General features: G+C 45.2%; 2 protein-coding genes across 5 annotated transcripts in view; one reads left to right on the plus strand and one right to left on the minus strand.

The window, feature by feature from the left end:
• The window catches only part of Igfbp4 (insulin like growth factor binding protein 4), a 13237-nt gene extending 2734 nt beyond the window's left edge, over positions 1 to 10503 (minus strand). For 2 of the 4 annotated variants that reach the window (XR_009592795.1, XM_021653467.2), the window contains exons 1-4: positions 9888 to 10503; positions 3712 to 3857; positions 2517 to 2651; positions 772 to 919 (exon numbers count right to left, since the gene is read on the minus strand). Coding sequence is in view for 1 of the 4 variants with exons in the window: in XM_021653467.2 (XP_021509142.1) it covers positions 785 to 919; positions 2517 to 2651; positions 3712 to 3857; positions 9888 to 10236 (765 nt within the window). In the remaining 3 variants the exon portion in view is untranslated. Of the gene's footprint in view, positions 920 to 2516; positions 2652 to 3711; positions 3858 to 9887 lie in introns of all 4 variants that reach the window. The other 2 variants (XR_009592793.1, XR_009592794.1) reach the window with 1 other exon arrangement.
• Positions 10504 to 28388: 17885 nt separating this feature from the next.
• Top2a (DNA topoisomerase II alpha) lies at positions 28389 to 57688 on the plus strand. Its single transcript, XM_060386774.1, has 35 exons — positions 28389 to 28534; positions 29564 to 29716; positions 30076 to 30166; positions 30501 to 30564; positions 31896 to 32041; positions 33201 to 33298; positions 33495 to 33707; positions 34647 to 34820; positions 34935 to 35036; positions 35204 to 35341; positions 37461 to 37599; positions 39451 to 39608; positions 40065 to 40190; positions 40532 to 40642; positions 40774 to 40879; positions 40973 to 41082; positions 41327 to 41419; positions 42460 to 42574; positions 42673 to 42794; positions 43251 to 43399; positions 45783 to 46014; positions 47490 to 47624; positions 47725 to 47925; positions 48394 to 48589; positions 50239 to 50330; positions 50555 to 50707; positions 50831 to 50914; positions 52255 to 52437; positions 53128 to 53218; positions 54206 to 54358; positions 54829 to 54958; positions 55085 to 55128; positions 55449 to 55598; positions 56255 to 56451; positions 56734 to 57688. Exons 1-35 carry the CDS (start codon positions 28514 to 28516, stop codon positions 56860 to 56862), a joined length of 4599 nt encoding a protein of 1532 aa, XP_060242757.1. The 5' UTR covers positions 28389 to 28513; the 3' UTR covers positions 56863 to 57688.
• Positions 57689 to 60948: the final 3260 nt, after the last annotated feature.

A 60948-nucleotide genomic window follows, 5' to 3' on the forward strand; every position in this document is an offset into this window, starting at 1 on the left:
CTCTAAGTCTATCCAGGCAAGCCAGAAAATGCCCAGGGGGATAAAGAGGGTAGGACCGGAGGTGTAAAGGGGAGAGGGGACATGGGGAGGGGGACAGAGCCAGAGGGCAACTGGAAAGAGGGTCAGCCTGGTGACTTTATGACCAGTCACAACTGGGGACCAGAACAGGACCTCCACAGCTCCTCACCCCCAGCACATGACTCTTCTTCTCCATCAGACACACGAAATCCAATCTTGCCTTCTTTCTTCTCTCCTGCATGCTCAATAAGCCCACCTCCCCGACCCCCGTCTTTCAGGCCTTCCTCTGACCCCATCCATTCCTCTCCCACGGGCCTTATAGGAACACCTCACACCACGGCAGTCAGAGGACATCCGAATGAGTCCTCCCGGGGCTGAACACTAAAGCTGGCACAAAGTATGTTGTCAATACATGGTTTTGGATGGCAGAATGAATGAATGAATGAATGAATGAATGAATTCAAGACTGATTTAAGAACACACTGGGGCTTCCTGTTGCTACACTCAGACCTCCTGGCCTATCTAAGCCCATAGCGGGCACTCCAAGCTCAGGTTTACCCTGTGGGACACACCCCGTAAACGCACGTACATACGCACACACACGTAACACATGAACACACGCAAACTACACCAAGGGAAACTTTGGGCAGGGCCAGAGGCAAAGAGCCAGGCTTCAGACCGAGACTCCATGCCAGGTCAACTCTACAGCCCCCCAGATCACAGGGGCCTAGCAGGGGGCACCGAGTCCCCCACCTGCGGGCAGGCCTCACTCTTGGAAGCTGTCAGCCAGCTGGTGGCAGTCCAGCTCCCCCTTGGGTTCCAAGCCCCCTGGAAGCTTCACTCCTGTCTTCCGATCCACACACCAGCACTTGCCGCGCTGTCCATCCAGGGCGGGGTGACACTGTCAAGACAAGGACATAAGAGGTCAGTCAGCTCCTGCAAAGGAAACAAGAGCTGAGGACGTCCCACCTCCAGCCCAGCCCCCAGGCCGGACAGTTTTGCTCCTCCAGGATGGTATCTGAAGGCAAGGGGTCTATTTTGAGCACCAGTCCCCAGAGCTCACTGCAGCGGGGAGTCTTGTCCAAGGGGAGTTCTGGAGAGCTTCCAGAGGCACGACCAGAGGAGGCCCTTACACTTAAAGGCACAGATGGATTGTAAAGGCTGGGCTCACTGGAGATGCTGTGACTGGGCTGGGATTTGTAACGTGGGATTATAGCTGAGCACAGGATGCAAGTTGGGGTGAAGGCAGCATCAGGACCACAGCTAAAGATGGGTTAGGGATTATGGGTAAAGCATGGGCCAGGTGAAGTTGAGAGCCCACGTCAGAAGATGTTGGGCCAGATGTGGCACAATGCCTGTAACCCCAGAACTTAGGAAGCAGAGGCAGGAGGATGGCTGCAAGAAACTTAACATCAGAATTAAGACAGAAGTCAAGGTCAGAAGAACTGAGGACGGGCTAAAATCAGACTGGGAGCGGAGATGGGTGCTCAAAAGTGTGTTTCAAAGCCAGACTCAAAAGAGAAAAAAAAAATTATCGATTACATCATATACACTCTACCTCTGTATGGAATGAGTGAAAAAAAAACAAGCTTTGATGAAGTCACAGTAGAATTCTGCACTTTCTCCTCGTTTTCTCATAACCCCAAAAACTGCTCTAAAAAAATGGTCAAGTTTGTGTTGGGAAGAAGGCTGAAGACGGGCCAGGATCCGGTTCCAAGGAGCCCTTTCTGTCCCTTCCTTCACCAGTCACACAAAACCCCACACCCTCATCTTGCCACGCTGCGATCGATGAGGTACTGTCAGAGGACAGTACCATGTCATCCTCCTACTGAAGCCTCTGCTGGTTGATGTGTCCGTAGCGGGAGGGCAACCTATGTGCCTGTGCTCACACAACCTAGACCAGAAGCTCGCCAAGGCTCCCCCGGCCACATTCGGCACAAGGCACTCCGGTGCTCAGTCCAGATAGGTCACCTCCTGCTGTACACAGCGGCATGCTGGGCGCTGAGGGCGTGAGTGAATGTGACTGCTGCTATACCCGCTGCCTTCTCTCCTGAGCCCTCTTTCCACGTGACTGTCTTAGGCTCAGGCCGCCCGGCTCTACCTCCATCTTTACCTCACCCAGGAGCCTGAGCTCAGCTGCAGAAGCGTGAGCTGTTTCCTCCTTGATCTTATAGCATGGGCTTAGGGAGGACGACTTTGGTGAAAAGGGAGGGGGAGGGATGTTGGGAGCAGGGTCTACACCATCAAGAGGGAGCAGCAAACAGTCCTGGAAGGAAATCAAGTTCCGCCATGAACTCACTCTGTGACTTGGGCTAGGCCGTTCCAAAAGGAAGGAGGAGGACAGAACACGCTGAGGTGCTTCAGAAGGGCTTAGGGAGAGTGGTTGGGTTGGATTTGGGGAGCTTCCCTGCCTAAGATGCCCCTTCGGGAGCACCCTGAGGAGAGCCAGGCGTTCCCCAGGCTGAGGCCCAGAATGGGAAGCAGGGGGAGGCACCCACCTGTTTGGGGTGGAAGTTGCCATTGCGGTCACAGTTGGGAATGGGGATGATGAAGAGGTCTTCGTGGGTGCGGCTCTGCGAGGCAGCCAGTCTCTCCAGGGCCCGGTGCAGCTCGCTCTGGCAGGAGCCCTGCGGCTGGGGAGGTTAGAGAAAAACCGCTCGGTTCGTGAGGAGGATCTAGCTGGGACTCTGAACTCAAGGAGGGCTGAAGGCCCTGAACAAAGAGTCAAGGCCTGGGTGCTAACAAGTGAGAGCAGAAACTCAAGTCTCAGGCCGCCGTGGCGGTCGCTGAGGAGAAGGTCTGACAGAGAGCCCTCCCACAACCGGAGGTAGAAGCAGGAGGATTGCTGTAAGTTCAAGGCTAGCCTGGTGTACGTGGGGAGTTCTAGCCAGCCTGGGCTAAAAGTGAGACCTTGTCTTACAACCGATGATAAGTTTATTTATTTATTTGTTTAAAGCCACTTTAAAGGAGGGAGTGGTAAGGAAAGGGGCCTTAGAAACATACAGAGGCCTAAGCAAGCAGGGTAAACAGAGTAACACGCAGGCTTGACCCACTGCGACAACTAGCCAGACCCTAGAATAGGACCCCAAATCTTCTTCCTATGGCCAGCTTATTAAAACCCTTTTGTTCACAAGACTTGGACAGAGAATCCAAGAAAAACAGCCAAGAGTTGGTGGTGGTGGCATACCTCCCAGCATTTGGGAGGCAGAGGCAGGCTGGTCTCCCGGTTCAAGGCCAGCCTGGCCTTTAGATCGAGTTCCAGGACAGCCAGGACTACATAGAGAAACCCTGTCTCAAAAAGCCAACCAACCAAATAAAAAAGCTGGGCCGTGGTGGCGCACACCTTTAATCCCAAGCGCTTGGGAGGCAGAGGCAGGTAGATCTCTGAGTCTGAGGCCAGCCTGGTCTACAGAGTGAGTTCCAGGAGGACAGCCAGGCCTACACAGGGGAACCCTGTCATGAAAAACCAACAAGAAAGAAAGGAAGAAAAAAGAAAAACGGAACACTAGGTGACTTGGGCCCTGCTTTTACCAATCAGCTCTGCTCTGCCAACATTTACGTGCAGAGCGAAAAAAACGAATCACAAAGAGAGAAATGAGGATTCTCCTTGGGTCCTGATGAGATAGATACACCTTGTACACACACACACACACACACACACACACAGAAAGCTTCAGTGTTTGCTGTGCTCACCACAGGCCGGGGTTCCTCCCGGGGTGTCCCCAGGACCTTCATCTTGCTCCGATCTCGCATTTTGGCCATATGCTTCTGCAGGCACCTATGATCGTGGGCGCTGCAGGGGTTGAAGCTGTTGTTGGGATGTTCGCTCTCATCCTTGTCTGCAGGCCGTCCGAGAAAGGCAGAGGTCAGCATCAGAGCAGAGGTTTTTCACTCCTCCGACCCCCTACCTGCTCCCTCCTGCATTGCACTGCAGAGTCTGGGGCAGGGAGAAACGCGCCCCCCACCCCCCACCCCACTCCTCTGCATCTCTTTGGAAGAATATTCCGCTCGAAGTCCTTGACTTGTTCCTCTCCCCACCCAGTTCAGGATTCAGATGAGTCACCCGCTGCAGCTGCCCAGATGGCAGGGGGGTCCCCTGGGTCCTGCAGGGAGGTCTGAGGCAGGCAGTGGGAAGGGGGAGACAACTGGATCTTCTCCCCCTCTGCTCAGCTCCTCCCACCATCCCCCTCTCCATCTGCTCTCCCTTCCTGTCTCCTTCCTTGCTCTTTCAGCATCTGGCTGAGCCTGTCGGGCATCCCTAGGGCCAAAATCATATTTTCCATGAGCGAGGAGTCTGGCCCCAAAGGTTCTGCCACTGTCTGGGTCTGTAAGTGTGTGTGAGTGTGTGCCTGCCTGAGAGAGAGAGAGAGAGAGAGAGAGAGAGAGAGAGAGAGAGAGAGAGAGAGAGAGGAAGGGAGGGAGAGGGGAGAGACCTAGCCCCCTGTGTGGCCCCAGAACAAAGAAAACAGCCACACATTCCTCCACCCTCTCTCTACCTCTAATTCTCACATCCTTAAACTTTAGCCCCTGTTCAATGTCCCTGTGAGTGGACCAGAAGCATGCAAAAAGGCTATTTTTGGATATGCAAATTATGAGGGCAGACCCTGTCTCCACAGCCCCTTCCTGAAGGCTCTAGTGAGCTGCCCCAATCCAGAAGGTCCTACATTGTGACCATGCTACTCCGTCCTGGCTGCTGGGGCCAGAATGCAAGGCAGAGCTGAGAAGGGGGCTGGAGGAGTTCTCAGCACATCAGAGCCACCTCTGAAATACTCAGACTTGGCAGCTCAATGCGGGCCCAAGTGCAGAGGCCCTGCCAGCATTCCAGATGTTGGCAGGCGGACAGGAGGTTACATCTGGTTTGCGTCAGGACTTTTTTTTTTCCTGAGGAGTTAGCAGGTTCCTCCATACATGGCAACAGTCCCAGAGCTGCCTCTGGGTCAAATGGTATTTTTCTGCCTAGCCAAAGCTGGGGAGTTGGTTTTTGTTTTATTCTTCTAGTTTGGGGGACAAGGGAAAGGAAGAATGTAGACGAAGAGACAGCAGGCTAGGAGAGATCTAAACCACCAAAAAAAAAAAAAAAAGTCTGTTAAGATGCCATACCAAAATAAAACTGACTCACCAGGGATAAATTTTGTCTTTGAGTGAAGTGTTAGTGTAGCATTAAAAAACAGAGATAGATGGAACAGTGAGACACAACCATCCTCTGCTTATGTGAGCAAAGGGTAGCCCCAAGGGGGCCCCAGTCCCCCATCAAGCTTGGGAGAGTCAGCTAAAGGGGATGGAGGGCATCAGTGGGATCCACAGGACACAACCCAGGACTGACTCTAAGTACATCACCCCAGCAATGCATTCTCCCTGATTTGCAGTCTTTTCACAGTCTGAATGGCTTTGCACAATCTGATTTTTTTTTTTTTTTTTTTTTGTAAACATGTTTTTAGGCTCAGAGTTCAGGGGGTAAAGGAGAATTTGAGGCAAGCATTCTATCCCTAAGCTACAACTGCAGCCCTCGCATCCCTTTTCTTTTCCTTCTCTTTGGAGACAGGGTTTCCTGCAGCCCCGTCAGGCCTCCTACTTGCTGTGTAGCCGAGGCTGGCCTTGAATTCCCCGTCCTCCTCGACTCACCACCTAAGTACTGGGTTATAGGTGGGAGCCACCGCATCTGGCTCCAAGGCCCTCAAGTGATTTTTTGTTTTTTTTTTTTTAGTTTTGTTTTAGGAGTTTTTAGAGAAAGGAATTGCCTCAGGAGATAGAGTAACCCTACCCCACAGTCCCAGAGCTATAATAGGATGACCCCCCACAAGAGCCCCTAAAAAGATGGCCCAGAGATTTGACCACAGTATGTCTTCCCAGTGTGGCATTTCTGTGAATACAAGCCAACAATAGCAGTTCTTGGGAGCTTACCCATGGGTATTTGAGATGTTCCTCATTAATGAGAACAACTGAATACCTTGTTGAAACCTAAAACTGCACAGGACATAGAGCGAGCCTAGAAGCATAGTTTATGCAGACGATATCACAGAGGACCTTAACTGAGCACAGCGGAGTCAGCAGCGTGCCGGCCTCTGAGTGTGGGTGTCTCCGTGATCTAGTCCAGTGATCCCCAGTTCGAATCTCTACACTTAGAATAGTTAAGAACCGCCATCTTGGGAGAGTAGCTTCTTATTCGCCTGGGGTCATAACACAGGTGAGTCCACACCCACCCACCGACACAGATTCACAAGTGTTTACGAACAGTCACATGTCCAGACACATGCTTGTCCAGGTACGTACTTCTACACCCACTCAAGTACTCTGACCCTGGCGCCGGTCAGAAACATGGACCAAGCCAGGGCACGCTGACATCCTGCTCTCTCTGACCACGGTTTGTTGACTCTCCATTTAATCTGTAACTTTTCCCTGTCTATCTATGCTTACCTGGCAGGCCGAGGACTCATCCTAGAGTCCACCGTGCTGCGCCTCTCAAAAACATTAACTTTCTGGCACCGTTTAGCTTCTAACGCCCTCCACCAAAGTCTCTGTGCCTCTGAGCAGGAGCTGGAGGCTGACCCCTCCTCTCATTAGGTCTCCAAGAAGCCCGACTAGAAGGTGGAGCTGCCAACATGAAGCGGGTCTTCCCCTCTAGCTTCTGCCCGGATCTGAGCAAACTGTCATCCAACCATGGCAGAAGTCTTGCTCTTCGCTCTACAGCAAAGCAGGGTGAGGAGCCCCCAGGGATCAGCCGGGCACAGCTCTGGCTCCAGGAGAGGCAAAGTTCCTGCTGCTTAATTTCACTCCCATGATCCTCTTCAAGACCAGGCCCTCAAGACACCCAGGCTAAGAACTGAGTGGATCCTGTCACCCAGACTCAGAAGTTTCAGCCATGCTCTGGAGGGTCACTTACCTGCCCATCAAAAATGCCCCTCTCTTCCTTCATGCCCTAGACCCTAGCTGGAGAACCCAAGACAACCCACGAAGGATACCAGGTTGTTTCTTTGAGATTTTGCTCTAGGTGGTGTCTTACAAGAGATTCTGCAAAGCCAACCAACCTCACTCCACTCCTCTGACTCTCCCCAACTGTGTTCCCTTACCTATGGTCTCCAAAGTCCCAGCCTGAGCTTCTCCATCTCCACCCTCAAAATCACTCCAATCTATGGACTTATATTCTATGCCAAACACCCCAAAACTATGAGACAATTGATAGAAGAGGAAACTGAAACTGCCTAGGTGGAAAAGAGGAAGGGAGACATGTCTTCGGCCACTTTAAGCACCAATAATCTGAGCTTCGTCAGTATTAAAGAGAAACTCTAGGCAGCCATGCTCTTCCTCCCCTCTCTGCTAAAGGACAGAATGTCTGAGAAGGCCCAGTTCCCATGACACGACTAGATTCCCAGTATCGGAGTAGGGAAAATATTTGCTGTGTTCACTAAAAATTAACCCGGCTTGTCTGTTCCCTAACCCTGTCCCGGAGGGACCTAGAGCCTGGTTTAGGAACTCCCTGTCCCAAGCCTGACCTCACCATTGAACACTCTTTCAGATCTCCAGAGTCGAGGGTCAGTACCACGACATGAAATTGTAGACGTAAGACGCTTACACCCATTCCCACCTCTGGTGGCCTCAGTAGTGCTGATTGCCAGCCTGTCTGAAAGGAGAACAGGGCAGGCTGGAAACAGAAAGGAGAACCAACCTGCCCCTAGGAAAAATAAAAATAAAAATAAGGAGAGCTTGTGCCAAAGGACCACCCTCCTAAATGATCAGCTGAAGCTCAACCCCATGAGCAAAGAACAGGGGAAAAAAAAAATAGACTAACACCCTTTACCAAAGTATTTCCGGGACACAGGTCCCAAACCTGGAGACCTAAAAGGGACAATGGCCTATGGACCGTTGTCAGTTGTATGAGGTGTGATATGGGGTCTGAGCCCTGATCAGTATTTCACCAGATACTCTGCAAAGCTCTTGTACAGCTCTACGGTGCTCCTCCCGTGATGCAAAGGTGCCAGACCATGGCAAGGAAGTACTTCTGTGAGGACTAGAAAGCACTGACCAGAGCTTGCCAATCGAGTGTCTGATGTCTCCAGGGTCCTCCTGGCTTTTGATTTTTCCCTCTTCAAATACCCGTACCCACGGTGTGATAGAAGCCAAGGGCAGGAAGTGGAAGGGGAATTAGCGAATCCCAAAACAGGCCTAATGGTACCCGCTTCCTAGACTCCTCTTGAAACTAGCCTGCCTCACATCCACAAAGCAATCAGGAACTGTGCCAGGCCTTCCTAACCCTGGGGATCTGACTTTCCTCCACACAGTCGGGATGCTCCTATGCTACTAGGGGAGAAGGCTCTCATAAAGCTCTTCTGGTTTGTGCTCAAGTTGGGCAGAGAGGAGGCTCTTCACCTGCTGCTGGATGCTCACCAGCTGGTGGAGGGCAAAGGCTCACAGTACGCATCCTAAAAATGTCGTCATCTCCCCAGAGCTCATTGCCCCCAAGATCACGGAATCACTCCACCTCCAGCAATGCTGGGTGCCAGTCTGGCATTTCTCCCAGAATGTTTTCTGCTGACCCATCTCTCCTTGCCCAGGGGCAGGAAGGGCAGAGAGGCACCCCTGGGGTCCACCTCCTTCCTGTTTTCCCTGCATCCTGCTTTCCTCAAACTAACAAGCTGCTGAGGATTGAGGAAGTGGATTGGTCTGGGACCCAGAGCAGGAAGCTTGGGGCTCAAGTCCCAGCATCCGGACTGCAACAATGGAAGATTCAAGCATCAGGAAAGAAAGAGGCACAGAGAGGCTGTCAGAAAAGAGACAATAACCAGAGTCCGTGACACAGATGGTCAGAACATCCAAAAAGCAACAGAAACGCAGAAAGAGTCACTCACTGTCAGAGCGACAGAGTCTGTGTCAGAAGGGTGAGGGCAGCAGGAAGAAAAAAAAAAAAGAGCAAGAGAAGAAAACTAGTAAGGCTCAGGAGACAGAGAAAAAGAGAACTCGGGGCTGTTTGGTGAAACTCGAAGTTGAGAGACACAGCAGGAAATAACAAAGGGGCACGAGAAAGATTCTAAGAAGAAACTGAGAAAGGTCCACTGAGAAATGGAAAAAAAGAAAAGGTTCAAGTAAATACGAGATCAGGGCAAGGGACCTTCTGAAAGTCTCTCTACCCCTCCTTTCCTCTCGGTCCCATACACCCAAGGTGTCTGCAACTCCGGGCTGTCGGCCAGTCCTTCCCTCCAGCACCCCCACCTCCAGGTGGCACCTGCCAGAAGGTAGGAGCAAGAAACCTGGACGTGCCACCCTGGCAGAAAGAGTCGTGCTTTCCCCTGCTTTCCGGGCCTTTGGGGACGTATAATTCTCATGTGCATCACCATCGAAATCCCTCTGAACTGTATGTCCCACTTCACCATAGGGTGATGAGTGAAAAGTCCAGACCCTGGCTCCTCACACCTTTGGGTTTCACCAGGCTCCGGAATCAGGGACAGAAAGGAACCCTACACCCTACTCTCTCTCTCTCTCTCTCTCACACACACACACACACACACACACACACACACACACACAATCCTTTTCTGGCTCTACGCGACAAACGTAACTGAATCTCGTCATTCAACTTACCTTAATCGCCTCAGGAGCCCGGCTTATCACTGAGGCCAAGGCCCCTCTTCCCCCAAAAAGTCTCTGGGTGGTTTGAGATGAAGAGATGGGGTTGTTTCCCCTTGACCAGTGGCAACTGGTGCTGGGATTAAGTGCCAGTTTTCTTGGCTGTCCCTGTCAGGCTCTGCCACGTATCTCCCTTCTCATCAACTCACAGGGGGCTTCTGGGGCCTTCCAGGCCAGCCAGAACGGGAACCAAGTTTCGGGGAGGAGGGCGCTTGGGAAAGGTGACCCGAGGGAGGGCAGGTGTACCTTACCAGAGGGCTGCAGGCTTTCCTGGATGGCTTCGATCTCCGACAGCTCAGTGCACACGCCTTGCCCGTGCATCAAAGTGCGCAGGGGCTTCTCCACCCCCCGGGGCGGGTAGCAGCGCATGCCTGAGCCACAGCGTGGGGTGTACACCCCGCAGGGCATCCCCAAGCCCAGGGCGCAAGTGGCGCAACAACCGCAGCCCGGCTCCCGCACCAGCTCCTCGCAACCCACGGGGGGTCGGCAGCGCGCCAGCTTCTCCTCGGAGCAAGGGGGGCAGTGGATGGCTTCGTCGCCCAGGCTCGGCCGAGGCCCTGCGGCCAGCAGCAGGGCGGCCACGAGGCCGAAGGGCAGCATGGTGAGGACAAGGATGGGGACGCAGCGGGGGAGCGCGAGCTCGCGGGCGGGCTACGAGGGACCCGGAGGCAGCGCCCGGAGAGCTTAGAGAACCAGACCCGGAGGGCTCGGGGACACGGAGCGGCCCCGGCAGGCAGGGACGGAGCCGGGGAAGTTAGCAAGCACGCTGGAGCGGAGCGAGCCTGGCCACCACCGAGGCGCTGCGCTGCATCCTCGGCCCGGCCCAGCAGGCGGCGGGGGGCAGGGGGCTGAGCGGCTGCCCGGGACCAGCTCCCGGGACTTTATACCGGCCCCCTGGCCACACCCCCAGCGCCGTCCCCGAGGTGGGAGAGCAGGGGGCGGGCGAGGGGGACGGGGAACTAAGGCGGGAGAGGAGGCCGTTAGGGGGAGGGGGCGCTGGCCTTAGTCGCCGCCACTGCTCCAACATCTGAAAGTCCTTTGCTCCGGAGAAAGCAGCGCGGTTGGGACGCGGTGGCCCGCGCGCACAGAGCCTCTGAGCTTCAGAGCCGGAGCCCTGGAGAGGAAGCAGTGCGGGGGGGGGGGGGGCCAAGGGGGTGCTGCTTGGCCCCGTCCCTCGACCTCGGAGGATTCCTTCCCAGTCACCTGAGTGACCCTCGTTCTGCCACTGAGAACCTGACCTCATAGCGAACTCAAGATCCTCGCGTTCAGTTCCCCCCTCCCTGGCCAGAGTCCTCAGGCCGCCCACCCCCACCCTCCACCCTGGTATGTCCAGTCTCAAGCGCCGGAGAGCGCGCTGAGTGAGGAGGAGCAAGGCGGTGGAGCAGAAGGGCTCCAGGAGGGCTGCGGCCTAAGGCGCTGATAGGTGATCTTCTCCTCACTTGCTCCTCTACCTCCTGCCGCTTGATTCCCAGCCCTAGCTTCCATTTGGGCCTTGCTGCACTCTGCTTCCAGAACTCCAGGACAAAGTGCCAAGGCTCTTCCTCCTTCCTAGATGTTTTTTCCCCTCTGCTGCCTCGCTTAGATTCTGGAAGGAGACTGCCATGGGCCCTGAAACAACTCCAGGGATCGCCACTCTTTGTACTCATCGTCTGCACAGGCGGGCGTATTGTGACAGTTTCTCCGTCGATGGCAAAGATTCCCAGAAAGGGAAGCCTCTTCTTAATTTTCCCGACGCCACTTTTGCCCCTGGATGACATCCTACGGATAAACCTATCCCCTTACCCTCGCAGCAATCCTGTTGGAAATGACAATAGATCTAGAGTAGCGTGGGGGGGGGGGGGCAGAGACCCACCCGCTAGCACCTTCTTCCCCATCTTTCCCAACGGAGGCGTTCGTTTCTGTGTCTGTCCGGGCGTAGTCGGAGGCCGAGTGGATTTTAGGGGTGGATGGGGTCGGCAGGGTTTGGTCCAAACATCCGAGGAGCCACCAAACTAAAGAGCACTTCCCAGCCCTCTTCCTGTTCTTTGTCCCCGGGCAGGGGTCTTTCGGCTTCTGGGGAATTAGGCCACCTCCCACTTTCTGCAAAGGCTGAACGTTGGCGCGGTCGGAGGAAGAAAGGCGCCAAGAGCCGGACCTGGAGGACACACCAAAAAGTTGCGAACTGACGGCACCTACTGGCCACCCTGAAGACTGCAGGAGGGCTGAAGTGTTGGGGCTAGAGACAAAGATTGGTTTCTCTCAATGATGAAGGCACATCTCAGTGATAAAGTTGGCTCCCTCGTGTCCGATCTGCCTGGGAGAAATGTGAACAGAACCGGTTCTTCAAGCTCCTGGGGGAAGCCAGCGTTTTTCTGATTCAGAAGCCACTCTGCCCCCATTCTCCTCCCCGTCGGCCTCCTACTTAATGCTTATCTCTAGCTAAAAGGAAGGCTGATCTTCGCCACCTATCCTTCGAGCTCCTGTGGGAAAAAGGCAGACCGATGAGGACAGTTCTGAAGCCCAGTGCCCAACCTGCGTGCCAGGCTGGGATGTCGCCAGCCCGGGGTGAGGCAGGGTGAAGGTGGGCGTTCTGCAAAGGGAACAAATGCCCCCACTCCCACTCCACAGCCTCAGCACCGCCTCTGCCCCCAACCCATCTTCTGGTGTCTTCCCCATCGCTTCCTACACTCACTCCAAGAAAGCCAAAGAGAACAAGAACCGCTCTGCACGTACGATGCGTTCACTGAGCACAATTCCAGCACTCTGTGTTTTATCTTGAGAATAAAGAGTCGGCCACAACCACTCTGCCTCAAGGAAGAGAGGAGACAAGTGTGTAATGGAAATAGGTTTTCTAAGACATGTCCAGGTGCTCTGGGAGACTTTTTAACTAATTATTTCATTTCATTTTATTATTTTATTTTATTTTATATGCATTGGTGTCTTGCATACAGGCGTGTCTGTGTGAGGGTGTTAGATCTCGGAGTTACAGACAGTTGTGAGCTGCCATGTGGTTGCTGGGAACGGAACCCCGGTCCTCTGGAAGAGCAGTCGGTGCTCTTAACCGCTGAGCCGTCTCTCCAGCCCCCACCCTGGCAAATATTTGTATGGGACACGCGGGGACCCAGACACAAGCAGGCAGTTCTACTTCTTCTGGGGCATGAAAAATATTCGCTGAAGAGGTGGCCTGAGGCCATGTTTTCAATGCTCAAGAGTAAAATAAAAACGGTATCAGCATGATCAGACTAGATTATTGTCCGGCTTTATTGTCACTTCTGAGACTTCAGGACTTGTCTAGCGAAGGGGACTTTCCGGTAAGAGATGAGTACCTGTGGGAAGTGCCCGAAAGGAAACAAACACCAAGCGTTTTTGTCCTTCCTAGACCTCCCCCTTTCCATGAACTCATCCCAGATTACACCAGCTCTCCTGACGTTGGGACCTGCGTCTCCCCGCTGAACTGGAGACCCTTGTGGCTTAGTGGGCTCTCTCAGCAGTAGAATCTGGTCAAGGAGCATAAGACGAACAGAAAAGCCAGCTGTTTAACTTTAAGCCTGAGCTTAAGTGGTGGCAGAGCCTTATAAAGTTCGGGGATCTTGGACCTGCCACTTAACATCTTTTTTTGTTTTTTAATTACTGGTATTTAATGGGGGGGGGTCCTCACTATGTGGCCTTTGCTGACCTGGAAGTCATTACATAGACTAGGCTGGCCTCAAACTCGCAGAGAGCCACCTGCCTCTGTCCCCTGAGTGCTAGCATTGAAGGCGTGTGCCATCAAGCCCAGCTTTTTTTGAATCATGTATACGAGTGTGTGTCTGTTAAGTGGGTGTGTGCATCTGAGTGCGGGTACCCACAAAGGCAGAGGCCGGAGGTGTCTGATCTCTGGGTTGGCCTTCAGGCAGTTGTAAGCCACCTGAGAATTGGTCCTGGGAACTGAACTGGAGTTCTCTGGCAGTTCTCTCCAGATCCCCACTTACCATTCAAATGGACAATTTTCATCACTGAAGAGATGAAGGAAGGGAGGTAAAAAGGACAGGGAGGACAAAATAGTTGGGCTCAACCACAGAGAATGGTTAGAAGAAAACGCAAGGCAGTAGATGAGAAGGGTTCTAAGAACTGGAGGTGTAGCTTTGTGGTAGAGTGTTTGCCTAGCATGCATAAGGTCTCAGGTTTAGATCCCCACATATACCCCAACAGTTACCTTAACCTGGCATGGTTGCCCATGCATGTATGTTCGTATGTTGGTATAATGTTCTTGTGGAATGTATACACTCTTGTTCATTCAAATGCTGATTCCTCTACTCCACTATCTGGTTTCAATCCGGACATTGCATTGTGATGCTTAGAATAAGCATCACCTGTCTCAAGGTTGTATAAACATGCCACCATTTGTTCTCTGCATTTTCAGTTAAGCAACCAGCCAATGCTGTCCAATGGAGAGAACAGGGTGGGACATACTGGTCTGGAGAGGAGGAGAAGGAAGCGAGTTGGGGGGGAGTAGGAGAGCAGAGATGGGCAGGAGAAGACTTGGAACCACGAGGGGAGATGAACTGGACCTAAGATACGACTAAAAGAAAGCATAATGGGTGAAATTCTGAATGGTAGGAAACTATGCAGGCTTAGAGGTTTAAGGTGGAGTAACTATTGCCCAGCATCGTGCTCTAGGTTAATCAAATAAGTCTTAGTCTCTGTGTGGTGATGTGGGTATACAGCTGGTTTGGGAATAACCGCTGCTTAATTAAAAGATAAATCAATAGTAAATATTAATATTCAGCAACACATGTATTTGGAGAAACCAGCTTGGGCCCTATAGTAAGACTCTTGTCTCGAATCCCTATGGTCACCAAGAAAAAAAGAGGAACCCGAAATCCACAGGCAGAGTCACTGGTGGAGGCCCTGTTGCTGGTTCCTCCACCTGGCTGTGCCCCCTGTGGGCGGGATGGTCCCACAACACGCCTCTGGGAAGCAGAATGCAAGACTGGGCCACCTGTGAGGCAAATGCTCACATAACATGCTTCCAAGAAGCAGAGGCCAAAGCCTATCTCCTGCTCTTGCCAAGGCCAGACCTTGCACATCCTTGTCAGTCCCCGCTTCCTGGGAGCTGGGAAGACACTCCGCCTGGTGCGCAGATGAAGAAAATCCTCCACCACCTTTCAGCCCCCTCTACTCCATTCTCTCACTGGTTTGTTGATTAGAAAGTCTCATTAGCTGCCTTACAGGGACAATCCCAGACTGCTGCTGACCCAGAGAACAGATTCGGGGTGGGGAGAGCCCTCAACACAAATGAAAACATAGTTCTGGCTGGGCACGGTGGTGCACACCTTTGATCCCTGGCAGGAGGATCTCTGAGTTCAAGACCAACCTGGTCTGTATAGTGAATTCCAGGACAGCGAGAGCGGACATAGTGAGACCCTTAATAGATGGATAGACAGACAGATGAACAGATAGATTAATCTATCTGATAAGCTTGCCCTAGGGGCAGTCTTGCCTGATGAAATAGACGAAAAGGTAATTATGAGAATCAGCATTTAACTACCTCTGAGCTGCGGTCACAATAGCTTCGTGGAGTAGGCATTATCAGTGTTGTCTTTTTAGGAGAGGAAGAGTGAGGTGCATGGGGATTACATAACTTATTCAAAGTCACAGAGCAAGCAGCGGGACAAAGATGTGAACCTAAGCTGCCTGGCTTCATTCTGCACCGTCAACTCCTATCCTTCGCTGCTGCTTGAATCAGCTATCACAAACGTTCTGCGTGAACATCAAGGGCAGAAGACTATGACACAGAGTTAAGTTTGAGCGTATGGGTCAGGTAGAGGCAGCTTTCATATGGGACTATGCTCCACACCTCCTTATAACTTTGCTTTCCAGCCCACTCCTGACTGCCCTGGACTTCACCTTGTCTACACAGATCCCTTTCGTATCCTATGACATCTAAGTACTGACAGGGCAGCTCCATGGCTGCCCCATGGGTGGGCCAAGTGAAAGCATATCAGGACAGCCTTCTTCCTGCCCACTAAGGCAGAGATCTGATCAGGAGAGCCAGGGTCTCCAGGGAGGCCTCACAATGCAGACAGAGCTCTTGTCTGGCCTATCTTCAGAGTCCAGGCTCCTCCAGGCTCCGGGCAGGGGAGAAGGTGGGAAGTGGGCAGCGTATCTGCCCTTGGGCTGGTGGGCATCTTATTTCTTCAGATCAGCCAGTTCGGCTGCTTGCCAGCTTTGTGACCACTTTCCTTTCCTTGCTTCAGTTTTACCAGGTTGGAATAACCCATTGAATTCTGAAGCCCTATCCACCTCTGGTAATCTTGGAATGTTAGAATTCTGGAGGGATTTTGGTTGGCGTTGTTTTTTTTTTTTTTTTGTTTTCTTTTGTTTTGGTTTGATTTGGTTTGGTTTTTTTGAGACAAGGTTTCCTGGGTAACAGCCATGGCTATCCTGAAACTAGCTTCGTAGACCAGGCTGACTTCAAACTCAGAGATTCATCTGGGGGCTGCCATGCTCAGCTTTGGGGTTTTTTGGTTTGTTTTTGTTTGATTTGGTTTGGTTTGGGGCATTTATTTATTTACTTACTTATTTTTTATTTTTTGAAACAGGGTTTTCCTGTGTAACAGTGTTGACTGTCCTCAATTTATAGACCAGGCTAACCTCAAACTCAGAGAGATCCGTCTACCTCTGCCTCCTGATGATGGGATCAAAGGCATGTGCCACCACCAGCAGCAGAATTTTTGAGTTCTTTTACCAAGTATAAAGCACCCTTCTGACACAGCTCCTGAACACTTCAGGGTCTGCATATCTCCAGGCCAAAAGGCAACAATAAAACCTCTTTCTCATTGACTGAAGCCAATACAGAAGACAAACCAAGTGAACGAAGCTGGACTCCATGAGAGCCTGTCATCACCTAGACACATGACAAAGCCCACCCAAGGGCACACAGGCAGCAAATAATCCAGCAAAGCCTGTGCTGGGTACGTCTGTCTCCTGTGCACACTCCTGCCTCTGTGTGGGAGCCTTCACCACAGGTTCAGGACCCAAGGAAGGGTGGGAGGGAGAGAAGGAAGCACAACCCAGAAGATTCTACACAAAGACGCTAGGCAGACAGAGCCAGGTGCTAGCATAAAGAAAACAGTTGCCTTGTCTTCCCTGATACCTCTTGTGTCAAGAGAAGGGTCAGGAAGGTCAGAAGCCTGGAATCAAAGTGAAAACTGTGCCCTTTCTCCTTGCAGGCCCTGCCTCCTGACCTTCCAACTCTAAGGAACAAGGTGCTACCTACCCCCTAAAGAAACTCTACCAAGGAACTCTGAGCCAAGAGAGATCCCCAAAAGAGCTCCCGGCTTAAAGAGACCCCACAGAGGGTCTTTCTGAGCAAACCCCAGAGAGTAGCTTGAGATGCAGAGAGACTCTAATAAGTACCTTTACACTTCCATCTCTCCTTTATCCCACAGCTGTATGGCCTCTCTTTTCCCTACCAGCACTAGTTTGGACATCGCCTTCTGCTTAATTCCAGGGCTCTTCTATGGAGCCACCGCCCATGTCAAGAACTATACATCCACCAAAGTGGTAAAAAACGTTAAACAGGGGCTGAAGAGATGGCTTGGTGGTTAAGAGCACTGGCTACTCTTCCAAAGGACCGGGGGTTCAAATCCCAGCACCCACATGGCAGCTCATAACTGTCTGTGATTCTGGTTCCAGGGGATCTGACACCATCCCACAAACATACATGGAGGCAGAACACAAATGTAAATAAAATAAAACAATTTAAAAAAAAAAACCTTTAAATACAGACAATAACCGGATTGTAGAGTCACGGGACCCTCCTTCTGCTAGTAAGAAGACAAATATGTACAAGTACCTGGAAGGAGCCCGTAATTCCACTCTAGATGTACACCCCTAAAACAAACGTGTGTGTTCTAAGAAGTGTTCAAGTGCGATCACGAGGCTCTGTTGGTCCAGGAGAGATGGCTCAGTGGTTAAGACCACTGGCTGTTTTTCTTAAAGACCTGGGTTCAGTTCTTAGCACCCATGTAGTAGCTCATGTCAGTAACTGTCAGTAACTCCAGTTCTAGGGGATCCAAGGCCCTCTCTCCTGGCCCCCAGGGTACCGGGCACACATGTGGTACACAAACACCCATGTATGCAAAACACTCACACATACAAAACTTTAAAAAATATAGTTGCTAGTGAGTGGACGAGGTACCTCGCAGGTAGGGGCTCCCGCCACCCATTCCCGACACCTGAAGGTGACCCTTAGAACCCACAGTGGAAGGAGAGATTGAACTTCCAAAAGTTGTCCTCTGACCTCCACAGACACAGACGCAGGCAAAACACCCAGACATGTGAAATTAGATTAAAAACTGAAAAACAAAAAAAGGTTTAGTGATGATAAAAATCACCTTCAGGAAGAAGAATGAAGACAAACTTATGGAGTATGAGTCATAATTATTACTTATTTACCTGGTACGTACACTCATTATGTGAGTATTCACTGAGCTAAATATATATTTTTTTTCATTTCTGTACTTCTCCATTTAAACAATTAGGATCTGGCTAGAGATATAGCTCAGTATTAAGAGCACTGGCTGCTGTTGGGTGCTTTTATGCCTTTAATCCCAGCCTTTAATCTTTTATGTGTATGGGTGTTTTGCTTGCATGTATGTCCATATACCACATGAATGCCTGGAGCCCTTGGAAGCCAGAAGGTGTTCCATTCCCTGAAACTGGAGTTAGAGACCATTTGTGAGCTCCTGTGGCTGCTGGGAACCAAACCTGGGTCCTTTCCAAAAGCAACCAGGGCCTTTTCGTTTTGTTTTTGTTTTTTCCAGACAGGGTTTCTCTGTGTAGCCTTGGCTGTCCTGGACTCACTTTATAGACCAGGCTGGTCTTGAACTCACAGAGATCCGCCTGCCTCTGACTGCCTGAGTGCTGGGATTACAGGCGCGTGCCACCAAGCCCCGCTTTACAAAAAGTTTTAATGATAAAAATTACCTTCACGAAGAAGAACAGAAATGAACTTATGAAATATGCATAACAATTACCCACATGCGCTTATTACATATTTGCTGAGCTAAATATCTTTAATATTTGAACTTCTCTGTACATAACGCTACGTCGGAACACAATCAAAGGAAAGACACATGGTGAACAATGCCTGGGGGAACTTGGGAGAGGCTCCAGGAGAAAAGGCAGAGGACCTTCGCCTCAAGTGCATTTTGTTCCCTGGATTGTTCTTAGATGTGATTTGGTGCCTCCTGCGGCAAACATTTCCATTCAATTTACAAGACATGTCTGTTCTTGTCGGATGTCGGAGCACAGCTAAAGAACCCAGTCTGGGGAAGCTGAGTACTATCTTCAGTGTACCCCGAATCTGGAGATGGCCCTCTGCCTTGCTTTCGTGCTCTCCCAGGAATAATCTATAGTACATGCCAGGCAACTGTTTTTAAATTGTTCTGTCCCGAGAAAGCTCTGGGAGAGGGTTGCTCTGTTAATATTTAGTACGTGCTCCCTGGCGTTTATTTCCATGTGTTTTTCTGAACTCAGCCTTCCTTGGATCACTGCTTGTCTATGTTACAGTCCTGTATAAATGCACACAGAAACCGGAGTCAAGTTGTCGACAGCATCCGACTGTAGTCCGACACCTTCCTTATGTATGGTCCTCAGATCCCAGGGCTGGCAGACAGAGGTTGACAATGCTATACTTTGAAGTTTTGGTGTATATATGGGTGTGTTTGTGATTGTGTGTGTGTGTGTGTGTGTGTGCCTGTGTGCAGTGATCTGCTGGAAAGGTGCGTGCTGTTTCCGTGCAGACAAAAAACAGAGGCTGACCTCAGATGTCATCCTCCATCCACCCATCTTCTGAGGCTGAGTGAGCCTCGTGCTCACTGATGGCTGACCTGCCTGGCCAGTGAGATGCTGGTGACCACACCCAGCCTTTACATGAGTGCTGCAGAATCCTAGAGTGTGTCCTCATGCCTGTGCCTCAAAGACTTCACCCGCTGAGCCAGTCCCTCAAACCCTATACTAAAAAGGAGGGGGGGAGGCAATGAGACAGTTCAATTGGTAAAGGAGCTTGCTGCCAAGCGTGAGGACCTGAGTTCAATCACCCAAAACCCAGATTCCCAAAGGTTGTCCTCTGACATCTACCACACACACAGAGACACACACACACACACACACACATACACACACACATGCACGCACACACACACACACACACACCCCTAAATAAATAGAGTGTTCTGAAGAATTAAATCATTTGTTTGTTTTGTAGTGCTTACTTTTAAGTCAGCTTGCCTGAGCTGTATTCCTGCCAGGAGAGTCCAGATGTTAGTCAGTGCCTCAGTGTTCTTGTCTTTCCTAGGAACTGAATGTCACATAGGGTGACTATGATGACTAAATTTAAGAAAACCTAAAACCAAAAACAACAACAACAAAACTGGTCGTGGCAGCATACTCCTTTTAACCCAGCACAGGGGAGTCAGAGGCAGGTGGACCTCTGGGAGTCCAGCCTGGTCTACAAAGCGAGTCCAGGACAGCATGTTACACAGAGAAACCCTGTCTCAAAAAAACAAAACACAAAACTATAAAAAATACTCAAAATGGTACCCAATACATAGTAACTGTCCAGTGAGTGTTATTAACCACGACTGGCCAAGCAAGCTGGAAGCCAAAATGCTTTAAGTGGTTCCAGGATTTGCTATTAACTAGCTCTGAGCTTTGACAAAGTTATTTCTTCCCTCTGTCCTCAAATGCACTCAGTTGTAACAGGATAGGGGAAGCCCAGCCTGAGAGGACTGAGCAAAACTGCAGGGACAATGCCATCTTCACAGTATGTCTGACAGGGCTGGTGTCAGCACATTGGCCATTGTGTTCATTAGTTACCATGGCAACGCTATTTTAAACCCGCAGTATAGATAGAGCTCCAGGCAGTAGAAAGATTGACCTAAGGTCATTTGCAACTAAATGTGATTTAAACCTATTTGTGAGACAATGGAGCTTAAACTCCATTCACACCCAGCCTTCAACACATACACATATGTACATACAAACAGACACACACACATGCATGCACATGGACACACACGCAAACATACATACGTATGCACAAAGGTGCCATAGCCTTAGGTTTCCTCAAACCTACCAGCGTCTCTTCCCCTCACTGGGCCAGGCTGCTAGTGCTAAGCCCCTGCCCCTCTAGCTGCAATGGAAAGGTCCCTGTGTCCAAGGCTGATGTGTCTTCCCCAGGAGCTGGCTGTAGAGTCAACCTGATAGTTCTGACAGTCTCAGTGAGGATGCTGAAGACACAGCCCTGGAACCAAGATCTAACCCCAACTGCAGGAAGGCAGGATCTCAGAGCGAAGCCCCAGTACCTCCCCACCTCTCACAGCAGGAATCTCTTTGGCTGCAGCCTTGTCCTTCACCTAACAGAAGGTGTGTTCTGAAAGATGACCGGTGGGGACTGGAGGATTGAGGGCAGAGGGACATGACTACGAGCCCCCAGAAACAAGGCCTATATTGTACCCAGATTCCCTAATCACATAGGTCCCTCCTTGCTCCCAAAGCCTGGCCTTGTGCCCTCAGTCCACTGTGTCTCCAGAGACATTCACGGTGCCCCGTAAGAGCACCACACGATGGGTCCTACCCTAGGGGGAACCCAGAGCCCAGCAACAGAGATCTCTGCCCCCAGACTTGTATGCACCAGGTGTGAGAGTGAGAACCCTCAGAGCCAAGGGTTGCAAGCCCAGCTCTTGTCCTTATCAGCTGTGCACTAGGAACGTCCCTCTTCAGTGTGATCGACCTCAGTTTTGACATCTGTAAAACAATGATTCTGGTCCCTAAGTCACTCTGTAAGACCCCTGAGAAGGACCAGATGGAGGCTGGAGAGATGGCTCAGTGGTAAGCGCACCGCTGTCCTATTTTTAGGAAAGACAGCTCAAAATTGAATTGTCTTTTTCACACAGCCTGAGAATGTAAAATGTATTTGCTATATGATCCCGGAATGTAGGTGTAACAATTTGATGTTAGCAAAAACATGTTGTCATGTTTTCAAACCCCAGACATGATCATTTAGGGTTGACAGCCCCAATTTTAAAAATTCACCTCATCAAATTGTTCCCAAGCAAAAATAGTGTTTTACTTGTGACTTGCACAAAGCTCACAGGTGCTTGCTCCTCACCCAGGAGTCTGCTGTAAACAAACGGCTAAGGATACAGTATCCTTCTAGGGAATGCTAGTGCAGTGGTCCAGCCAATTGTACTGTTGCTTTTAAAGTGTGCTAACTTTATATTCAGCCCTGTGCTATAATTAAGGCTAATGCCGTTAATCTCAGCGCAAGAGTTTTCCTCGTGTAACTTTGTCTCGTAATGGTCCCCACAAAGTTGTACAGTCCTGACTTAGATTCTGGATTTTTTTGGCCAACAGTTAAGTTTTATCACTGTCCCTTGGTGGACCCTCTTCCGAGGTGCTCTTATCTGCTGCTCCCCTTGTTGCCCTTTTAGCAGCCTTAAGAAAGTTACTAAGAGATTGGTACCCCCAAATCCCTGAAAGCAGTACAGGTGACCCCTAAAAGGGAGACTAATGGGGCATGGGCCACCGCAACTCATCCCTCTTCTTGGCACTCTAGATTTTTGGGGGGAGCTCTCAGAGCTAAAAACAGCTGGACTGCGGCCTCCTTTGCATCAGTTAGCATCCCTGTCTCCAGCTCACACCAGCTTAACATCCTTCAGGGGCAGCTAGGTCACTTCACTGTTGCAGTACTCCACAGTGAGAAAGGTCTAGCTCTCCTTGCTGCCAAGGATGGGACATGTGCCCTCCTCAACAGACTGTACTGCTTGCACGTCAGCAAACCCTAACTGGTTTGAAATGGAGCCTAAAGGCACAGGGACCAGACAAAAAGATCCTTCTGGTTCCCTCTCACTCTGGCTCCTCCTCCTGTTGATCACTGTCTCCTCCTTGTTATTCTCATCATGATGTTTTCACGCTGTCTTTTAAACATTTTACTTACTGAACTTTTATACACAGGCTCTCTCAATAGCTCTCACCCTACAACAGCTTGTTTCTGATACAGCTGGAAAAAGACTTTATTATAATTTTATTATTATTATTATGTTATGGAGAAAATTTTTACTTTATAGAGAAAAATTTTACCCTAATGACATATCTGAAATAGACTTTTCAAGCCAGGCTGTATAAACAAATTTACTCACTGCTGCAGCCAATCAAGTTATGGACTCTTCCCGTTACATGACCAGAGACCCTCTTTTTTGATGGACTCAGAACTACCCACTCTGACAAAGACCCTCCTCAGCAGAAAACAGCTATTATGCTCCTGCCCTGCGTTTCTTTATATCCTCTTAGAGTTAGGAATGCTAGCTTCTTGCTGAAATACTGCACTTCTCAGCTTCCCTTGTAGACTACAGAAGTCATTCCTGCCCCCAAATGGCCACACCCCATCTTGCATTTCGGCAAGATGTCTGTGACAAAGATACCTCCTCACTGTGGCTGTGAATAAACAGGGTCCCATCTAAGGCCAGCCTCTCTTTCTTTCTTTCTGCCTTCCATTTTCCTATAGCTGCTTTTAATAATCGAACACAAAAAACACTGTGTTGTGTAGTCTCACGCATTTAATTTAATTGTTGAGTATACATACTGCCAGAGGGAACTTCTCAGTGGACTTGAGGAATAATGGCCTGGAGTCACTTCCCTGTGAAACTTTTCTTACCCTCTGAACAGTTATGTGGTCCTTGATGTTTTGTTTGTTTGTTTGTTTTTTGAGAGAGAGACAGACAGAGAGAGCTCTCCAAAGCCTCCACTCAACCAGCCACTTAATCCCAAAGATGGGAGAAGAAAGACCACCGACCCAAATCATCATGACCATATTAATTAAAGCAAGCCTTTTTTTTTTTTTCCTTTTTAATTCATGTACATGGGCTACCTTCCCCTAAAGGCAGGGTTTGAGAGGTCAGCCTTGGATGTGAGGAAGACAAGGTTTTTATAGCTCAGAGGTAGGGGGTTTCCAAATGGGGGATTGGTAGGCAAGACAGGTGGGGCTCCAGGAGCAGATCAGAAGTGTAACAAGTTACTCACAAGATCTGAAACAAAAACCTGATTGCAAGGTGCTGGAGGAACATAACAGGTGTAATGACCCTTTTGAAACACAAGTGGGGTTGCCAGATGGTTATTAACTTTTTGAAACAAAAATATGATTGCCATTTCTGCAGGCAGTACAAAACCATTTGTAGTTAAAGTTACCGGTGGAGCAAAGCCTTGAGAAACAGATTTAACCACAAATAGGAATGAACCTACTTTGTCTTTACTGTAAGATGGCTTTCAAGCCTAAGAGGGAGGCAAGCTGATTCTTCACAGCCCACTACAGGGAAGAAATGCAGCTCCTTCTCCAGGAGAGCGCAGGATTGATGACATAGAACCTTCAGGACTCCCTAACTTCCTGCTGCACCGGAAACACAACACCCAGGAGAAAATAGCCAAACCTCTTATTAAGAGGGGGTCCCTTTTATGCAAATACATTCTAAGAGAATCTAGGTTCCATTTAAAAAGACTGAGAGACTCCCTAGAGACAGGAATGTTAAGGAATTCTAGGAAAAGGAGTAGAGGTGAGCATTCTGGCTTATGTTGAGCAATGGGTCTTTCCTAAATCTCTCACTGAGCACTTTTACCTGTGATTCTTCACCCCGAGAGAAGGAGGAGCTCTCATTAGCACAGCAAGAGTGACTTGCTCAAGTCTGGATGCCTAGCAAGTACCCAGTCACATCCCTATAGGGGAAGGAAGGTAGGTCTGAGACCAAAGACCGGAAGCCATTTTGGGCCCCTGCAGAATAGGAGGGAGAGGATAATAAGGCCGGTAGCTTCCTCCTCCCCCATCACCACAGCGCTTTGGTACTGAGTCCCAACTCCTGGCCTCTGAGAAGCAGCATCTAGCAGATGACTGGAGCTCTCTTCGTGTGCAATGCCTTCCAGTCCTCTCATTCCCAGATGTGACCCCCTTCCCACACCAGCATACACCTACTTCCATCAATGGACCCTGCCAGGTACCCTAAAATAGGCTCTAGGAGCAGAGAGGGCTGGCAGGAAAAAAAGAGAGAGAGAGAGAAAGGAAGGAAGGAAGGAAGGAAGGAAGGAAGGAAGGAAGGAAGGAAGAGAAAGAAAGAAAGAAAGAAAGAAAAAGAAAGAAAGAAAGAAAGAAAGAAAGAAAGAAAGACTTGTACCCAGAAGGAAGGGCAAAATGTGCCCCTGACGTGAATAAATGTTAAAGTCCCTATGTAACGAAGGGCGTGCCTTTCCCCCTCTTCCTGAGCTCTCTCTCCCTTTCCCAGCCCCCAACCCCAGCACAAGCTCCCTTCCCTCTTCCCCCTCCCTCGATGCTCCCAATAAACCTGCATTTGTATAATTCAGCTTCGTCTTGCCATTAGCTCATTCTGTTATATTTAATCAGTCAATAAACACGGTTTTCCCTAAGATCAGACTAAGCCTCTTTGTTTCTGATTTCTGTCTCTCTACCGCTGCCTTTAAAAATATAGCACTTGCGGGGAGATGGTGGTGCACGCTCTTAATCCCAGCACTCAGGCAGGCAGAGGCAAGGGAATCTCTATGAGTTTGTGGCCAGCCTGGGATACAGAGTAAGTTCTAGGAAAGCCAGAGCTACACAGAGAAACTATGTCTTGAAAAACCATAATCAATAAATACACTAACAAACAAATATCTAACCCTAAGTGCCTCCATCTCTCATGTAGCTCTGTGTATCTTTAGCAACGATAACAGTGGGGGGGGAGGGGCTGAGGCTTGTTGCAAAGGTTACTTGGGGGCTGAGGGTGTACTCAGTTGATGGAGTGTCTGCCTAGTATGTAAGAACCTGGAATTAATCCCTAGCACTGCGTAAAGTCAGGTGTGGGGAGGCAAGCCTGTGATCTTACCCCTCAGGAGATAGAAGCAAAAGGATCAGAGGTTCAAGGTCATCCTTGAACAAAGCAAGTTTCAGGTCCAGTTTTGGGACACATGAGACCTGCTCAAAAAAGAAAAAAAAGTTACTGTGACGTCTGAGTTCTGCTTTGGGGTTTTAGAATAGACTGTCATGATCAAACTGAACTCTTTTTTTTTTTTTTTGTCGGAAGACTTTGAAGCTGAGTTTCAGAAATCAGGGCTGGAGTTGCTTACTAAATTACTGCTGCCCTGTTGACCATATCTCCGGGTGGATCTGGCTGGATGGAGGACAGGAGTGAAAGGCTGGAACAGCATTTTTGGGAAGCGCGCCCACTTATCTTCCAAAAGGGAGTAGATGGTGTGGCCTGGCTTCTGACCATCACGGAAAGCTGCAGAGAGTGGCACACTGGCTCTGTCATCCTCAATCAGCCTTCTGACTGGGCAGAAGTCATAACTGCTGAGTCCCTGGTGGCCCTAAGCGTGGAAGCCCCCCTCCTTTATTAACACAACAGTTACCAGAATAAGGCTGAAAACACCGAGGACAGAGACCAGAACAATGTCAAAACTCTAGTTCCTTGGTGTTCCCGTCACCCTGGCTTGTGGGCTCTTTTCATACTTGGCTTCATTTCTTCATTGGCCCTCTCTTTCACTTTGCCAGCAGGATAATCATTGGGCATGTAGTTATTTAACAATGGTTGGTCTCAGGCTTCTTTTGGAAGGGAAAAAAATATTCAAATTTACCAAATTCATTGCTGATAATAGCCAGCTTTTGGGGGTGGGAGCTGGAGATAGGGTTTCTTTATGTAGCCCTGGCTGTCCGGGAACTTGCTCTCTAGACCAGGCTGACCTCACACTCAGAGATCTGCCTGCCTCTGCCTCCTGAGTGCTGAGATTAAAGGTTTCACGACAGGGCTAGAGAGATGGCTCAGAGCTTAAGAACACTGGCTGTTCTTCCTAAAGGTCCTGAGTTCAATTCCCAGCAACCACATGGTGGCTCACAACCATCTATAGTAAGATTTGGTGCCTTCTTCTGGTGCATAGGCACACACACAGGCAGAATGCTGTATAAATAATAAATAAATGGTTTTTAAAAAGATTTAAAAAAAAAAAAAAAGAAAGGTGTCACGACAGGTGGGCAGTGGTGGTGCATACCTTTCGTTCCAGCACTTGTGAGGCAGAGGCAGGAGGATATCTGTGAGTACAAAGCCAGCTTGACCTATAAAGTGTGTCCAGGGCTACACAGAGAAACCCTGTCTTAAAAACGTGTAGCATCACTCAACTATGTTGTTGTTATTATAGACCTGGCTGGCCTCCGACTCACAGAGATCCTCCTGCCTCTGCCTCCCAAGTGCTGGGATCAAAGGCGTGCTCCATCACACCTGGCTGTTAGTCCTATTTTTTTTTTTAGCACAGGAAATTGAAGAAGCTTTCGCCACCAAGATGACACAGCTGAGAGCTGTATTTGAAACTCAAACAGGCCAGCAGCAAATGGAACTGGTTCAGGTAGGCTTTGTGGTCATTCAGATTGTGCTGCTCTTGGTCTAGCATCTTGTAACACGTAGAATGAGAAGGATAATATAAATGCACTCAAAATTTATATGCCAAGGTGGTGGTGCGCTCCTGAGGTCCTTGCACTTGGCAGAGAAGTCAGTGTGGTCTATACAGCAAGTTTCAGGTTAACCAGGAGAACACAGCAAGGCTTTATCTCAAAAACAAAATTTAGGGGCTGGATAAATGGCTCAGTGGTTAAGGGCGCTGTTTGCTCTTCCTAAAGGACCCAGGTTCAATTCCCAGCACCCACATGGCAGCTCACAACTGTCTGCAACACCAGTTCCAAGGGATCTGACATCTTCACACTAATGCACATAAAATAAAAATTAAGTAAATTATATTAAAAAAATTTATACATGGTAGTAACAAAAAAAAATTCAACCTGTCATTTCCATGTCTGTTTTTTAGAAATTAATTATTCGCGGGGGGGGAGGGGAGGGTTGGGTCTCAACTCTGGGTAATCCTTCTGCCTCGGCCTTCAAAGTGGTGAGGTTATAGGAATGGGCCACCAACTCCGCCTCCCACGTCAAATTGAACAGTGCTCTGGACTGCAGAGTGCGGGGAGGCGGGCAAATAAAACGGGCACTTGTGAGTTCCCTCCCTGACTGGCTCATGACTGGCCCTTCGTTCCACATGAAGAAACAATGAAGAAACGAACTTCAGGGCGATGTCATCGCCGCCAGAGACTTTGCATGGCGTCTCTATATTCTTCCGTGCATGGAAGCCCAAGAGCACAGAGGAAGAACTTTCTTTCTTTTGAAAATGAAGTGGAAGCCGGGCGTGGCGGCGCAAGCTTGTAATCCCAGCCTTTGGGGAGGCAGAGGCAGGCGGATCTCTGTGAGTTCGAGGCCAGCCTGGTGCACGTAAGCGAGCCCAGGACAGCCAGGGATACCGTGTCTCGAAAAAATAAATAAATAAGAACGAGAGACACTTTCTGTAATTTCAACGACTCAGAAATGAAGAAAGAGCATCCGTGTCTTCATCATTTCATTCAAGCCGAGAGCTGAGGCATCCGATTAGCTCTTCCAAGAGGCCTTCTCTCTCCACGGCGTTCCTCTCGGAGCACACGGACCTTCCTCATTGGCCGACCTTCCTGTCAGTCCCCGCTACTACTGCTATTGGTCCGCTTTGAAGAGTCTTCCCGCCTCCCTCACCTAATTGGTTCATTCGAACAGGCCGCCCTGTCCAGCAGTAGGAATGAAAGAGCGTCTACGATTGGTGAGTCTAAACCGAGCCAATGAGAGGGCGTCGGTGATTGGTCCGTCCGTTTTGAGCGGGCTAGACGGAAGGTTCAAATGAAACAAGGGAAGCTCGCCGTAACCGACGCGCGTCTGAGGAAGAGCGTCCTGGTCGCGGGTCGCCTCGCGTTTCCCACTGGTTTTTTTTGTCCTTTTCGGGATTCTCGAGCCCCTTCAGGACCGTCGCCATGGAGTTGTCACCGCTGCAGGTACAGCTCGCGGGTGGAGCCGGGCGGCCGAGCCTTTACGCGGCCTCTGCATTCATGGCTGGCGGCGAGGGCTGAAGCTCCGGGGCTGAGGGCTGGCCGGCGACCGGCCGGGATCAGGTCAACCCCATCTCCTGGGACCTGAGGGGTCGCGGACGGGGCGAAGCGCCTCGCGAAAGGCTGTCTAGCGTGTGAACTGCCTTTCTGGGTGTCGCTCTGAATTCTAATGGCCCCTCTGTGGCTTCCAAGTGGCACTTAAGACAACACAGTGGTCCTGTCCCCTTCTCCCCCCTGGTTGGTTTGAATGACTCTCGTCTCGCAAGGTGGAGAGCATGACAGTTCCCACTGAGATGCTGGTCGGCCGAGTAGCTAGGAAAAAAAAAAAAAAAAAAACAGAACGAACAAACAAAATCGTCCTGTTTCAGGATATGAACGTGGCCGAGGGTTTGCATTGCTCGCATCCCGGCTGCTCAATAACCATCTCTTATCTGCACGAGACTGTGTGGGCACTCGGGAAATATTTGCCCATTTGATAAAAGAAGTTGAGGCGAAGCTTATCGATGACATAAAAACGTTGTTCAAGGCAGAAATTTTCATACTCGATGAAATGTCTGTTTAAACGAACAACTGTGACCGGACCTAGTGGGGAAAGCCTGTAATGGCAGCTGCTCCGGAGATTGAGGCAGGAGGATGGCTTAAATTACTTTTACAGGAACCTGCCTCAAAGACAGCAGCAGGGTGCCAAGAACAGGTCTGGGGATTTTTGCTCAGTGGTGAGAGCATTTGCCTACCATGTGCAAGGCCTTGGGCTCCATCCCTAGCACCACACAAACACAAACCTGAGAACCTAGTTAACAGGGATTTTAATTGAATTGTTTGTTCAAAACTATGTAAACTCTACCAGTACCTACAAACAGGCAATGGACTGTGACATAGTGTACTGAGTTTATCATTACTGTGGATATTTTGTTGATCGTTTCTGATAAACTTACGGTTAAAAATCAGTTTTCTTTTTCTTCCTCTCATGACTAGCCTGTAAATGAAAATATGCAAATGAACAAAAAGAAAAATGAAGATGTCAAGAAAAGAATGTCTATTGAAAGAATCTACCAGAAAAAGACACAGTTGGAACATATATTGCTCCGCCCAGATACTTACATAGGCTCCGTGGAGTTAGTGACCCAGGTAAAAACTAGTTTCATGCAGTTTTATTGTTGGGTGGCATACTCTTTCAGGCTAATGATTTTTACTCCACTTACTGAGTGTCTCTGGAACTGACATCCATACACATACAGATGTGTGCGTGCGTTTCAACCTTTATTCAAGAAGACTTTACTCCTGGATGTGGTGATGCACGCCTTAAATCTCAGCACTCAGGCTGCAGAGGCAGGTGGATCTCTTTGAGTTTGAGGCTAGTCTGGTCTACGTAGCCAGTTTTCTGGCCAGTCAGTGCTACATAGTGAGACACTATCTCAAAAATAGAAAATACAAGAGTATTAATGACAAAACAAATAAATAAAAATAACTTTCTTTGCTCTTTCTAGCAAATGTGGGTTTACGATGAAGATGTTGGCATCAACTATAGGGAAGTCACTTTTGTTCCTGGTTTGTATAAAATCTTTGATGAGATTCTAGGTAAGTATTTTTATTGAAAGATCTACTGGCCAAGTTCCTAAGTGTCATTCATATCAAACCCTCTGTGGACATAACTCCTGCCCCTGTCATTTCAAGTAATCATCGGTCAAAAGTGAGGCGGTCAGGCTGGATATGGCAGGTCACACCTCTAATCCCAGCACTTAGAAGTAGAGGTGGGCAGATCTCTGAATTTGAGGTCTACATAGTGAGTTCCAGGCCAGTTAGACCTTGCCTCAAAAAAGAAAAAAAGTGAAGCAGTCTTGATGTAAAGTCCAGAAAATTAAGTGTAAAAGCACTTTAATATCTTCTAAGTATGTATTTTATTTTCTTACAGTGAATGCTGCAGATAACAAACAAAGGGACCCAAAAATGTCTTGTATTAGAGTCACAATTGATCCGTAAGTGGCAGCTTTTTGTTTGGTAAAGCTTGTATCATTTGTTGTAATTGCTTTGATTACTAGTGAAGATAGCTTTTTTTTAAAATTACGGTTTTCTGGTGGGTGTTGTAGCGGCATATTCTTTTAATCCCAGCATTTTTGGGAGGCAGAGACAGGCAGATCTCTGAGTTCCAGGCCTATTGGAATTACATTTTGAGACCCTGCCTCAAAACAAATTTCCATATTTGCTCTTAATTATTACTTCAAAATTACTTAGAAACATGGCACTTTATCTTGCAATCATGTTGATATGGTGCAGTAGTTCAGCTAGCATTTACAATCATTGATTCAGTCATCTACAAGTTGAGATGATTTGGGGTGTTTTGTTGTTGTTGTTTCTTTTTTGATGATGCTATTGAAATCGCAAGCCAGCAGGTGGTAGTAGAGAATAATCTAGGTTTACATTTCTGGTTTTAAATGCTAGTGTTCCTTTGTGGGGTGGCCAGGGTGCCTGGTCAGTGCTGACATAAACTATGTTCAGGGTTCTTGTGGGGTGTAGGTTCATGATGACTACATACAAATGCACTTAAGGACTTGATAACAGTCTTTTAAAGACTGTTTTGTGTTCTGGGAATTAACCCAAAATAAGATTAGAGTCCTAATAACTGGACTGGAAAAATGGATCAACAGTTTAAAAAACTTAATGTTTTTGTACACTACACATAGATAATTAAAAATAAAATCTTTTTAAGCTGGGCAGTGGTAACACACTCCTTTACTCCCAGCCCTTGGGAGGGGTAGGCAGATCTCTTGAGTTCGAGGCCAGCCTGGTTTACAGAGTGAGTTCCAGGATAGCCAGGGCTACACAGACACCCTGTCTTGAAAGCAAAACAAAAAAATCTTTTTATAAAAAGTCTGAGTGACTCTTAACATTTTGTTAGCAAGCAGGAAGTTTGCTTATTGTGGGTAATGTTTTTCCCTTTTAATGCTTTTTGGTATGCTTTCTAAGGTGGAAAAACTAAAGGAAGTAGGAACACACTGATGATCCTCATGAAAATGCTATCATTATTTCCTGATTTTGTCCTTTCAGTTGAGCATAATTAATTTTTTTCTGTTTATCCTAATATTTTTAAATTTTATGTTTTTTCAACATTATCAGTGTCTACCCAGGTGTTGGAAATGTTTCTGTTCCCAACCCTAGATGCTATTTCAGGATTATTAGGAAAAGACTGAGCATGCTAGCTTCAGAGGGAGTCACAATGAAATGAGACTGGTAGATTTATGTAGTTTGTTTTTATATTAAGCACCAGTTTCACATTTGTTGTTTAATAAAAGTTTGTGTCTTTTCTCAGAGAAAATAATTTAATTAGTATATGGAATAATGGAAAAGGAATTCCTGTGGTTGAACACAAAGTTGAGAAAACGTATGTCCCAGCTCTCATATTTGGACAGCTCCTAACCTCTAGTAACTATGACGATGATGAAAAGAAAGTAACAGGTAGAGTATTCATAGAAAATAATGTTTGTTGCTGGAAAAAAATCTTTTAAATAACTTCCTGGTATGAGGATTAAAAATAAGGTTTGGGGGCTAGAGCGATAGCTCAGATGTCTTCTAACCTCTGTGGGGCCAGGCATGCACACTGTGCCCTGACATACATGCAGGCAACACACTCATGCACAGACTTTAATAAAAACTTATTATGAGAATAAGCTGGATATAATACCGGTAATTCCAGTACTCTGGAGGCAGAGACTCACTGTATAGCTCTGGCTGGCCTAGAATTCTATGTATACTGGGCTGGCCTTGGTGTTAGGACAGCCAGGGCTACACAGAAACCCTGTCTTGAAAGACCAAAGGAAAAAGAAAAACAGAGAGATAGGAGGAAGTCTACTCACAGAGTTGTCCCTGCCTTTGCTTACAATTGCAAATAACACAGGTGTGCGCCACCGCTCTCAGAAAAGGGAAGAACTTTCTTAAAGAAAAACTTAAAATTTTTGTAGTTTAAGTGTTTTATGTTTGTGGGTTCTATACCACACAAAGGCTATGTAGTGAGACTCTCAAAACAAGAAGGGCCTGGTGATGCGCGTCTTTAATTCCAGGACTCAGGAGGAATAGGCAGGCAGACCTCTGTGAGTTAGAAGCCAACCTGATCTATAGATCGAGTTTTAGTACTGCCAGGGCTATACAGAGGAAACCCTGTCTCAAAAAAAAAAAAAAACAACCCAAAGGAAAGAGAGAGATAGGAGGGAAAGTGATGCATCAAGTAAATTCTACATTTAATAGCTTTGCCAGAAATTAAGATACTGGAAGAACCTGGAGAAATGGCTCTGTACTTAGAGCATTTCCCAGGTTCAAATCCCAGTACCCTGGTGGTGATTCACAACTGTCTTTGACTCCAGTTCTAGAATGTCTGGGGTCTGTGGGTACAACATGCATGGGAAAAACCCCATATCGTTAAAAAAAAAAAAAAAAAAATCCTCAAAAATACTAAAGAAAGATGAGCATGAGCTCAGGAGATATAGCTCAGTGTTAGATTCCTGGCCTGGCATGGGCAAGGCTGGGTTCCATTCTAGTGCTCAAAAAGTAAATAAATAAACTAAGAAAAGAAACTTGGCTGAATGATAATAAAGCACTATTAATATATTTACTTGCCCAGGTGGTCGAAATGGCTACGGAGCAAAACTGTGTAACATATTCAGCACCAAATTTACTGTGGAGACGGCCAGCAGAGAATACAAGAAAATGTTCAAACAGGTAATGAAGGAGGCATCTTATGACATGCTTTTAAATTATAGTATACTCATTTATAATGGCATTCATGTTTGCCAAGATTTAATAATTTATAAACAACATAGAATTATTTTCTAGAACCTATACACTTGTTATTTGCTTCTAGTTTGTTTGTGAAATGAATTGGCTTCTTCATCTTTCCTGTTTTTTATTGCCATAGACATGGATGGATAACATGGGGAGAGCTGGTGACATGGAGCTCAAGCCCTTTAATGGAGAAGATTATACGTGTATTACCTTCCAGCCGGACTTATCTAAGTTTAAAATGCAAAGCCTGGACAAGGACATTGTTGCACTGATGGTTAGAAGAGCTTATGATATTGCTGGTTCCACGAAAGATGTCAAAGTCTTTCTTAATGGAAATAAGCTACCAGTGAGTATTTGGGTATTAAGGCTGCAAAGAAATTCTTGGTCATTTTCAAGTGCAATTTTTTTTCTACCTATATTTTTCTTATAACTTCTCATATAAGTTCCTGAATAGAGACTTGACTAGCACAGTTTTAAAACATCATCTCATTTTAAACTTAGTGAAGGAATTTCTGTTTTTAAGACAGGCTGGCACTGTATAAAGCTTTAGCTGGCCTTGTACTCACAGAGATGTTCCTGCTTCTCTCCCCTCTCTCACATACAGATAAGCTGAAGTTTTAAAATAAAATTTCTGCCTGTAATCTCAGCACTTGGGGAGACAGAGGCAGGAGGATCTCTGTGAGTTTGAGGCCAATGAGTTCGAGGCCAATGTGGCCTACAAAGTGTGTCCAGGACAGAAACCCTGTCTCACAAACAAAAGATTAAAACAAAATTTCAACCCTCATATTCTGTTTATTTTAGATGTATTTATTTTATGTGTGTGAATGTTTTACTTGGGCACATGTATGTACATCTCATGTATGCTTGTTGCCCAAGGTCAGAAGGGGTCATCAGATAACTGGAGTTAGAGATGGTTGTAAACTTCTGTAGGGGTGCTGAGACCTAAATGCTGGTCCTTTGCAAGAGTTAACAAGTGGGCTGGAGAGATGGCTCAGAGGTTAAGAGCACTGACTGCCATTCCAGAGGTCCTGACTTCAATTCCCAGCGACCACGTGGTGGCTCACAACCATCTGTAATGAGATCTGGTGTGTACTCTTCTGATGTGAAGGCACACATGAAGATATTGTATACATAATACACAGATAAATAACAAAAAAAAGAATTAACAAGTGCTTTTAATCACAGAACCATCTCTGCAGCCCTCTCAGTCTATTATTGAGCCTATTTTCCATTGTTGTTTGTCTAAATTTCCCGTTTTAACGCTCCTTTCTTTAATCCTACACAGGTAAAAGGGTTCCGCAGTTATGTGGATATGTATTTGAAGGACAAGGTGGATGAAACTGGTAACACGCTGAAGGTAGTACATGAGCAAGTGAACCCAAGGTGGGAAGTGTGCTTAACAATGAGCGAAAAGGGCTTTCAGCAAATTAGCTTCGTCAACAGCATTGCTACTTCTAAGGCAAGTTTTGAGAACTCTCGTTAATTTTTTTACTCGTAAGACGGATTGTCTAAATTATGTCTCCAGTTATAACTTTGAGTTTTAAAGCAGCATTTTTTTTTTTTTTTTTTTTAGGGTGGCAGACATGTTGATTATGTAGCTGATCAAATTGTGAGTAAACTTGTTGATGTTGTAAAAAAGAAGAACAAGGGTGGTGTTGCAGTGAAAGCACATCAGGTATGGCACTTTATCCACCTCCTTTTTCAAAAATTAAGAAAGATGAAAGGGTCTGGGATATAGTTTAGTTCTTGTTCTACATGTACAAGATCCTAGGTGTAGTCTCTGGCACTAAGATGGGGTGGAACATAAAGACATTTTGGTGACTATATCAACTTTTATTACAGGTGAAAAATCACATGTGGATTTTTGTAAATGCTTTAATTGAAAATCCAACCTTTGACTCTCAAACAAAAGAAAACATGACTTTACAAGCCAAGAGTTTTGGATCAACATGTCAATTAAGTGAAAAATTCATCAAAGCTGTGAGTACTTACATGGAAGTTAAAATAGAAATGTCTTATTTTGTTTTTCATTGTCCTCCGCTCTACAGAAACAAAGATTGCCTGCTGAACTATACTTCTTCAGAACTCTTGTCTTAGTTTGGCTTTTATTGCTGTGAAGAGACACCCTGACCATGGCAACTCTTCCTCTAAACAAAAACATGGTCAGGCCTATCACAGCAATACCCCACTCCTGGTACCAACTTGTCTTAGTTGGGGTTTCTATTGCTGTGATAAAAACACCATGACCAAAAAGCAAATTGGGGAGAGAAGGGTTTGTTTGGCTTACACATTCAGATCATAGTCAGTCAGTGGAGAAAGTAGGACAGGAACTCAAGCAGGGAAAACCTGGAGGCAGGTGCTGATACAGAGGCAACGGTGTGGTGTTGCTTACTGGCTTGCTTCCAGTGGCTTTCTCAGCCTGCTTTCTTATAGAACCCTGGACCACCAGCCTGGGGATGGCACCATCTACCAGGGGCTGGCCTCTCCCCTATTGATCACTAATTGAGAAAATGCCTTACAGCTGGATCTCATGGGGACATTTTCTCAGCTGAGGCTCCTTCCTTTCTGATGACTCTACCTTGTGTTAGGTTGACACACAAAACTAGCCAGTACACCTTTTCAGTCTGTATTGTTTTTATGACAGGGTCTAGCTTCATAGCCCATGCTGGCCTCTAATTCAAGATCCTCCTCACAAGTCTTACCTAGGTGCTTTCTCAGCTTGCCTGTATTTCCCAAAATCATGCAAATTAAACTAGTTATTCAATACTCATCCTATTATGAGGAACTCTACTCCCCATCAAACAAAACTATTACCTTTACTAGTGTACAAGTGCCAACCAACCACTAGATTGAATAAAAAGTGAAAGTAGGAGCTTCCTCTATTTCCTCTCCTCTAGTCTAACCAGTAAGGAATATCTGTTAGATAATTCATTAGTCTCACACTATTATCTGTTCTTCAGGTTCCTGTAACTTAATCTTCCTGTTGCTTCCAGTCTATCCCTCCACAAAGCTCAAATGACATTTCTGGTTTACTCTTGAAATCCTTTAGTGTCTTCCATTTAGAAAAAAGATTGTATTTCTTTGCCTGTTGAAAGCCTTTACATTTTTCTCTCTTCCAGCTCATTCCAGTATAATGTTGAACTTACATTATTATTATAATCACGCTTTCTTACTTTCTTTCCCATCCCCACCTTCCGAGACAGGGTTTCTCTGTGTAGCTCTGACTGTCCTGGAACTTGCTCTGTAGACCAGGCTAGCCTATAACTCAGAGATCTGCCTGCCTCTGCCTTCTGGGTGCTGGGATTAAAGTCATGCACCTTTTGTAATTTCTTATTTCTTCCATGTTATACCTTCAGTTACATAAGGGCACACACATTGACTTGTTTGCTTTCTTTTCTATTTTTATGTGAATGTGGTATGCATATGTGTGCATGTTTTATTTGTGTAGGCACCTGTACATAAGGGTGTTCATGGATGTGTAGGCCTGAGGGTGACCTTGGCAATTATCCTGCATCACTTCCACCTAATTCAGTGAGGCAGGGTCTCTCAACCAAACTTTGAGCTGACCAGTATGGCTAGTCTCAGTAACTAGTGCTCTGGAGGTACCCTGTCTCTCCACCCTGGGAATAGAGGTAGACTGCTATACCTCTCTGGTATTTACTTGGGTTCTGTACAGTAAGTGCTTATAGTCACAAGCCATCACCCCAGTCCTAACTTATTTTAACCACTGTATCACAAGTGCTCAGTGCCAGGCACAGCATAAGTTTGATAAAAACAATGAGGGATTTAACTTAGAGGAACCAGTTTCCTCACTGGTAACAGCCCAACATGGATAGACCCAGGGATATTATGTCACATACACCCCACCCAGTATAGAAATGTTACAATTGTTTTGAATTTTGTTTTGTTTTGCTTTGAGTTCTTGAAATTGGATCTTAATAGATAGCCATGGTTTGTTTTAAAACTTACAGAAAGCCACCTGCTTCTGCCTCCCAAGTGCTAGGATCAAAGGCTTATGCCAGCACACCCAGCTCTTTGAGTTATTTATTTTCCTATATTTGACTGAATCGTTCCTAATGTGATTGTTTCTGTTTTAAAGGCAATTGGCTGTGGTATTGTTGAAAGCATACTAAACTGGGTGAAGTTTAAGGCCCAAATCCAGTTAAACAAGAAGTGTTCAGCTGTGAAACATAACAGAATCAAGGGAATCCCCAAACTCGATGACGCCAATGATGCAGGTAAACGGTTCTGTTCTCTTCAACAGCAGCCACCGGGCGTGTTGTTCTCTTAAAAATAAATCAACCAATTTCTTGCCAGGTGTGTGGTATACGCCCTTAATCCCAGCATGGGGAGGCAGAGGCAGGTGGATCTCTTCCTTTAAGGCCAACCTGGTCTATAGAGTTAGTTCCAGGATAGGCAGAGCTACACAGAGAAACCCTGTCTGGAGGGAAGAGGGTTATGTTATAGTACTCCTTCATTTGTAGGGGATGTATTCCTGCACCCTCTGTTAAATGCCAGAAAGGATGATTAATACCAAAGCCTATTTTGCTATGTTTCTTTTATGATAAAGCCCAGTGAGAGTAGCTGATGAAACAAAGTGATGTATGTATGTAAAGTGATATTATGAAAGCAGATTCTGGGAAATGTTGTATCATAAGAGATATGAATAAGTTCAGACGTGGTATTGTATGGTTTTGTCTTCAGCACAGGCAGGCAGATTTCTGCATTCAATGCCAGCCTGGCATATATAGTAAGTTCTGGGCCAGCCATAGCTACATAGCTACTTAGATGAATAATATAAGTATTGTGAAGTTGCATTTATTTACTACCTAATGACTATTTGAATTTGCATTCAAGTACTAAGGTACCAAGACAAATGATCTGATAACTCAGAAAGATACTGAATGACTAAATGACAAATAATATATGAGCACTTTGAACAAATATAATTGATGTACTAGGCAGAATTGCATGACGTTTTGAAACATCAGACAAAACTAATGGTTTATTTCTTCAACTTGAAAAAAGTATTTAATTTTAAAAAACTTTTATGTATACCATAGCACATGTGTGGAAAGTCATGTTCTTGCTTGTGTCTCTTCCCTTGTAGGTCCCGGGTTGTTGGGCTTGGAGGCAAGGGATGTCTGGGTCTCCCTGTTTTAATTTTTTTGAGACAGAATTGTATTCTATAACTCATTTTGAACACAAGATCCTCTTGTCTCATTCTATAAAGTGCTGGGCTTATAGGCATGAGCTCCCATACTTGGGCATGAATTTTTCCGCTTAATATTCTCAGACTATCTGAACAGTGGTGGTGCACACCTTTAATCCCAGCACTCCAGAGGCGAGGCAGGCAGATCTCTGTGAGTTCAAGGCCACCCTAGCTACAAAGTGAGTCCAGGATAGCCAGTGCTATACAGAGAAAAAACCCTGTCTCAAAAGAAACCAAAACCAAAGAAATAGTCTCAGACTATTGTTAATTGAAAATGTGGAAAGTAAAACCATAGGGCAGAGGTGGTTCAGTTTTAAAGAGCCTATACTGCTCTTGTAGAGGATCCAAGTTGGGTTCCCAGTACTAAAGTCACATGGCTCACAACTGCCTATAACTCCAGCTCCAGGGGGAATACAATGCCCCTGTCTTCTGCAGATACCTGCACTCACACATAAGTCCTCACAGACACACAATTAAAAATAATAGAATAAGATGGACTATTGTATTAATTTTCTATGAACTTTAAATGAAAAAAAAAATATGTATCTGAGGGAGTGGGGCTGGAGAGTTGGCTTAGCAGTTAAGAACACTTGTTCTTGCAGAGGTCCCAGGTTTGGGTGCCCAGCACCCACATGGTGCCTCACAACCACTTGTAGCTCCAGTTTTAGGGATCTAACACCCTCTCTGACCTCTGTGGTATACATGCATAAAGGAAGGCAAGAACATTCCTGCATGGACACACTTATATGTATAATTGTTGGGTCCATTTTACTCCTAAGATAATTTTGCTTTATTATACTTGATAGAATGTCAGTAAGTCAGTATATTTGAGATTGAGTTAAATGTACCAAAATGAATTTATATGTTTTTATTTTAGGGAGCCGAAACTCCACTGAATGTACGCTTATCTTGACTGAGGGAGACTCAGCCAAAACTCTGGCAGTTTCGGGTCTTGGTGTGGTTGGAAGAGACAAATATGGAGTATTCCCTCTTAGAGGAAAAATACTCAATGTGCGAGAAGCTTCTCATAAACAGGTAGGCTATAACGCTACTGTTAGGATCTGACTCCAGGGCCGAGAGTGTGACTCAGTGGGACAGCACTCGTCAGGTGTGCGTAAGACCTTTTGTTTAACTCCCAGCACTGCAAAAGGGCTGCAGGAGGGAATGGGATCTAACTCTAGTTTGTAAGGACTCCATGCTTGTATTTTGTACCCTCACTCACTGGCCATCATAAAATATATCTTAGACTGTTATTTGAACAAATTGAGTGTGCTTGGCCTGTGCTAACTCTGGTCTTAATCCCTGGCAACATACATACATGCACACAGAAATAGAGAGAGAATGAGAAATGGGGATTTGGGTACATTGGAGCATTATCTTAACAGACTTGATTTATTAAAGTATAAAGTAATAATTCAAAATACTAAGGCTTGAAAGCATTCAAGCAACATACATGAATATATATCTTTGCTCCTTTCAAATGTGTTTCAGATCATGGAAAATGCTGAGATTAACAATATCATCAAGATTGTGGGTCTTCAGTACAAGAAAAACTACGAAGATGAAGATTCATTGAAAACTCTTCGTTACGGGAAAATAATGATTATGACAGATCAGGTCAGATTTATCAGATTTTTTTACTTGGTATCAAATGTGTAGTCTTAGCTGTCCACCTGCCACAGCCCAGACAGTGGCTGGAGCACCAAGCACACAGCACTGTACCTCACTTAGCAGGTTTTAGTTCCTGCCATAAAAAGACATTACTAAAAGCTTTACTCGTTATCTCTAATGAATATCCAGTCAGATATGCTGACATCAAACTAATCATAAGTACAAGATAAGTAAATTCACTTTTGAATGGGCTTTTTATTTGCATACAATTTTTGGGAAATTGCCAAATCAGTCATAATTTTATTTCTAAATAGTTCTTTGTGTTTTGTCTTTTCAAATATTTGTAGGACCAAGATGGTTCTCATATCAAAGGCTTGCTGATCAATTTTATCCATCACAACTGGCCCTCTCTTCTGCGACATCGTTTTCTAGAGGAATTTATCACTCCCATTGTAAAGGTACATGATCAAGAATGCAAAAAGACTCTAAGGCCTATGCTCAGTACTGGGTTTATGTGTAACTCTGGATACGTCAGGTTATGTGGGGAGTCTACAGTGTGCAAAGCCACAGAGATTGTTCTTTACCATAGGTGTCTAAGAACAAGCAAGAAATGGCATTCTACAGTCTTCCCGAGTTTGAAGAATGGAAGAGTTCTACTCCAAATCATAAAAAATGGAAAGTCAAATATTACAAAGGTTTGTGATGAAACCCACATAGAAATTCTCAGTTTTGTTACGGGTTACAGAAGGCTATATGGATTAGCTTAACTGTTTTGTTTACCTCTATAGGTTTGGGCACCAGCACATCAAAGGAAGCTAAGGAATATTTTGCAGATATGAAAAGACATCGGATTCAGTTTAAATACTCTGGGCCTGAAGATGATGCTGCGATCAGCCTGGTAAGTCTGAGTCCCACTACACATGCACGCTCTGCTTTCAGAAGTCCCTACTGAGACAGGTCAGTTACAGCACTTAAATTGTTACAGAAAAGTGTTCATGAAATAAAATGTTTCTGGTAAGCATGTCCCAGTGATAGAACTAGATATTTTACAAAACATGACTTTGATGTTTCTTTTGTATAGAAAAAAAAATATTTGGGACCAGTAAGTACCAGTGACATCTTTTCCACCTTCTAATTTATAGGCCTTTAGTAAAAAACAGGTCGACGATCGAAAGGAATGGTTAACTAATTTCATGGAAGATAGACGACAACGGAAGTTACTTGGCCTTCCTGAGGTAAGAATTTTAAATATGGGGTTGGGGATTTAGCTCAGGGGTAGAGCGCTTGCTAGCAAGCGCCAGGCCCTGGGTTCAGTCTTCAGTTCTGAGGGAACTTCAGTTCTGAGGGAAGGAAAATAAAACAATTTTAAATATATCCCACAAAATATGCTGTTTAATTGACTTAAGAATTGATGTTACACCAAATTAAAATTACTAAATGGTATTTTCAGTAAAAGTTTGTTGTAATAGCCATAATATACAATAGTAGTCCTCTTGAGATTACGAAGGCACTGAAAAAAATTCTAACCTAGTAATATAGCTTTGTTTTGTTTTCCTTTTTTGGTTTTTTGAGACAGGATTTTTTCTGTGTAGCCCTGGCTGATTGTGCCTCCCCAGTACTGGGATTAGCTGGGATCAAAGGTGTGAGTCACCACTGCCTGGAAATGTAGTCTTAATGTTGTGTGGCAAGTCGTTTCTCAGATGTTTATTCTGATGCTATAAACAGTTATCATGTGATCAGTCATCTACAAGTGTGTGCCATTGTGTGTAGTATGAAGTATTTATAAGTGACAAGCAGCCAAGCTGGGTTAGACAATGAGTCTCCAAAAACAAAACAAAACCAATAAACTAATAAGGGTGAGAGCTACAGCTGAGATTGAGTGCTTACCAGGTGAATAGGCAGCCCTGAGTTTAATTCTCAGCACACACACCGCCAATTTTAATATTTTATGCACTGCAATGTCGTATAAGCAACAACCTCATGCACCTATCATTTTCCTTTTCTGGTTGTTTTTCAAGACAAGGTTTCTTTGTCTCTGACTGTCTTAGAGCTTGCTCTGTAGATCAGGCTGGCCTTGAACTCACAGAGATCTACCTGCCTCTGCCTCCTGAGTGCTGGGCTTAAAGAGGTGTGCCACCACTTTCTGCTCACCTGTTGTTTTTCAAGGACTGAAGAATTATCAGACAAATGATAGTTCTTATTTTTATATTAAGTGTTGTTAAAACCAGTACTTTATTTTTAAGCAGATCATGTAATACTGTTTTTGATCCCTTAGGATTATTTATATGGACAAACCACTACTTACCTGACCTATAATGACTTCATAAACAAGGAACTTATCCTGTTCTCAAATTCTGATAATGAAAGATCTATCCCATCTATGGTAGATGGTAAGCATCAGTGTTTTAGTCTGTTTTATCATAAAATGGTGATTTATGCCCAGAATTGCTAAATTGAAAATGCTAATGATTATCCTTCCATTTTAAAGGTTTGAAACCAGGTCAGAGAAAGGTTTTATTTACCTGTTTCAAACGGAATGACAAGCGAGAAGTAAAAGTTGCCCAGTTAGCTGGGTCAGTGGCAGAAATGTCCTCTTATCACCACGGTGAGGTAAACCCACAATCTTTAACACTTCCAGAATGCCTTAGAGCAGACATAGTTGAAAGGTATTTTCCAAACACATTTGGTGCAAGTGTAAGCTGCTATATCCATAGTAAAGCTTGGTCAAATCTTTTAAAAGTATAAAATATGATTACCCTTTTGACCAATACTTTTATTTCTAGAAAGAACATTCATGTTAAGATACTTGTCTACAAAGTTGTAGTCATAGATTTTTTAAAGTAAGATTTAGTATTACTGTATAATATAAAAATGTAGACACCTAGAAGTCATATTTGTGTGAAGTCTATCTTGGAAAGATCACTATAAACAACCTCAAAACACAAGTTTGTGTGACTTAGTTGTAATAGTGGATACACACATAGACACACATTTGTTTTTATCTTTGAATAAGTTTTTTTTTTTTTTTTTTTAATAAGATTAATGATTTTTCTTTTCCCTCCACAGATGTCACTGATGATGACCATTATCAATTTGGCTCAGAATTTTGTGGGAAGCAATAATTTGAACCTCTTGCAGCCCATTGGTCAGTTTGGTACCAGGCTGCATGGTGGCAAGGACTCAGCTAGTCCTCGATACATCTTTACAATGCTCAGGTGGGTTTGCTTTTAATGATGACATTCCAGTCTTGCTTCACCTTTGCAACAACACTCAGTAGTTATCAACCATTGTCCTGGAAACGTGAACCTCTGCCATGGTTCTTTCCTTGTTCACTTTCTTCATGTGTTCTTCTCTTTCCCACCCTAAACACTGGCCTACCCAAGGGCTCTTTCTTCTGACTCTCTGTTACCTACACTCATTTCTCAAATAATCCACTCCTAAGTTCTGAACTTTTCTGACTACCCTTTTACTACATGATATCTAATAAGTGCCCCAAGCGTAATTCCAGGTTAGAATGATGGTGGGTGTGGGTATGGTGGTACAAGCCTGTGGTCCCAGCAGGAGGAGCTTCATGAGTTTGCTACCAGTTTCATTTTATAGACTCTGACTCAGAAAAGCCACTCCCAACCCCCCCCCCCCAAATGTATATACATGTACATTTTTCAAATCCTGGGCTGAGATTAGCTTAGTCAAAGTACCTGCTATACAAACATGTAGATCTGAGTTTAAACCCAGAATTCAGATTTTAAAAAAAGGTAAGGGCTAGAGAGATGGCACAGCAGTTAAGAACATCTGCTGTTCTTTCAAGATTCCCAGCATCCATGTGGTGGCTCACAAATGTCTGCAACTCCAGTTCCTGGGGATCTGGCACCCTCTGCTGGCCTCCTTTGGCACCAAACCACACATAGGGTACACATGCATACATACATACATACATGCAGGTAAAACACCCGTACGCTTAAATTAATTTATTTTCTTTAAAAAGGGGTGAAGTGGTACACATTTGTAATCCCAAAATTGGAAAAGTAAAAACAGGCAGGTTCCTGGGGGTTTGCTAGGCAGCCACCCTAGCATAATTATACAGCCTCAAATTATGAGAGAAGCTGTCAAAAAAAAAAAATGTGGAGGCTCCTGAGTAATGGCACCCCAAATATGCATACACATACATAGATACCAACACACAAAAGACAGTAAAATAAAAAGGCAATAGTTTATTTTGTTGTTTTTGTTTTGTTTTTTGGGTTTTTTTGTTTGTTTTTTGGTTTTGTTTTTTGAGACCAGTTCTCATTATGTTGCCTTGGCTGTCCTGGAACTTGCTGTGTAGACCAGAGTAGCCTTAAACTCACAGAGATCCTCCTGCCTTAGCCTTCCAAAATCTTTACAAAAAAAATAACATGCTATCTTTCTGATTGTTTGGGCTAAAAAGCTTAAAGTTACCCTTGAATCTCTTTCTAACATTTTATCCTGTTTGTTAGCAAGTCCTATGATTTCTGGATTGGGAAAATAGTGAACATTCATCTCACTGTATCTTTCCAGTTAGCATCTCACCGCCTAGTTTTGTTGTGGTTGTTTTTATCTTGAGACAGGGTTTCTCTGTGTACCTTGGCTGTCCTGGAACTCAGACCAGGCTGGCCTCAAACTCAAGAGATCCACCTGCCTCTGCCTCCCAAGTGCTGAGATTAAAGTCATGCATTACCATCACCTGGCTACCAATTAGTCTTTAACAACAGGTCACGGGTTCAGAGCATTCTACCTACCGAGATTAAGTTTAGCTAACCAGTCCTCATATGGTCGCTGCCCTGGGGTTTCCTGTATCTTTTCTAACTTTTTTATTACCATCTCTGTTGAGATAAACTGTCTTGGGCTAGAGAGATGGCTCGATGAGTGAAGAGCCTGCCATACAAGCATGATTCTGAGTTTGAGCCCTAAAACCTGTATAATGCTGGGTGCAGTAGCACATGTCTGTAATCCTGGTGCCCTGATGGCATATGGACTGAGCTATCTGCCCAACCCCAGCACTCATTAGGTTTGGTTTTGATTAGTTTTTTTGAAACCTATATATCCAAGGTAAGCCTCCCAACTCAAAATCCTCCTCTCACTGCATCTCCAGGTACCAGGATTATAGATAGCACTCATTTATCACTTCAAGCATTCTGTTGCTTAATTTTCCTTTTTAGCATTCTACCCTACAGGATACATGCTCATTATTTGTCCACATGAACTAAATTGTGAGCTTGAGAGGTTTTGTTTTGGTTTTGGAGCAAGGTTTCATTATATTCACCAACTAGCCTGAACTCAAAAGGTGCCTGTTGGGCTGGAGAGATGGCTCAAAGGTTAAGAGCACTGGCTGCTCTTCCAAAGGTCCTGAGTTCAATTCCCAGCAGCCACATGGTGGGTCACAACCATCCATAGTGAGATCTGGTGCCCTCTTCTGACATGAAGGCCGAACATTGTGTGCATAATAAATAAATCTTTAAAAAAAAAAAAGGTGCCTGTCTCCGTCTCTGCCCACCAAGTGCAGGCATGTGCTAGCATGCACAACTGAATGTAAGAAGTGTCAAGGACATTTTGCTAAACAATGTTCTTCGCTTTCTTTAGCCCTTTGACTCGGTTGTTATTTCCACCAAAAGATGATCACACGTTAAAGTTTTTATATGATGACAACCAGCGTGTTGAACCTGAATGGTACATTCCTATTATACCCATGGTACTAATAAATGGTGCTGAGGGAATTGGTACCGGGTGGTCCTGCAAAATCCCCAACTTTGATGTCCGTGAAGTCGTAAATAATATCAGACGAATGTTGGATGAAGAAGAGCCCCTGCCCATGGTAAGTAATCCAAGTAAGGAACTTTGTTAGTGTTACTTTTTATACTGTTTAATCTGGGTTTCTTAAACCTCCTCCCTTCTCCACCCCAATTCCTTCCAACTCCCCAACACCAGGTGGGAGAGAAAGATTAGTGGTGACAGGGGGTGGAGTTTTTCTTAGCTACATTCTGCTGGTTAGGGTCCTCTGGTTCCTTGTAGCAAGTCCAATCCTTTCAGGATAGCTTCAACTTCTTCCTTGCTCGTCCTGGTCCCTTGCCTCACACAGGGACTTTGGGAACTTTACACCAAAGGTTTAAGGATCAGAACTAGGCTATAACTGTTACCATGTGGCAATGGCACTTTTACCAATTTTACTTTCCAAGCATTTCAATCTCTACTCTCAAATTCTCTAACTGCATTGCCAACTCCACAATTCTTTCTAAAACAAATTAACCTGAATTTTTTTATTACTATGTATACATTGTTTTGCCTGCATGTGTGCCTGCAGGCCAGAAAAGGACACCAGATCTCATTATAGATGGTTATGAGCCACTATATGGTTGCTGGGAATTGAACTCAGGACCTCTGGAAAAGCAAATTGCTCCTAAACTCTAAGCCATCTCTCCAGCCCGAACCTTCTGATTTTTTTTATTTCATCCATTTTTTTGTTTTTCAAACCCCCATATAGCCACTTGCAACTTTTCCAATTGTTCAACCATTCTCCCAACCTTCTTTAAAACAATGCAGGAAGATGACAAAGCAAAACCAAAGAACCCCCTCTGGGAGTGAAGTGGTAGAGAAACCAGTGGTAGCAGCTTGCAGTAAACCTTTTCCTCATCCTGAAAACAGTGTATTCATTTCTCTGTACCCTGCTGTTTCATACAGCATTGGAAACCAGATTCCATTATTCTAAGCCCCACATCTGAGCACCATTTGCTGCACCCTTTTAAAAACTATTTAAGTTTTCTAATCATCTTCCTTCTCCACCCTCATCCCTTCCAACACTCCAGTAACAGGTAGGAGAGAAACAAGACTAGTGGGGCGAGTTCTCTTAGCTATTTCCTGTTGGTTAGAGTCCTCAGGTTCTTTGCAGCAAGTCCAATTTTCGTTCCAGGATATCTCCAACTTCTCATCCAGCTATATCAAGAGCAAGCAGCCTTCTCAGAACCCCCTTTCTGTCTCTGGGCTCTGGCATTTATTCCCTCTCCAGAGTCCTCAGATTTAAACTATCTACAGCTGCCAAAGGTTCCCCTCTCAGTAGTTTACTGCTGTGGACAATCTGAATCAGCCTCATGTCCCACACCTGGGAATAAAGCAAAAACATGTTTAAATATCATAAACCAAAATGTCCACAACAGGACTTTGTTTTTCCTCAGGCGTAGTTGAGTAGATTGAACAGTAAAGAATGTACAAATATGAGATTTATTTCATAGTTTAGATTTGTTTGTTGAACATACTTGTGATTTAACATTTAGAAAACTTTCATTGTTACCTTAGCTCCCAAGTTACAAGAATTTCAAAGGTACTATTGAAGAACTGGCTTCAAATCAGTATGTGATTAGTGGAGAAGTAGCTATTCTGAATTCCACAACTATTGAAATCTCAGAGCTGCCCATCAGAACATGGACCCAGGTAAGTAACTTGATTTCTTGGTTTTTCTAGAGAATTATTGTTGCTGTTGACTAGTCAAGAGACTCCTTACCAAAGGGTTTTTGTGTTTTGTTTTTTTCAGACATACAAAGAACAGGTTCTAGAACCCATGTTGAATGGCACTGAGAAGACACCGCCTCTCATAACAGACTATAGGGAGTACCACACAGACACCACTGTGAAGTTTATCGTAAAGATGACTGAGGAAAAGCTGGCTGAGGCAGAGAGAGTGGGACTGCACAAAGTCTTCAAACTCCAGACTAGTCTCACTTGCAACTCCATGGTATGTCTTGTTTTGTAAGAGATAATATTTCAAAACTCTTTCTTATTGCACATGTTGTTCCCCTCTAGTAATCCTAGCACTCAGGAGACACAGGGATCACCATGATGCCTGTAGTCAGACCTTGTCCCAAGAAGGAAGGCTGCTGAAATGGCTCAGCAGTTAAGAACACTTAGCACTTGTGCATTGGATCTGGGTTTAGTTCCCAGCATCCACATGGCAGCTGTCTGACTCAGTTCTAAGTCATTCAAGGTCCTCTTCTGGCTGCCATGGGATAGCACTGCAAGCACACATGTTATACATACATACATGCAGGCAAACATCCATGAATGTAAAATCTTTGTTTGTTTGTTTGTTTGTTTGTTTGTTTGTTTTAATTAACATCAGTTATTTTAAAGGCTGTATCAGGCAACTTTTAAAAAGGTTACTGAATTACTGATTCATAGCTTGAATCTTGCTTTCCTCTTCCAGGTGCTTTTTGACCATGTAGGTTGCTTAAAGAAATATGATACTGTGTTGGACATTCTAAGAGACTTCTTTGAGCTCAGGCTTAAATATTATGGATTAAGAAAAGAATGGCTTCTAGGAATGCTTGGTGCAGAGTCTGCTAAACTGAATAATCAAGCTCGTTTTATATTAGAGAAAATAGATGGCAAAATAATCATTGGTATGTAAATGTCTACTAAATACTTAAGTTTCAGATAGATTGTTTATTGTTGTTATTTGTGGGGCTTTCATGGTACTGGGGCTCAAATCCATGGCCTTGTAGTTGCTAAGCATGTGCTTGGCATTAGCCTCATCCTGTCGATTGAGTGTCTAAAGAAATCAAGACTGAGCCGGGCAGTGCTTCACGCCTTTAATTCCAGTCTTGGGAGGCAGAGGCAGGAGGATCTCTGTGAGCCAGCCGAGTCTACAAAGTGAGTCCAGGACAGCTGCACAGAGAAACCCTGTTGGGGGTTAGAGGGAGCACTAACATATCAACCACCTTAATTTCACAAATGTTTCAGGAAAGGCTAGAATGAGTGCTACTGGACATGACTTGAATGGAAAAGGGGGGGTGTGTTTGGCTAACTAGAATTAGGAGGTACTAGGGTGACTCCCTTTTTGCAGAATAAAAAGGGAAGATCTAAATACGTACTCCAGGGAGCTAGAGAGGCAGCTTCGTGGTTACAGCGCTTATAAAGAACCCAAGTTCAGTTGCCAGCACTACATGGTGGTCCACTGCCATCCAGAACTCCAGTTCCTGGCTCGGATGGCCCCATCGTGCTCATAATGTACATAGGCAAAACACTCACATGTCAGACCTCATCCAGGTGGTGGCTTTAATCTCAGCACTCAGAAGTCAGAGGCAAGTGGGACTCTGAATCTGAGGCCAGCCTGGTCTACAGAGTGAGCTCCAGCCAGGGCTACACACCTGTGTCAAAAAACAAAAAATATGTTACCCAAGTCAAATTAGTGAAGAAGAATGGTACTCCAAAACTATTTCTAGTGACTTTCACTGTCTCTCAAAGCATAATTGACTACCGCAGACACTGAAAGAGAGGTCCTAGAGAAACGTAACAAATATGTCATGTGGAACTGTGATCCATCAAGCTTTGAGCAAACTACTAAAACCTAGCCCAAAGAAGTGTTGAAATAAAAACCAGAAAACATAATTGGTTCAGAATTGGAGGCTTTGATTCCTTTTTTATTTTCAAAATTATATCTAGTTTAGCTTTGTCTATGGTCTCAGTGTCCCCTGGTAATTTACTTTTGCCCTGGTTTACAGAAATTTGTGATCTGGACAGAAATATAGGCAAAACATAGACAGTTGAATTTCCAATTTTTTTTGGGGGGGGGTTCTTTTTCTTTTTTTTTTTTTAAGATTTATTTATTATACAGTGTTCTGCCTGCATATACACCTGCAGGCCAGAAGAGGGCACCAGATTCACATTATAAATGGCTATGAGCCACCTTGTGGATGCTGGGAATTGAACTCAGGACCTCCGGAAGAGCAGCCAGTGCTCTTAACCTCTGCGCCATCTTTCCAGCCCTGTTTGTTTATTTTTTTGGGACAGGGTTTCTCTGTGTAGCCCTGGCTGTCCTGGAACTCACTCTGTAGATCAGACTGATGTCAAACTCACTAAGAACCACCTGCCTCTGCCTCCCAAGTGCTGGGCAGGATTAAAGGTATGCAGTACCACTGCCTGGCTCAAATTTTCCAGTTTTAACCTTTTGACTTAATGTAGAAATACCTTATCATTTTTTCTGAAATCTTGCTTAAAGCTTCTCTCTCTCTCTCTCTCTCTCTCTCTCTCTCTCTCTCTCTTTTAATAGAAAATAAACCTAAAAAAGAATTGATTAAAGTTCTGATTCAGAGAGGATATGATTCCGACCCTGTAAAAGCCTGGAAAGAAGCACAACAAAAGGTAATTTCTTTGTTAGCCAATTGCTAAGCTCCAAGTATGTTCATTCTATTTATTTATCTATTGTGATTACACTGCAGACAGAACCCATACATGTAAAATGAAAATGGAGAAAAATAATTTTAAAATGTAAAATTTATTTTCAAGCATGTGTAGAGGTCACAAGTACAAAATCAAGGAACCTGTACGTTTGTATTTCATATTCTGCATTTTAACTCATCATGTAGGTTCCAGATGAAGAAGAAAATGAAGAAAGTGACAATGAAAACAGTGACTCCGTAGCAGAATCTGGGCCAACCTTCAACTACCTTCTTGATATGCCCCTTTGGTATCTAACTAAGGAAAAGAAAGATGAACTGTGCAAACAAAGAAATGAAAAGGTAAGTTAAAGACAGGATGAGATGGTTGATGTTTAATATTGTTCTTACAGAAAAAAATTGTGTTCTGTTTAAAAATACTACTTGTACATATTTACTAACTCAGTTTTTTGTAATCTTATGAAGGAACAAGAGCTCAACACATTAAAGAAAAAGAGTCCATCAGACTTATGGAGGGAAGATCTGGCTGTTTTTATTGAAGAACTGGAGGTATGTATTTTATAAAGACTATATCAATACAGTCTAGTAACATGCCTTTTTTGGGGGGGAAGAGAGGTTGAAACAGGGTTTCTCTGTGTAGCCTTGGCTATCCTGGACTTGCTTTGAAAACCAGGCTAGTCTTGAACTCACAGATCCACCTGCCTCTGCTTCCCAGGCGCTGGGATTAAAGGCGTGTGCAGGTGCCTAGAAGCCAAAGGAACCAGTCTCCAGGGAGCTTTAGTTGCAGGCAGTTATAAGTCACCCAGTGTGGCTGTTCAGAGCTGAACTCATCCTCGGCGAAAACAATAAAGGCTCCTAACCACGGAGCCATCCGACCAGCACACACCATATACTATTTATCAAAAAAACTTTACATTTGGTAAAAAAAGAAATATAGGAAGAGAAAGAATATATTCCAAACCAATGAAAGAGCTGGATGTGATAGCCACTTAGACAGTAAACCTGTAATCTCAGACTAAGGAAAGAGTATCACAAGTTTGAGGTCAGCCTGGCCTAGCTAGTGAGTTCAAGGCTAGCCTGAAGTTTATATGTAGACCCATCAAGAAACAGGGACTGGGCATGTAATACAAGTGCAAATTTTGCTCTCTATGCTTAGCACTTCAAGTAATAAAATAAAAGAACACTGGCTGGGTGGTGATGGTAGTGCCTTTAACCCCAGCACTCCGGAAGCAGAGGAGGCGGATCCCTGAATTCAGGGCTACACTAGGCAGGGTGTGATGCACAGAAGGACTTGGAGACCGTCCTGCACAACAAGGAAACAAAGGCAGAGAGGGCAGCCAAGGGTGCTCAGCAGCCAGTAAAAGCCCCAGAGCCCAGGCAATGTGGGAGGAGGAAGCAACTCCACAAAGTGGTCCTCTGGGTTCTACATACTTATGTGGGTGTACATGAACACACACAAACATATGGTAGTGATATTCTTAGAGAGAAGGAAAGATATTATTAAATAATAGTGTAACAAATGATGGCAAGAAATACTAAAGTTAATATTGTTACAGAAAAAGGGGCTGGAGTTAACTCGCCGTTAGGGGTGACCACTCAGATAGTGTCAGAATGTCTTTTGCTACTTAAATACCCTGAACAGTACTTGGTTTCTGGGTATTACAAATACATGTTTGTGTACATAGTTTATTCTTGTGCACAACAGAAACTAGACAGAGGCACCAATTCTTCTGTTTCTGTCTTCTCAGAGGAAGCCCGTGGAGTATCTTCACTAAGGCTGATCACAAATTTATCTTAAATTGCAAAACCGTAAAGTTTTTCTAACTGATGCCTTTTAGGTGTTATGTTTTCTTCACCTACAAATATGTTCTCATAATTCCCTTTTACAGGCTGTTGAAGCCAAGGAAAAACAAGATGAACAAGTGGGACTTCCTGGAAAGGGGGGGAAAGCAAAGGGAAAGAAAGCACAAATGTCTGAAGTCTTGCCTTCTCCTCGGGGAAAGAGAGTTATTCCCCAAGTGACTATGGAGATGAAAGCAGAGGCAGAGAAGAAAATTAAGAAGAAAATTAAGGTAATACTTTAGGCAAATTTCTCTTTAAAAATTGGACAAAATAGGACTAGTGAGATGGCTCAGGTAAGGTTTGCCCCCTGGGACTCACATGGTGGAAGATAAGAACTGACCTTAGAAAATAAATAAACTTTAATTGGTTCTCTTTTAATATTTTATATCTATGGATGTTTTGCCTGCATGTGTGTCTGTGCCACATGCGTTCAGTGTCCACAGAAACCAAAAGAGGACATTGGGTCCCCTGGAACTGGAGTTACAAACAGTTGTGAACCTGCACGTGGGTGCTGAGAACTTAACCCTGGTCCTCTGGAAGAGTAGCAAGTGCCCTTAACCACCAAGCCATCTCTCCAGCCCTTTATTTTAGATTTCTTTTGTTTTGTTGTTGTTGTTGTTGTTTTCTTTTGTTTTGTTTTTTCCAGACAGAGTTTAACTATAGAGCTTTAGCTGTCCTGGCTTACTGTGTAAACCAGGCTGGCCTGGAACTCAGTGATCTGCCTCCCAAGTGCTGGGAAGGCATGCCTGATTTATTTTAGATCTTTTAATCAAAACCCAAAGAAAAATACATTCTTTCACTGTGAGTCTGTGTCTATCTATATATGTGAATATTTGACTTTATTATTCCAAATAATAAGACAAAAGTTGAATTTTTGTCTTGCTGGGTTTTGTTGTTTCTTAAATCTTGCTGTATTTCAGAGTGAAAACGCTGAGGCCGTACCTACTGAGGACGGTGTGGAAGGAGGAAGCCTGAGGCAAAGATTAGAGAAGAAGCAGAAGAGAGAGCCAGGTATTGCAGTGTTGGGCAGGATGGTGTAAACTCAAGATTAAATTGTTTGTTAATATATTATACATAGGAGCCAGGTATGGTGGTGCACACTTGTAGACCCAGCACTCTGGAAGGCGGAGGCAGATGGATCTGTGGAGGGTGCCTGGCTGGTCTACAAAGCACGTCCAGGACAGCCAAGGCTACACAGAGAAACTCTGTCTCGAAACACACACGCACTCAAAAAAAAAAAAAAATATATATATATATAATTTTAATGTTTTTGTTGTGTTGAGGGTGGTACATGAATTATATCTGAAGCTTCTGTTATCCTTGATGTTTGATTTATTTTAAAAGAAATTTGTATTATAGTCATTAATTTAGTGACTTGTTTTTCTTAATTGGAGTCTAAAATAGCTCCCCACCCCCTTTTGAGTAAGTCCTTCTTGTTTGTCTTGTTTTTCCTTGGCTTCAACAGCCTACGAAAGGCATATGTGAGCAAATTCATAGCTCTTACTAAAAGCGTTATATCTAAGACTGCCCCACACAATCAGTGTAAGCAAACATGGGTGTCATGAAGAACAAGAATTAACTCCTACTGATCCTGTAGATCTCAGCTCAGACATCTATTTCTCAGTAAACTTTGATGTTTAGACATTTGTATCACATTACTTACTATAAATACATAATTTCTTTGTGGGATTAGATGACCAGACTCTAGTCTATAGGAACAGGAAATGCATCTTGTACCCTCAAGCACCGTTACAGTATATAGATAATTATGAAGACCCTGGAGTATATCATTTATTTCTGGGCCAGTGAAATGGTTTAACATGTACAGGAACTCGCCACCAAGACTAACAACCTGACCATATGGCAAAAGAAGAGAACCTAAGTTGTTGATAAGTTGTTGGCTGATCTCCACTCAAGTGCCTGCACTCGTGCACACATGTGCACAGGCACAAACACACATCAATGTAATATTATTAAACCTTCTTATCTGTCTTCTAGGCACGATAGCAAAGAAGCAAACTACATTGCCATTTAAGCCTATCAAAAAAGGGAAAAAGAGGAACCCCTGGTCTGATTCCGAATCCGATATGAGCAGTAACGAAAGTACTTTTGATGTCCCTCCACGAGAAAAAGATCCACGAAGAGCTTCAAGTAAGGAGAACTACAGAACATTCTAGCTGTGTTAGAAGATTTGAATGAATGCTGGGTGGTGGCGCACACCTTTCATCCCAGCACTCGGGAAGCAGAGGCAGGTGGATCTCTGTAAGTTCAAGGCCAGCCTGGTCTACAAAGTGTGTTGCAGGACAGCCAGCTCTAAACAGATAAACCCTGTCTCAAAAAAAAAAAAAAAAAATACTGTGGCAGCTCTTCCAGAGGACCTGGGTTCAACTCCCAGCACCCACATGGAAGCCCACTACTGAACATAACTTCCCCTTCAAGGAGATTTAATTGTCTCTTTTGACCTCTACTGGAATCAGGCGTGCACATAAGTACACAGACATACATGCAGAGGAAACACTCATGATAAAATGAGTGCTATGGTTAACACGCACACACAATGTTGAGTCAGCCTATGTTTGAATGACTTACCCTGTTTCTTTCCATGTGTATGTGTTCAACAGCAAAAGCCAAATTCACAGTGGATTTAGATTCAGATGATGATTTCTCAGATTTGGATGAAAAGGATGAAGAGGAAGATAAAGATTTTTTTCCATCAGATGCTAGTCCACCTAAGACCAAAATTCCCCCAAAGTAAGTATTTTATCTGACAGGTTTAATCATGGCTATTTTAATAGCCATTGGTATATTTATTGATCTTTGTTGTTTTACACATGGCTGTCAGGATGCCTTCTGAGTAATTTTGTTTTGTTTTTTTAGAAATACTAAAAAAGTGCTGAAGCCACAGAAAAGTACTGTGTCTGGTATGTATTTAAGTAAAATGATTGCGTGCTTGGAGATGGCTCAGTCAGTAAAGTGGGTGCTAAGCAAGTGTGAGAACTTGAGTTCAGTCCAGTAATCTTAGTGTGCGGGACTTAGAGGCAGGGAAATTGAAAGTTCAAGGCCAACGTGTGCCATATAGCAAAAGCTTTGTCCCCCAAAACTAAAATTTTAAAATTTAACTAAGTTCTAAGAGTATTTAAAATATTCCAAGAAAGTTAGTTAAAATGGGAATAAGTATGGGGCATAGCAGGTGGGATGTTTTAACTTGCTGTTATAACCATCTCCCTTCTTCTGGAAATAGTTGACCTCGACAGTGATGCTAAAGACAGCGCACCAGCATCTCCAAGAGCTCCTGCTGCTGACTTCCCAGCTGAAGCGGAGCCCCTGAAGCCGTCCTCCACACAGACTGTGGCAGCGAAGAAGACAACAACCAAAACTAAGCCTGGATCTGGTAGGAGCTTAATTACTACGATTTACTGACTTTCCCAAGTCAGTCTTCATTTTTTATTCTAAGAAGTAGTGGCGGCTGAAGAGATAGTGGTTAAGAGCACTGTCTGCTCTTCAGGGTACTCAGATTCAATTCCCAGCACCCACCTGGCAGCTCACAACTGTCTAACTCCAGTTCCAGAGGATCCAACGTCGTCACACAGACATCATGTAGGCAAAACACCAATGCACATGAAGCAAAAATTGCTAAAATAAAATAAAAAGTAGGTTAAAATTAGCACAGTACTCAGATTCCAGACATTATCTAGCTCATTTCTATGAATAAGGAAAGAGTTTATAAGCAGTTGGAGTAATCCATGTAAGATAACTTAGAAATCAAGGCTTGGGACATGGCTCAGTTGGTAGATTGCTGGCCTAGAGTACATGAAGCCTTGGAATCAATCACCAGCACAGCATAAACCAGTTGTAGAGGCATATGACTGCAATCCCAGTGCTGGTGCAGGGGACACAAAATCCGCAGGGCTCTCTTTCCGGCCATTCCGGCTCAGTTGGTGACCTCCAAGCCATTGAGAGACCTTGTCTCAAAAAAGTCCTGTCTAAGGGAATCATAGAGAGAAAACTGACCAAAGTGTGATCATGATGCCCATTGTTGACTTACAGGCCAGTCTTCCAACTCCACTGCTGCTACCAAAAAGAGAGCTGTACCAAAGGCAACCAAATCAGACTCAGCCTTGAGCGCTCATGCCCCTGAAAAGCCTGCACCTGCCAAAGCCAAGAACAGCCGAAAAAGGAAGCAATCTTCAGATGATTCCGACTCTGATTTTGAGAAAGTAGTTTCTAAAGCTGCCGCAAGCAAGGTATTTGTCACGACTCGATCCTTTTGCTCTAGACACTTCAAAACATCCAACTTGGGTTTTGCCCTTAGTTTTGCATATTTTTAAGGGAGTAAATTTAAACTTCAGAATTCATTACCCTGTACCATATGTAATTTAGAAAAGTTAAATCTGTCAGTTAGTGGGACAGTTGCTTTGGACCTTTTTCTCACTGCTTAGTAGACGGTGAGGAAGAACTCTAGAGCAGTATGGAACTACCCTGTGGCATTAACAGTTTGCAAACTACTTGGATTGTTTTCTTATTAGAAACCAAAGGCAGAAAACCAGGATTTCCACGTGGACTTGGATGATGCTGTGGCTCCCCGAGCAAAATCTGGACGAGCAAGGAAGCCTATTAAGTACCTGGAGGAGTCAGATGAGGACGATCTTTTCTAAGGAGTCAGGGGTTGTTTTAGGAATGGTTTTACTGAGCCAGGTTAGTTTTAAAGTTCCTTGAAGTTTTTCCTTTACCCACCCTAAATTTAGTTAGGGGAGGACTTTTAAATAAGACTATCCAAGACTCGCCTGGCCTGCAGGTTTGTACTCAACATACTGTCTCAATAGTGACCATCTCATGAACGTTGTTTTCTTTTATCTATGTTTTTTATGTCTGTTTTCTCTTGTCTCTAAAATCTGGCTTGAAATTCTTTTGGATTCCACGTAATTATATATCTGGTCACTTTGGCATAAAAAAAATTATCATTTATTAAGCTAACATGGCAATGTTTTCAGAAGCACTTCTGCCTCCTTATTTCCACTAAATATGAGGTAGTTCAGAATTCAGTCACATAGAGCTGTGATAGTTCTAGTGCATACATGGCGCTTGACCTGTGACGTGATACATTTTTTGTTTAAGCTGATGCATTTTTGTGTGAGCCGCAAGAAGGTGTTGCTCATACCTTTCTGAACATCATCAGAGGCTGGAGAAAGTCACCTTGACTGTCTCTGACCTCAGCACCAGCAGCAGGGTGAAGAAAGTTAGGCCAGTTGTGTGACATCATGAGGAGGCAAGACTGCTCAGATCTAAATCTCCGTGCTCGGCTGTGAAATGTGATCCATTGCAAGTCTCCGTGCTTCTAACCTGTGAACGACCCCCTTCTGTGCTGTTGTATATGTTACTTAAGGGCTGTTATCAATGTCTTTTGTAAATACTTAATATGTCTTTCTAGTCAACTTAATTCTAACAATTTTGTACTTTAATAAATGTTTTAAACATTGTAAACCAGCATTCTTCTTTATTTTAACCCATATTACATCCTCTCCCATAGTCCAAAATATAGCCCTCTTCACTTTTCTTTATTTCCAGAGCTAAGGACCGAACCCAGGGCCTTGTGTTTGCTAGGCAAGCGCTCTACCACTGAGCTAAATCTCCGACCCCCCTCTTCACTTTCTTTACAGGACTGTTAAAGCCATATTCTGCCAAGACTGGCATCATTTGACAGGTGAACTATCCAAAAGAGAGGCAGTGTGACCTAGTTGGGTCCAGATTTACTTGTAATCTTATATATGGCAGCTGAGTTGCCTGTGCCCTCCGCACTCAGAGAGTTAATTATAACAAGGCAGGCATCACATTGGGAAGGTAGCTCCACTGGCTTGCTTGCTCAGCGTGCCTGAGGCCCTGGACTCAGTCCCCAGCACTGCGTCGATATGGTATGGTAGCCTCCGCCTGTAATCCCACCATTTTAATAGTCTAGTCAACTACTTGATAGAATCAGTAAAGTTACATCGGAGCAACTGGTCAATTTTTATAAAAATGGTAAATCCAAGTAGTTTCTTAACGTCTTACACAAAATTCAGTCCAAGTACACCGAGCTTTATTTTCATGCTGGGGATCAAGCCTGGGGCCTGGTATGTATTCAGGGTGTTGCAGCAAAGCTCCCTGTCTTGAGGGGCTGGGGAAATGGTTCAGTGGGCAGAATGTGTGCTGTGCACTCTGGAGACCTGAGTTAGGATTGCAGCACTCGCCTGTGACTGTGGGAGCACTTCGCTAGCCAGGGACTCACTAGCCAGCCAGTCTAGCTACCACTAAGTTCCAGGTTCAGGAAAGACACCACCAGTCTCAAAAGCTAGACTGGAGAGTGATAAAAACACCCGGTGTTGACATCTGGCCTCTACACAGGTGAATATGTCCACCCGAAAACATGAACACATGCACACACTATACACACCAAAAACAAAACGGAACCATTGAGGGGTGAGCCATTTGGACTATGTATCTAAAGCTTTCGTAGTGATTCCACTTTGGTAAATCGTTTGAACAAGAGCCAGGTGTAGTGGTACACACCTGTGACCTTGGCACTCCTGACCAAGGGCAAAAAGGCTAGCCTGGCTCAAAAATAGATAGATGGACAACAACAAAAATATCCTAGAGCTAGAGGGGCGGCTCAGCAATTAAGCGCCTAAACCGCTCAATTCCCAGAGCTCACAAGTACCTGTAGTTCCAGCTCCAGGGGATCCAGCACCTCTGACCAGGAGACCTGCACATAACATGTACACACCCCCTTCAACACACATAAAAGCAATTTTTTAAAAATCTGTTCAAGCTGGGTGGTGGCGGTGGCCGCGGCGGCTCACGCTTTTAATCACAACACTTGAGAGGCAGAGGCAGGTGGATCTCTGTGAGTTTGAGGCCAGCCTGGTCTGCAGAGTGAGTACTAGGTCAGGCAGGGCTTTTATACAGAGAAGGGGAAATCGGGGGAGAAAGACAAGAAAAGTGTTCAAAACTATTCATTGAATTGAGCACCTAACACAAATTCATGGCCAAACAGAGCAACTGGTGAGCTCCCCATCTCACAACCAAAAGGTATCCATTAAAGCATCATTTATAGAGGTGGGAAATTGGGAACAGCATTGATGTCCAGCCACAGGATTACTTAAGCTGAACCAGAATGCGGTGCTTCACACCTGTAACCCTAGCACTGCTGGGATTGGAGGATCGTAGCAAATACTGAGCTACAGAGACCGGGTCTTGGAAAAACAAAAGCAAACAAACAAACAAAAAGAAACCCCAGTACATCACCATTTCTCCTTTGCAATATACAGCCACTAAACTTTTTTCCCCTGTACGCACAAGAACACCCTCATACTTCCTCTGCTGTGATAAAACAATGACCAAAAGCAACTTGGAGAGGAAAGGGTTTGTTTGGCTTGCAGTGCCGATGGCAGACCTTCAGTCACTGAAGGAAGACAAGGCAGAAACTGAAGCGCAGACGATGGGGGCGTGCTGCTTACTGGATTGCTCTCAGGCATGGCACCACCCATAGTGTGCTGGACCCTCCCACGTCAATCAGTAATTTATTTTTTAAAGGTTTATTTATTTTATTATGCATACAATGCTTTGTCTACATGTACACCTAAACACCAGAAGAGGGCGCCAGATCTCACTGGAGATGGTTGTGAGCCACCATGTGGTTGCTGGGAATTGAACTCAGGACCATCTGGAAGAACAAGCAGTGTTCTTAACCTCTGAGCCATTTCTCCAGCCCCCAATCAGTAATTTTTTTAAAAAACTCCCCACAGGCAGTTGAGGGCCCCTCTTCCCAGATGCCCCTAGCTTGTTGACAAATTAACCAGCACAGCAGCCAAAGATGAACTTGACCCCGGCTCCTTTCGCCTCTACCCCCCAAAGGCTGGGACACAGGCATGCAGCTCCACATTTGACTGTTGGAAAACCTCATCCCAGTGTGTGGGCCTTAGACCAGCAGCCGCAACACCTCCTAGGAGCCCCTGAAAAGCCCGGCATGTTGGGGCTGGAGAGCTGGCTCAGCGTTAGAGCGCTGACTGCTCTTCCACAGGACCCTGGTGCAATCCCCAGCACCCCCCAGTCAGCACAGTCAGCTAACAATCGCTAACTCCAGTTCCGGGGGATCTCTCTGATGCTGCCTTCCAGCCCACTGTGCGAATGCGGCACACAGACACTCCTGCAGGCGAAACATCCACACGCATAAAAATAATAGGTCCTTGTTTTGTTTTTTAAGAAAGGAAGCCCAGAACTGTGGGCTCAGAAACGCTTCTTTTAACAGCACTCTGGGGCTGGAGATGACATTCTTAGATCACATTCTTAGGAACTGAAAACAAGGTGATTTTCTTGTTTGGCTTGGTTTTTCGAGACAGGGTTTCTCTGTGTAGCCCTGCCTGTCATGGACTTTGTAGACCAGGCTGGCTTCGAACTCACAGAGATCCACCCACCTCTTCCTCCCAAGTGCCACCATGGCCTGTGAGTTTCTTGTTTGTTAAAGTGGGTTCCTGCCATTTAGCCTGGATTGGCCTTGATCTTCCTACCCCAGGTATGTGCCACCAGGTCCTGCTGTTAGAAACCTTTGTATCACCCCAACATTTCTTTTTAATATTTATTATTTATATAGTATATACTGCCTGCAGATCTCACTATAGATGGTTATAAACCACCATGTGGTTGCTGGGAATTGAACTCAGGACCCTTGGGAAGAACAGCCAGTGCTCTTAACCTCTGAGCCATCTCTC

The sequence above is a fragment of the Meriones unguiculatus genome, chromosome 7, assembly GCF_030254825.1.
Source record: "Meriones unguiculatus strain TT.TT164.6M chromosome 7, Bangor_MerUng_6.1, whole genome shotgun sequence".
NCBI classification, from domain to species: Eukaryota; Metazoa; Chordata; class Mammalia; order Rodentia; family Muridae; genus Meriones; species Meriones unguiculatus.

Excerpts from the sequence above, each read along its gene's own strand:
- Top2a (XM_060386774.1), top strand. The coding sequence starts at position 28,514 with ATGGAGTTGTCACCGCTGCAG. Across the intron at positions 43,400-45,782 it reads TACATCTTTACAATGCTCAG|CCCTTTGACTCGGTTGTTAT; the intron begins GTGGGTTTGCTT and ends CGCTTTCTTTAG. Across the intron at positions 47,625-47,724 it reads CCATCAGAACATGGACCCAG|ACATACAAAGAACAGGTTCT; the intron begins GTAAGTAACTTG and ends TGTTTTTTTCAG.